Source organism: Thalia democratica, chromosome 5 (genome assembly GCF_965202585.1).
Source record: "Thalia democratica chromosome 5, ktThaDemo2.hap1.1, whole genome shotgun sequence".
NCBI classification, from domain to species: domain Eukaryota; kingdom Metazoa; phylum Chordata; class Thaliacea; order Salpida; family Salpidae; genus Thalia; species Thalia democratica.
Window position 1 is genome coordinate 31,612,400 of NC_139169.1, and position 72,089 is coordinate 31,684,488.

Consider the following 72,089-nt stretch of genomic DNA (forward strand, 5'->3'; position numbering starts at 1 on the left):
ACCAAATGCGCGGCCCGTCATCATTTATTGGCTTGTGAGCAAACTGGTGCATACTTTGCGTTTCATTACACATGTCTTGTATAATGTAATATTTCTACGCATCTTTTTAAGTAAAACTTTTTCACAATACTGTGACCCGCATCGGATATTTTTAATTTGCTCTTCAAGAATTTACTCTAAGGAATTAGATCCGTTGCTAGGCTGGCGATCCCTTATTCAAGTTGTAGGGAAATAAATTTACTTCCAAAGCATTGTATTTCAATACAACTCAAATGTTTTCATAGGACTCACAGTGCAGCGAAAACGAATACTGCGGAGCTCAGAGTTTCAGTGAAAACGGGATTCCGAAAGAGCATGCCTGCTTGTACGCGCCTAAAGATATAGAAAGTAAACTAAATATTTTATTTTTATATAAGTTTATTATAATTTCAATCGTTTAATAAGTTTTGCGTTGTTTTAATTTTAAACTGTTAGCAGCTAGTTACAAATTATAGTTAACTACTTGACTTCTTGTATGTGTCTTTTACATGCCGTTTTTTAGTTTAGTGTTGCTACTTAAAGTAGAAAAAGTTTTTAGTTGCTATCAAATAAAATATTCAATACGATTAACTTATAAAAAATTTTAACGGATTCACAAAAAAAAAATGTTATAGTTTTTTATAATACATCTTGTTCTTTTTGTATAATTTCAACTATTTATATACAATAAGTAATGATGCTAAAAAGCAAATAGAATATCGTAAACTAATAATCTTACATAGATTTTTAGTGTTTTTAACTTATATTTTTATAAAAAAATGAACTGCTTGATTATCATGATTATAAAAAGTTCAATTCATAAGTTTTTTTTTACTTTTTTTTTTTTCAGACATCAAAATAACTCCAGAAATGGCAATGAAACGAAACATAGAAGAAGGTAAATTAAAATTATTTAGTTAACTTATTTTCCAACAATAAGAAAACCCTAAAAATTAGTTTTACTTTTAACAGGTCTTGTGACAAACGAAACTTATTTCAATGACTACTACACAAGTAAGTTTGATTAATCAATTTATAAACTATAATGTAGTTAATGTCAATGTATTTATTATCTTTTTTTAGGTTAGTTATAAGGTTCGATCTATTTAATTGATTAAATTAAGTTAAAAAACGGGCTAACTGAATTTTTTCTTTAGTAAACAACTTTTATAAAATTTCAACACTTTTTGAAAATTTTAAATTTTTTGAGCATTTTCTGCAACAACATTTATTTAAATTGATTTTTAGGTATAACTGAACCTCCAAATGAGTATACTAACAAGGAAGACGACAATAACGAAGGTGAGCTTAAATACTAATAAATTTAATTAATAATACGTTATAAATTAACTTTATAACGTCTTATATCCAATGTGCATGAAAAATTAAATGAATATTTTTTTGTCGTTAACAGAAAATTCTTGTATTTGCTTAAAATTAAACACATGTATCGAATATTGACGATTCAGGCAAGTATTTACTTGGCAACAAAACATATGTTGCTTAGCAACAAAACGGCACATGTTTCAATTCTAGTTTATCATTATCTTCGGAGAACAGCAATCGATGCGATTTTTTTGTTTAAATCAATAAAGAGTCATGCATCGCCCTCGTTTTAAATTTAATTTGAGATTGTTTTATCACGTTTTACTTTCATCAGCGAACAAAAAACAATGTCATTGATTGAAAGTATTTAAAATCTGACTATTTTATTTTAGCTAGTTTGGCAACCTATAGTGACATTGTGTATTGTAGTTTTTGTTATAAAAGTATGGCTATTTTTTCTAAAAAAATTAAATTAGACAAAAGTTATGTTAGTTAGTTAATTTTTTTTTAAATTCAAACTCTGTTTGTTTACTATCATGAATATAAATATATTAGCCATAAAAATGGCAGTATTTAATAATGAATAATAATTATTTACCGATAAATCGCATACTTATTAGAATATTTTGAATGTTTGTATGTTACTTGAGTCAGCTTTTAAAATACACATAAAAAAGTCAATCAAAACAAACATCAAACTAAGTTGAAAACTATACTCAAAAATATCCGTATAAAAAAAAATAAAAAAAGGTTAATAATCTTTGAGGTTCAAAAGTGTCAAACAGACTTTTGTTATTCGCTGATGGAAAGATTTCTTTGTTGACATTTTTGACGTATAATTTACAAACAAAAACTTTCTATTAAGCATACTTTATCAATATAAACGGGTGACAAGTCACATAAAGCATATATGAAATTAATGATGCTTAACACTCAAATGGTATTTTTAGATAAAGCAGATAATTTAGTTATATCTACAATATTAGTGGTGTAATATGAGATGTAAATGTTTATATGACACAATTTTAGTACAAGTTTTCCAATCAGTTAAAATGTAAGAAAAAAAAATCTTAGTTTTTTTTATAAATATCGTATACGGATTTACGTCCAAAAATTAGTGGAAAAACAATAAATCAACAACTCACTTTTTTGCATAATTTTATGATCTAATCATTGTTTTTAAAATTTGATTTATCATTGATATTCAATAAAACTAATATTTTTTATTTTAATTGTACTTAAACATAATTTTAAACGTCAAACTACGATGATTTATAATTAGTCAACCTAAGTGTTTATTATATACTTGTCTTATATATTATCTTTATTTTATATTCATTTATTTTGTTTGTAATTTAACAATTTTTAGTCATTTTTAATTAACATGCGTATACATATTAATGTATCATATTTTGTCATATTTGAGACAAAAAGGTTTTTAAAGTCTCATACTCTAAGTAAACAGACATTGAAACATTAGTTTTGCTTCCCGTTCTGTTTACATATCAAACTTTATTACCGGTTTTTCTTGAAAATTTTATTTTTAGTGTACAAAGACATCTAAAATAGTTTTTTTTTGTTCTAATACTTTTATTCAACTAGTTTAAACCCTAAAAGTATTTTATTGAAATATTTTTTTGCTGAAAAGCTTTACTAAATTTTATGAATTAAATGTAAGTTACCGTTACTTTTGAGAGTTACTGCTTCAAAATGTTATTTATTAGATTTTGCTTAAACCATTCATATTCCAACTAAATTACAAATGTTACTAGTTACTTCTTCTTATAAAATTTCAAATCTGCAGAACAGTTTTAAAACTCGCAACGCTTCATTTAAACTGAATGCAGCAGATAGATGATTTTCAATCAATAAAAATTCGAGTGCGAAACTCGATCCTTTAAAACACCAGCTCTCAGCACCCGAGTGTTATTCGAGCTTTTATGCAAACTTAAAGATTTTCTCACACTTTTCTCGTGACTTCATGCTCTTTAAGAGCTCTTGAAAGCAAACATAAGAGATAAAATATCCACTTGACTCGTTGAAACTTTAAATTTTCATGTTCATAAAAAGTATTTTAATCTCTTTTTTATGAGTTATTTTTTTTAAGTTTTGCACAACATAAGATTAGGTTATAAAACAGCTTCACTACTTTTTAATATTACTTTAATTTATTTTCAAACTTCAAACGCTTTCGACTAAACCCAAAAGTTTAAACAAAATTTTACTAAAAGTAATAGTTAGACTTTTTTTTAATTAAAATGTTTTTTTTTTCATTTAAAACTGCTAACTACTATTTTTAAATTATATTCTTTTCCATAACATTAAATTTTACAACTATAAAAAAATTTGAAGTAAAATAACATACTTCGCTTTATTTTCCCAACCTCAGAGCAAGTTATTGCTTTTTCGGAAAACAGCATTTATTGCCGTTCACTCGAACATATTGTCTCTATTGTGACGTCACAGGAAAATCTTCTCGTGAACTCGTTTTTTTTTCGGGACACGAAAAATAAATACTCTGTATGCGGCTTACATGCAAATTGATTTCATTGCGAAATGATTTTTATTTTCAACCGTGAAATCAGTGTAGCACGACATCCGTGAAATCGAATGTTTAAAAATTATTGTAAATAATTTGCATTTGAAAAGGGTAAAAGAGTGTGAGAATTGTATAGGAAAATTTATTTTATTTGCTTGTAAAAGTATAGTTACATTTTTTAAGAGAAATATTCAATAATTCTATTATAATTAAACACCTACTTATAATATTTTTTTTATTAATTTAGACTACTTTATGATATCATTAGCTAGTAAAGTTTTAAACCTGATAAAAAAAGTTATTTGTATTCATAGCTAAATAAATTAAATTTCTATTCTCTTTAAACGTTCAAAACTAATGTTATACCTGATATATAAATAAAAAAGTCTCAAAGACTTATTTTATCATTGAGGTCATGTTAAAAATTTGTAAACTAAAGAAAGTTCAATTATATACATTAAATCTTATTTAACTTGAAAGACCACAAACGACATAATTTTAAAAAAGTGCAACTTACTGAGTAAATTAAATAGCAATTTGCTAGGAAAACAATCCGCTTATTCACGTTACATAAAGGGAAGCCGCTTATTATAAATAACTTTTAACAAGGAGCTCCTTTCAGTAATTTAACGTCAATTGCAGAGTTGTAGAAAACGTAAAAATTTCCGGTGTTTAAATGAAAAGTTATTTGTCGTTTGGACTAAACTGTAATTAATTCATTTTTTTGGAAAGTTTCAAAACTTAAACAACTTTTGTTTTTCCTTATTGTGCTCTACTACACTGTAAAAAAATGTTTTTATGGTTTCTAAGCTAAAATAGGCAGTATTATAAATATTTTTTTCACATTAAGTAAATATTAAGTTTTAAGACAAACTTTCATACAAAGAAACGATAACTTTAATTTTTTTTTTTAATAAAAGCATTTGCTTTTTTTACAATACGTTACACCTCTCTAATCACTTATAATTTTGGATATCATAATACTTTAATATGTTTCTTCTTGTCTTTTGACTTTAACTTTCCTAACTACCAGGTTGTTACAGTAGAATTAAAAATTTAATTTTTTCAGACTACTACTGCAGTTTATTTTTTATATTTTAAAGAGCGTGTGGTTTTAATGAATTACTTTTTTTAATCTTTACAAACTATTACTATAAAATTTTTACAAAATTGTTTATAAGTATAATAAAATAGTTATCTGTGTTTGTTTTATTTTTAATTTACTTCAGATGATGATTGCGTACCTAACTGTCAAGTAGAATCTCTTTGTGGTTTTTCTTGTGATAATTTTCCTGATGCAAAGTGTATTCCTGACAATTGCTCTTGTTCTTCTAAATTTGATCTGAACGGAACTGAACCACTCTGTTATGGAGATCCTGGTTGGTTTTATATAGTTGTTCTACTATATACTTACTTTTTCCCAATTTAAAAAAAAAAGTTTTTTTAAACAAGTATTCATTGTAGGTATCTTATTTTTATAAATATAGTGAATAAAAACCGTAGCTAACATAGCTGGTGTTCAACTTTAATATTTAAATATGATATTTGATAGATTTTATACTAAGTTAGTAGCTTAAAACTGTTAGTTTTTAGTCAATAATGTTGCTGCTTAATTCTACTTAAATAAAAGTTTTGAATAGTATCAGATACTATGATTTTTATTTTAAGCTGCTGCTCAACTAAAATACGCAGATATACTTTCAAGTTAAAAGGTACTTTTATTTAAATTAAAGTAAGTGTGATTTGTTTTAAAAACATGAAAATATAAGCAACATACATAAGTTTAAAAGAATAAACAAAATTGTTCTGTAAAAAAATACTGTAGAGCTAGATTAAAAATGATTGTATTGTTCAGTATGACCACGAGTTTTAACGCCAAACAGAAACAATACACAAAATGCTAACCACTTTACCGCAAGTATTTGCTTTACCACAATGATGTTTTTCATGATAGCCCAAAGCCATATAAGATTGAAAGGTGATAATTATAGCACATTCTTGTGTGCATTAAGTAATTTAAAGCTATAGTTTTATCTTCGTAAAAAAAAAAATTAAACAATTTAATGTACAATTTGGTTTGTAAAGTTTCGAAATACTAACTTTAGCTTGCTTCAATATTGCTAACAAGTTGTTTAAGTTTTATAGGACAATGTCGAAAGAAATTGCTTTTTTAACTATTAACTAAACAGATACCTTGAAATAAAAGATCTTTAAGTTTCATTACACTGTTACACTATTATAAACTTTTGTAACAAGGTACATTTACTGTCTATTACTTCTTTAAAGTAGAAGTTACATAAATTAAACACTTGTGCTTTGAACAGCTTTTTCATTGTTTAATTTTTTTTTTTGTTGTGAACACCTATAAGCCATCCAAGAAATATCTAGTCATCTTCACAAAATGGTAATTCTTTTTTAAAAATATTAATACTCTTCTTTTTCAGATTCAGACGTAGATCTGGAAGAGGCTCCTGATAATGTGGAAGACTGGTTCCCAATGGATCCAACATATGAATATGAAGAACCTGAAGTAGAAATTACAACTTCTACCATGGCAACAACTACCATAGTTCTAGCAACAACTACAAAACTTTCCCTAGCAACCAAAACTTTCACCTTGACAACTACACAAGAACAAAATATTACCACGGCAACCACTGGTTACTCAACAGCGACAACAGTGGCCACTCCCACAAGTTTCTTGCTACAGATGGTCCTACTTCCCGTTGTTTTGTTGCTGGTCGCCATGACAACTGTCCTCATTGTTAGAAAGGTTATTTAGTTTGTTTGTGACGTATTTCATGTCTGTTTTATATTCCCACAACCTACTTTGATTGGATTTTACTGGCACATAACTAAGTTTGCTTCTATTTAATATACATTTAAACTTTATAGTAGTGTTATAGTATTGAGTTAGAATTTTTTGATCAAATATTGAGTGTTAATTTTCCTGTTTTGTATAAACTTATTTTAGATCTATAAATTCATTTGTACAGTACTTTTTACTTAAAATACTTAAATAATAACTATTAAACTAGTATTTTGTAAAAATAGATAATAACTCATTTTAACAAATTATACAACCTAGACCAGGGTTTCCCAAACTCAGTTACTAAATCGCCCCCTTTTCAGTAACTTGAAAAAAAATCGCCCCCCACGATTTTACAAAGTAGTTTTTCTTTTGAGTACAAACTTTTGAGCTAAAAAAAGTTGCGTACGAAATGTAATTTAGTCTTGTACTTCTTATGCACGCACTTTTCAAAGTAGTTTACACGGCTTGAGAAAATAATTTACAGTTATTTTCTTAGAAGCCCAGTAAAGTGTATCGAAATACTTAATTATTAAAAAGACTTGAGTAATCTGTAATCAATCCTGTTTAAATATGATCTGCTTTGAAACTATTGAAACTTTTACGTCAGTGGTGGACAACTTTTGTAGTCAGCAATTCATAATTACTAAAAAATATTTTCTATTTTCAACTCGTTAGAAAATGTAATTGCGGGCTGCATGATTTAGAAAAATTACAAATAAGAAAATTAAAAAACTCAAGCAAAATTGTAATAAAATGATTTAGTATTATTGTGATCTATGAAATTTTTTTGTGAACTGAAAACGAAATGAAAGCATATATCAAAATATTAAATATCAAAAAACTAAATTTTATTTATTTTGCACAAGTAGTTTTCAATTTACTTAGCGGGTCGAAATTCGACTGGATCTGCGACTGGATCTAAGCCGTACGTTACCCACCTGAAATCTTAACTTAAACCTGACATTTTAATAATATCTCATATAACAAATTTCGGACATTTAGAAGTTAATACTAAGTAACTTATTTAAGCCGCACAAAATATTTAAATTACTTTATAAATAGGCTTTTTTTTAAATATCTATACCAGAGATTAAAAAACTATAAAAGAATTAACAGTTTATTTTACACATAATGAAATAAATATTGAAACATTAATTCTGATCTATTTAAAGGAAGTTTAACCGACTGGTTGATTATCTCACATGAAAAGTGGTTTCATCAACAGCTTCAGTTAATGCAGTAAATTTACTAATTTTAATGCTAAGATATATTGTAAGCAAGTTAGTTGTAAGGTTAAAAATTTAATTTTTAACTTTTTAAACTATTTTTTCGTAGTAGAATACCATGAGAAAGCATTTGACTTGGAATAATCTTTAGGGAACTAAACGTTAATTCTAACAATTTTTTTTTCTTTATTTAAATTCAAAAAAAAATCTAATGTTTTACAGTTAATTCTGTGAACAGAAAGTAATCAATTAAAAAAAACTTTTAACTAAGTTTAAATTTTGTTTTGTAACTGTAGCAGTCCTTTTAATGGCTTATTTAATTCTGTTTAAAAAGTTTTTTTTTTCTAGCTATTAGCCTACAATAATTTAACAGAGGAAAATAGTGAAAAACTAAAAGCTAGTGTTGAAGTATTAAAATAAACTAAGTATATTCTAATTGCTAATATATATTGAATTCAGATAAAACAAAAAACAGTTGTATTAATAGTTTAAAACTCCTTATATTATAATAAACTTTTGAACAATAATAAATCAAGTTAGAAAATAAAATTGTGTTTAAGAAACTTTTAAATGAAAAAGTAGAAGTCATTTCAAATAGAGACCTCAAATTTATACTCTTTTAAAACCAAAAAAAACTTTTTAGAAATAAAAACTTTAATGGTTGTCAAAATATTACAATCAGATAATAGTTTTATAGTGATATAAGTTGTATACAGATTAAACTAGTAATAACAAAAACCTGTCAAATAAAGGTCTTTCAAACAAATATTTTAATCACTATGCTATAAAAACTTTTAGTGTATTGTAAAACAACGAATATCAACTACAAAATTAACCAGGTCAAAACAAAATTATTAAAATCTTTAAAACATAAACCATTTAATAAATATAGTAGACTTCCGCTTGAGTTCGCACTTTGAAAAAAATCAAAAAGTGCAAACTCAAAAAATTATTACCATATTTTTTTTTTACAAAATGACAAATTTCAATACGTTATATGCAATGATGTTATGAATAAACATGAAGTCCACTAAAACATAAAACAAACTTTCATTAAAAAAAACTAGATCTATATAAGCTATTAAATATTATATATATTTTGTTTTATTAATGTTTAGTAAGTAATAGACTTTACTTAGTTAAATTTAAGAAAATATAAACTTGCACTTTTTTTTGGGTAAAAAGTGCGAACTCAAGAGGAAGTCTACCGTAAATAATATTTATTAGGCATTATGCAAACCTGTTGTAGAATAAATAGCTTAATAAAGTTGTTATTACAAAAAGACTACTTAAATAAAACACAAACCAGGTTAAATAAGAAATACTTCAAAAAATCAAATAAATTAAAAAACTTCCATAAAATAATGTCTGCTACTGAAGTGTAATATAATGCGAAGGATGAGGAATATGACTGCTTGCAAGTTTTTCTAATCTAATTCTTAATTAGTAAAATAGAGCCTTAAGTCACCTCCTTTATAAATATCTAGATTAGACCTTTTGCTCAAGATGTTGATAACAGAACTTAAAGCTTTCTTAACAACATAGCTAGAAGGAAAAGCTATGAACAACAATCTAAACTTCTCTAAAATGATTGGATACTTTTGCCTTAGTTTTTGTTGAGTTCAAAAGCTTTCATATCGTTCTTAGGAAGAATTTACTTTAAGTTTAAGGTCAGTTTGTAAGTCTGAGAAGGTTTCCTGTAAGTCGTTTACTTCAAAAGTATTTGCCTCGAAGGGATCCATACTTTTATCTATATGATAGCTTTTTTGTGTCATATCTAAATTTTACTACTTAGAATGTTAAAATTGTTAAAAATTCCAGATTTTTTCCAAGTTTTTTTGCTTAAATTGTCAAATTCTAGGTTTTTCTAGGTTTCTAGGTAAATTGGCAACCCTGTATAGTTTTATTTGTTAGTCTAACTTAGTGACTTTTCAAAAAACAACTGGAAATATCATGAGGTGATAGTTAGTAATAAATAACATAGATTTTTACAAACCATTTATAACCCCAAATAACATATATGTCAGGTTATAAAATAGTGAGAGGGATTCCAATCGTCTATGATATATGTAATTGTTAAATATGGAAATATATAAATGAAAATATAGCATTTACTTGAAAGTAGGAGTCATAAGCACTAGATTTTTTTCTTTTTTATCATAAATAAAATAAACTTTTTTGTTTAAGTTTTACCTCAGGGTCAAACAATTAATAGCAAGCTAAAAATAGTAAAATAGCAAGAAAAAAAGTAAAAATCTTATGACAACCAAAAATTTTAAAATCGCCCCCTTTTCGCCCCCTTACTAGTTATCGCCCACCCTTTCGCCCCCTTACTAATTATCGCCCCCCAAAATACTAAAATCGCCCCCAGGGGGGCGATATCGCCCACTTTGGGAAACCCTGACCTAGACAATAATTTGGACAACTATTTTAATTTTAAAGTTTGTGTATTTATAGATTCACCACAAATTGAGTTTAAGAAAAAATATTCCTGACAGAGAAGAAAACAAACCCAATGATCAGGTGACAATGATAGTTTGAAATACTTAATTAAAATATCACATTAGTACTTTATTAATAAACAATAAAGTACTTTTCATTAACAGTATCTTTAATTATATTTTTTGCCAGATTAAGCATTACTTATTTGATTTTTAAAGCAAAATTAAGAAGAACAAACAAAATTTTTAGTAAATTTCAGCTATACATACTACTTATTTCAAAGCATAGGTTTTTTTAAAATTAATTAATGTTATTTCAACTCAATTCTGTTTTTTTAAAGTACAAATAAAATAAAACAGGAGTTAGAAAGTTTAAAGCCATTGAAAACCGAAGAAGTATAAAACAATCGTAAAATATTTATAAATACGAAGAAGTCGATTCAAATAATTAATTTTTGATATCAATTCAAAGATGAAGAAGTAAAACAGTACGTATTAAAACTATGCTGTATAATTTTGTCAAAACTTCTCTACACATTTCATAGAATTAATAGATCTCAAAATTGTGTTTCATTTCGCTTCTTAATCATAATAATCGTTTCGGAATTTTTCGTAAATACTTTTATTTTTTTTGTTTATTTAACACAATTAAAAGTTTAATGTACTTTATATCATTTATAGTTTATAATCATAGCATTTGTTTTAGTTATACAAAAATTAAGGTTTATACATACAAATTCGTTTTAATTTGTCTTTTGTAAATAACCTATTGTACGATGATCTGGCTATATAAAAAACTTGATCTTAAAATCAGCAATTTTGCTAGTAAGAATCGATTAATTTCAAAACTGTCGCTACAAGTATAAGTATAAGTTTTACAAAAACTACGAACTGTTTTTTCTGTTCTTATCTAATTTCTTTTTAGCTTTATTTTTATAATTAAAATGTAGTTTCTTTTAAATTGAATATTTAAACCTTTCAGCTTATTTTACATCTACTTAGGAACACTAACATTTTTAAAACATATAATTACTTAAACGTGGTAATCTTTGATATAACTACTTACTTTTTATTTTTTAATTAACATTTTTCCTTATCAAAAAATTGTGCATTACAATCATCTACGAATTTTTATTTTCGTTTTTCACTGTGATTTATATTTTGTCAAATAAATTGTTTGTGTTTTGTTAAACTGCTGATTTAATTAAAGTTTTTATTCTTATCTAGAATAAACATCAAAATCTCACATTAAACAGCTCATTACTACAATAAGCTGATATTGTTATTATATAGCTATAAGTCTAAGTTTTATTTTATCATAATTCTGTAAAAAAAAAACGCAAGTAGTATTTTCTTACTTTATAATGTTTAAATAGTAAGTTTTAAACTACTATTTATAGTGAGTGTAACTTTTCGTGGGAAAGAATTTCAAAATCAATGTTTTGCTAAACAGTAAACAAATGGTTTAATTACAGTTTAGCTTAAAACTTTTCATGTACTTGATCACCCGGTAAAAAATAACATTTAGTAACTGTTACTAAATACATTAGATGTAGCATGTATTTTTTTCACGAGACTATAATTCGTATTGCTTCAAATTAGTACTTTTATAAAACTAGCCAAAAAGTAATTAACAGTTAGAATTAAATTAAAGAGGTAACAGCATTTAAACTATCACATTATTGAAATAAAAAGCTCTATTTTTTTAATTTGCAAAGCTTCTTTACATTTAAACTAGTTTACAAAATAAAAAATATAAGCTCTATCATAAGGTAAATGTAATATAAGCATTATACTAGTAAAAAATTGAGACTTAAACAATTGTTGCTTAAGTGTCGTTTCCAAGCAGAAATAAGTGAGTCATTTCACGGAAAGGTAAAAATAAAACAAAAAAGCGAAAAAGGCCGGCAAAAAATCGTTAAAATAATTATCAATTCTCGCAAACGGCGTAAAAAGGCGTAATTCGTAATCGAAAAAGTTTTCGGCGAAATTCAACTACTTTTGTGTGCGTTCCGCAAGATTGATTTTGGAGAGAAGAGAGATATGTTTTATACGAAAAAGTCGAGAGTTTTTTCACCCGTTTTTTGATAAAAGTGCGAGATAGAGCATTTGATAAAAAGCGGTTTGATGTGATAAGTTTAACGACCGGGTTTGTGAGTGAAAATTTTAACAAGTGTCTTTTTTTTAGTTTCTTTTTCAAACAGTACAAAATTGTGTTTACATTTTTGTACTTTTATTTGCAAGCAGCGAGTTTAGACTTTCTACAAAATGTTTTTTTAAGCTTTTGTTTTTGTACTTTGTCGTTAGCTATAAATACAAAACTTATGTTTCAAAAACTTATAAACTTTTACCAACTTCAAGTATTTAGATTTTTTATTTAGGTTTAGATTAATTTCAATAAACTGCCAAGTTGAATAATGTTTAATCAGAACCAAAATTACTTGTTCAAAATAGGAGTTTAAGAACAAAGCATGTAAAGGAAAGGATATGATTATATTAAGTTTTTAATCGGAGTTTATTTAGAGACCTAACCGAACATCAACCTTTATAGTTTTAAACATTTTCCAAGTTTACATTTTTAAGTAAAACCTGCCTTTAGGAGAAGTAATACTAAACTTACAACAATAATCACTGGGATAAAAAAGCTTGTTATACAGATGCTAAGTGGCTTAATAGCCTTTTTCTACTCCACAAATAGTATTTTTTCGATGATTAAACTTTGCCTGAACTTTATAATATAAACAAACAAATATTAAAAATTAATGCAATGTCGGAAAACTTTAAACTCACTGCACAGATTTTATAATTTAATGTTTTTTTAAACTAGAAACATCTTGTATGTTTTGTACATGTAAGTTGTAACAAAAACATGCTTGCAAAGTTAACTAAGTTCAAGTAACAAGTCTAATGCAGATGATATTGTAAGGAGATACAAATTAATGCAGTTTTTTGTTGTAAAAGCTAGCACTGTTATAATTCATGAGTTTAAAGATAGCTAAGTATGATATTATTACATTTATAAGTGTAAAAACGTAAGTTTATAATCTTAGAACATTGTAAATGTTTTCGATAAACGGTTCAAATTTGTTTTAGATATAGTTTTTTTCACGACACTAGTTAAATAAAAATGGGAAAATTTTGGAGAGAAATCTATCAAAGTAAGTTTGTTACTTTTTAAAATAAGTAACTTACTAATGTTCTAGTTAACAAAATCATTTGAAACTTTTTTTGTTGATTTTTACTTGATTTTTGATAAATACTACTATACATAGAATACTATTATAGTACATATTATGTGTTTGAGCATTTTAAATAAAGTTTAATAGCAAAGTAATTGGTTAGAATACTAAACAAGTCTAAAAAAAAATTTTTGTCTAATTTAAATTAACATTTTAACAAGTTTAATACAGTCAACTTGTTTTGAAAAATACTTATGTGATAAGTGTTTCAATAAGCTAACTAAACAAATACCAATAACTTTTCACAAATAAATCAGCTCACACTTATACAACTTAAAAAACAACAACCATATACAAAAACTATAATTTTAAAATTTGGTTTATGGTTATTGCAAATTATTACAAACTTTAGATTGTTGGTTGTACAAGCCATTTATTTCTAATAACTGTCACAATTATAACTATTTTGCTGGTATTTACACTTTTTAAGTTGATATGTTATATGCAAGGTAGCATTTAAAGGTAATAAAACTTTTACTATATATTTTTATTTTGAATTAAACAAATTTCAAATTGTTGGTAAACCGCATAACCATTGGCTTCCAATAACCGTCACAACTAATATTGCTTTGGTGACATTTACAATTTTTAAGTTGATAAATCATATGCAAAGTAGTATCTAATGACATCATAGTTTTAGAACTTTTACAATATGCCAACAGCTTATTTGTATGCGAACTAATAAGAACTTTCTCAGCTCTTTAATAGAGCAAAAATGTTTGAAAAAAATAACAACTGCAATAACTAATTTTACAACTAAAAAGTTTATCTTTTTTTATGTACATTTTAAATTAATTTGGACGAAACATTTTCAGTAAATAAAATTGTATTAATAGTAAATATAGTAAATTGAAATAAATGTCTCAGTTCTAATAGTTTTTTTTTATAAAAAACAGTATTAATAAATTAAATTCAAAACATTGACATTATATTTACTTTTTTATATAAAACGTGAAAGTCTTATTCTTTTGTCAAAGTTTTTTCTAGCTTTTATGTTGAACTTTTTTATGGTAACAGTAAGTGTTTTTCTTTCAAAGTTCAATTCTGAAACTATAAAGATTGATTTGGAAAACTCCTTCATAACAGCAACAAGGTCTTTTTCACGAAAAAACACTTGAAAAATAATTTTATGAAAAAGTTCAGTTCAAAAACCAAAATATATTGTACATAAGTATATAACTTAATTTCGTAAAAAGTTATTAACTGCAACGAGTACTTGAAATATTTGAAATATGTGAGTAAGACAGCAGTCAAGCACTTAATGTATTGCTAGAAAAAAATGAGATTAACGTTTTAAAGTACATACCTTAATAATAAGTTTTCGAAAATAAAAAGTATTTTTTCAAAGTGAGTTAAAATAACAAGTTAATTAAGTTGTAATTAAAAAATATTTATGAAAATGTAAACAAACTTTATTATATATTTATCTATAAATGTTTTAGTATACAACAGCAATCTTGATATATGAATTATTTTAATATACATTTAAATATCTTAATGCACAGTTCTTCTTAAAAGCATAACACCACAATAAAAAAATATTCTATTTTTTAAAAAGTTAATAAGTTATTCTACATTTAATTTAGATTAAATAACATTTTAACATTTTAAACAAAAGCTGTCCCGTAGTATGCTTTTAGTTTTTGTTAGAAGAAACTTAAGTATTGATTTGAACTTAAGTTAATCTAAGTAATGTGTTTAAGCTGTTTTTTAAGATTTCTAGTTCATCTCAAAGTACTTTTAATGGCTTAAAACTTTAGCCCACAACAAAAAAATGAAAAATAGTTCGTAAACTGTTAGACTATACAGTAACTAAAACCTTTTGTTTCATATCAACAACGTCAAACAATTTATTTTCAGGGCTGTTCATTTTACTGTTGCTTGTGTTACAATCAACAAGCCTTCCCACCGAATCCCTGATATCAAGCAACAATGTCGAGTGTTCTAAATGTGGAAATTCAACATTGTTATGCATGAGTGGTCACTGGTCATCTGTTGACTGTTCAAAATGCTCATGTTCCTGTGAGACTGTTAGTTTTCGTATTTTGATTAAAATGAAACAGCTTGTAAGACGTGTACAGTTAAAGACAATTTACTCAATACCATTTTAAAGAGATAAAGTATGCAGTCATTATCAATATAAAAAGAATTATTAAATTTTATTAAAATAAAAAATTAGTTATTTTTCACAGTTTTTTTATTGATAACGACTGATGGAAAGTCGAAACGGCGTCTAATAAACTATAAACCCTCCTGTGTTTTACTTTAAAGTTATTAAGGTCAATTTAAACACTCATTTATTTCCAACTCTGTTATCATACATTATGTCAGCAAACTCTGTTAAATTTATAATCTTTATAAAATTCAACATACTAATGTCAAATTTATCTAACAAATTTAATTTAAAACAAAATCGTGATGAATACAAAAGTATATAAAACATTATTTAGTTTTAAAGTATTAACGTTTTTAGCTCAAATCAGATTTCTGTTATATTTGGAAAAAAAAAGTTAATTGAGCTTAAGTTTTAAGATTAAACTTTAGTAATTCAAAGTTTATTAGACTGACTCACTTAAGTGCTGTGTTGTGCTTTTGTCAACTTGTAGATAGAATTTACAATTTCAAGTTTAATCAAAATGCTTAAGATAGAGAGTGTCCGCTTGGCTTAGAATGCAATTATTGTAAAATCACTCATGTGTGACTAAAAACTCGAGCTAATTACGGATTTTGACCTAAATTTCATAAATTTTGGGTAAATACATGCAACCATGTATGACTAATTTCTCACACGTTTTGTTTACCATTTTTTTCTAAAAATGTTGCTTTTTGAGACTTAATCCGAGCAAAATTTTTAAATTTTGTTTTTAAGAAATTGAACTTTGTTTCGTATCTCTGTTTTAAAAATAAATAAAGAAGTTAATTTATTTTTAATTTTAATTATAAGTTTTTTTTTTTGTAAACACATTATCAATTAACTCTACAGTAAGTTTTATGAATATAAAATAGCAAAAAATTTATAGTTTTTTGCAGAGTTTAAACTATGATAAAATCTAAAGTATTTAAAATGATACCAATATTTACTTAACCGTTTAGGACTCACAATGCAGTGAAAACGAATACTGCGGGGCTCAAGGATTCAGTGAAGGTGGAATTCCAAAAGGACATGCTTGTCTATATGCACCTAAAGGTGTTGAAGGTTAGTTTGTTTTATGAAGTTTCAATGATAAATTCATATACTTAAAATAGTTTTCAAGGTAAATTTATTTTTCTGCTATTCAGATACTGTGAGGTCAATTTATTTCTTAAAAACATTTAAATGCTTTGAACTAACAAAATCATAATAAACTTAGATCTTAAATTGTACAGACTAAAAAATATCATATAAATAACAAATTTCTTGAAATAAAACATATTATCAATTAATGACCTTACTATTAGTTTCTTATTTGTTAAAGTAAAAAAACAAATATTTTTAAAATAAAAGCTAAACTGTTAATCAGTCAATAATTATTTATTATAAATAATAAAACAACTTACTTACTTAAAAATTTGATGAAAAATGAATCATGTTTTAAACCGAAATTAAAATGTAATTATTCAAATTTAAAACTATTTTCTCTATTTAAGTTTAACTTACTTGGCCGTTTGCCGTGTTTTTTCTTTACTTTAAAAATACTTAACAAATAATTTTTAATCAATAATCACATTACAAAACTATTGTTAAAATTGACGGCTTTGTTTTTTGTTTGTTCTTGAGTAAAAAAGAAAAAGTAAAAAAATAAATTAAAATACGATTGAATTTTGGTAACTATTTTTCAGACATCAAAATAACTCCAGAAATGGCAATGCAAAGGAACATAGAAGAAGGTTAGTTGAAATAAATCAAGTTGTTAAGAATATCAAGATATGTTACTAAAATTTTTAATTTAATAGGTCTGGCTCCGAATGATGCTTCTGTTGAGGATTACCTTACAGGTTGGTGTTGCAATTAAATATATTTTAATTAAATGTTTTTTTTTGTTTTTTACGGCAAATTTTTGTTTTGATTAGTGTTTTAAAAAGATTTTTGATTTAAGGATAAATTTAAATTTTGCTTAAATTTTTATTCTATTTACTCACTCGGAGTATTGTTTGCAATCTTTATAAATGGTTGTTTTTTTAGAGAAACTATTTAAAAAATATTAAGTGATTTACAAATTATTTCAATACATGTTTCTGGTGTATTTAATAATGCTTTTTTTTTGATCCTTAAATCTAAAACTCTCAGGTTTCGAACCTCCGATAGAAGATGAAAATAATGAAGAAAATAGTAATGAAGGTCAGTTTGTTCACAAACTTTATAAAATTTGCTTATAAATTTTTACCTTTAACGTCTACTTTTTTTTAATCAATTAAAAAGCTATTTTAATTTAAAACGGCAAAACTATATTTTTAAACAAAATCTACAACAAATAATTTAAATTTTTACAAAGTATATTTGACAGCTAAATAAAAGGCTTAAAACTAATTTACGATAATTTCAAGATAAACTTGCGCTGTGTGCAGCAATGCGTGACTAATGCTGATTACGATATTTGTTTGTTGCTAAGCAACATGCGCGTATCGCTCAGTCACGAGCGGAATGTTGACGACTCACGCAGCTTACTGCCTGGCAACGAAACATCTGTTGCCTAGCAACTAGATGGCACATTTTGCAATTCTAGTTTATCATTATCTTCGGAGAAATACAATCGATGCGATTTTTTTCATTTTTCCAACGATCGATAAAAATCTCCTGCAGCGGTAAAAATTTGTTTGTTTTACTTTGTGTTGTTTTTTTTTTTCAATCAAACTGTTGCGGTTCGGTTTTTAAGCGAAAACAAAAAGGACTTTTAAATTTAGGATTATAAGTTATCGCTGCATACTTTAAGTTTTTTGCTTTGGGTTTTAAAAAGCTGCTAAAGTTTTTTTTTAACTTTTTATTAAACAAAAATTCTTGAAAAGAAGTTTGTTGCTTTTTAATTCAATTGTAAGAAGTTTTATGCTTTGAATGTTTATAAAATTATAGTAAATTTTTATTTATCTTGGTACATTATCGTTAAAAATGGAATAAACCTGTATTGATTGAAACACAAAAAATTATGGTTAGAAGCCACAATCAATTAAAACATGCACACAATAACATCTATCAGAGAAAAATACTAAACAAACAAATTTTAATTGAAAATTGATAGGCGATAAGCTCGAATATTTTAAAACGTCAAACGCGCATTGATGGAAAGATTTTTATTTGTTAATATTTTTTGACGTTTCATTTATAAACAAAAGCTTTTCATTATCATGGTTTATCAAAATAAACGGGTGACAGACCATATAAAAAACTTAAGAAACCTTATAACTTATTTAAGCGTAAATAAAGGTGATTTTACAGAAAATATATTCACTGAGTTTGTGTATAAACTTTTAAGGTAGAATTTTAATTTGTAGCTTTATTTTTACTTACTAAAAAACAACTGTTTAAAATTATTAAAATTTGTTTATAAACAAAGTGAAAAACCATAATGAAGTTAATAAACACCTTTTTAAAGACTATCCAAAATTTAAAACAATACTTGTTTTTGTTTGAAGTACAATAACAAATTATTTACTACGTTTTTAATGATTATTATACGTTTTAATAATAACATTTCAAAATTGTTAAATTTTTGTTAAAACCAATAACAACTTAATAACCAATTAAATTAAATTTTTAAAATACATTTAAGAGTTTTGTGTAAAGTAAGTTTTGTTGAAATTTCAGTTTTATTATATAAACACATATTTTTTAATCATAAAGTTTATAAAAATAAAATAAAATAATAGTACTTGTAGAAAAAATTTACTAATTTTTATAACAAGTAAATTTTATCTTTATCTATATTTAAATATGAATTGTTTCGTACTTAACATTTATACTCTATTCTACTTAGCTAATTCAATTTATAATTAAGCATTTGTTTACAATTAAAAAATGGTGTGGTGTCTATATTAAAATTTGTATTGCTTTATTTATATATAGGGCAGGAGTGCTGTATTATTTATTTTTGTTTTAAACTCTCATTATTTCCTTATACTTTCATTATTTAACACATTCATATTTCTTTCAGAATTTTTATTTAATCTCTTATTGTTAAAATAATCTCTAATATACTGAGGTATAAATAAGTGTTTATCAATTAGTCAAGGAACATAATTTTACAAAGTCTAAAGATATAGAGAGGTGAGATAGTATTTAAAAACATATTTTAAAACAAAAATTTACAAAAAAACTAATATTTGCAATGTTAACAAAACTAAAATATTATTTTTTAGATTTTTATAGAATTCTAAAATGCGTAGCTTAACGAGAGTGCGTAACGTCATGAGTGCGTAAAGATGCGAGAGGTTACTGTATTTCTAATGTTAACTTAGGTGTGATCAATGTAAATAGGACGTTTATAGTTTTAAAGTTACTATAATACCAGACTTATAGATTTAGGTTTAACACTATTTTTATTTAGTTTAGAATACAAGCACATTTTTTTTGTCAATTTCTTTGTTATTTATTCTACTTACTAACCAGAATTCTTCAAGTAAAAACATTTTTGTACAAAACTGTACTAAACTGTGAATAGATCGATTTCAACTTATTTTTATTTATAATTTAATAACTTTTCATTAAACATAACAAAAATAATTAAAACTATTTACATGTTTAAGTGTATATATTTGAACTCAGAAAAAGTATCTTCACTTAAACTACAACAAAAATAGCTGTTATTGATGTTTTTTTAATGTTAAGTTATACATTTCTGAAATTAACAACAAAAAAACAGGATTTTCAAAATAAAAACGGTTCAAAATAAATATTTTCAATAGAAGCTTTAACGCTTGTGTGAGATTTATGAAAACGATAAGCTTTTACAACGCTCCATTTAAAATGAATGCAGCAAAGATAATATGAGGTTTGCAATCGATATATGAAATGCACGAAACTCAATCACTTATCATATCAAGTCTCATCGCTCGAAAGTTTTTTTAAACTTATATGTGAATTTTTCATCACGATCTTAAACTTTTTATCACCTCTCTTTTGTTTATCTTTCCTCAAGAATCACGGCCTTAAAAAAATACTTAAAATAAAAAATACTTAAAAAATGCATAAAAAAATACTTTGAGGTAGAATACGAAACGCAATGTTGTTTTAACTTCACAGGTACTTTTTTTTTACGTAGTTGTTGAATATGTTTTCAAGTTATAAAAGTGTTTTTAACTAAAGAATTTATAGTTTATGTCTTACCACTATAATATAAACTATTAAAAGTTTATACTTAATAACCAGCCATGGTTTTAAACTTTTAAATAACACATTGGGTTACGTTGCATTAACTGCTTGAATATATTCTAAATACTAAGTTGTTGTAGTTTTTTTTTTTTTTTTTTGCGACAAACGCACGTTTGTATTTTCAACATGAAATAATCAAAAACAGGTTAATTTTCATAAAATGTCACTTATCAATTTGACAGTCTGAAATACAACCTTTTTATACAGTTTTTAACCCAGTTTGAGATCTAGTAGCATCTTATTTCTTTGATAAAATTTTAGTTCGTATGAACCAACAAAAGTTTTGGTGCATTTTTTCTTTTTTTGTAAATCTCACCAATTTCAGGCAATTTTATTCTACAAAGCGAAGCATATATGAGCGATTTTATTCGAGTCGTCTATGCAATTCAATACTTGAATACCGTGCAGAGAGTTATAAACGCACATTTACAAATGAACTCTCCAAGCTTTTAAAGTGTGATTCAACTTTTTGTTCTTTTGTTCGAGCGATTCGTCAATTTCATACACACTCGAGTTGCTTTTGTAAAATGAGGGCCTTTATCGCCTTTCACTCGAACAAAACGCCGCTATTGTGACGTCATAAACAATTCGTCGTGGAAAATTTTACCGAGCGCAATTTTTTCGTGTCAAAAAAAATACTTAATATTTTTGTTTAATTTTCACGCAAATTGATTTCATCGATTCTCGGTATGGTTTTACTTTTTGTTTGGTAAATTCGATTTACCGCAAGACGCGTTAAATCGAGTGTTTTGAATTTTCTTGTAAACAATTTATGTGCGGTATAGGGGGTAAGAGAGTGCAAAACGTTTAGTATGAAACGTTTAGCAGTCAAAAAATTTCAAAATTAAAGTAAGTTCTTATGAAGTATTCTAAGGGAGTATTAAAGCTAAACAATGTTTTAATATCACCTTAGAAGATAGAGACATTTAAGAACAAAATTAAAACTTATTTTTAATTTTTATACGTCAAAAAGTTGTTTATTAATAAAATTCTAATTAAGACAGTTTCAAAAAACTTTTTTTCTAATTACATAATTTCGATTTAAAGTCGCGACTATTTGAAAAAGACACCTTTTCTCAACAAGCAGTCAAAAAAGTTTGATAGTTCAACTTAAACTGTTTAAACCTCATAATTTTACAAACCAGCAGTCAAACAGAATTTCTGTTGAATGAATTGTTTCTATCATTTTTAAAAACGGCTTAAAAAGGTTTTACACAAAATGATAGAAAATGCATGCTTAACTTTACACGTTTTAATTTATTTGCATACAACGTAAAGTTTTTCGAAAGTTTATTATGTCAAACTTCTGATAGTCTTAAAAACCATGTACTTTTTCATGTAGTTTATCAAGTAGTTATGTGTACAAAATAAAACTTGTATGCTTTTATTGCTTTACAGGATATTTTTTTTGAATATGATATAAAATATTCGATTTTGAAAGTCTGTTTTTAAGTAAACTTTGATTTAGTATGCAATTTGCTATAAAAACACATGTTCTTATGACCTACTAAGAATAAATCTTGATTAAACTAATATGCAAATAAAGCTTGTTAACTTAAATACTATGCTAATTATACTTTAATAGCACTAAACTCATTAGTTATACTGTTTAAACTTTACCTTTGATTTTACCAAAGTTTCTTACAACGTTTCTAAATAACCAATGGCATTTGCATAATCACCTGTTTTCTTTATCAACAAAGGTATTAGCTAAAATACATGTTACATTTTAACCGAACAAAAATACATTTATAACCTACTTTTTACTGTTATTTTTTACTGTTATTTTAACGTTTTCAATTTATTTCAGACGATAATTGTGTACCTAATTGTCAAGTAGAATCACTTTGTATGTTTCCTTGTGAAAATTTCCCCAACGCCAAATGTGTTCCTGACAATTGTTCCTGTTCTTCTAAATTTGATCTGAACGGAAATGAACCACTCTGCTATGGAGACCCTGGTATTTTTTTTTTTGGAAAAACTTAATAGTTAACACTTTTAAACTCTATTAGCACTGAATCTTAAAAAAGAATAAATAATGTTCGAAAAAGTGTAAGAAGATTAAAAACTGTTAAGCAGACTGATTTTTAGTTTTATAATAAAAACCAAGAAATGCTTTTTACTGAATGATGATATAAGTATTTTGTTACGTATTCTTTAGATTATATACTTATAGCTTAAGTTGCTTAAAAATTTAAGTATACTATTTTACATTTTAGTCTTCAATAGTGCACTCTACTTAATTTATTAGTTGTCAGGAATTAAAATATAAAGTTTTTAAGACAGAAAGTTAAATTCGCTGAAAACTTTTTCAACAATAAAGTTTATGTTTTGTGAGTAAAAATTTACGCTTTTGTAAAAAACTAAATGTTTTTAAAAATTTTTAACAAAACTTAATAACATACACACCCTAAAAAGCTTTAGAAAGTTTTCACGAACGTTTTTTTTTTAACATAAAGTTTAATAAACTAAAAACATTTCACAACACATTGCATTTTTTGTGGAAATTTTTATGGGTGAAAATTTGCACTTTTGTAGAAACCAAAAACATTTTTTTAATAAATTAATAAGAAAATAATAATAAACACGCCCAAATAAGCTTAAAAAAGTTTTTAGAACATAACATTTTTGTAAAAAAAACATAAGAAAGGTCATCTGAAAATTTCGGTGCAACCACGATTTTTAACGGTGAACAGAAACAATGCGTAAAAAATCACCAGTTACCGCATGTATTTGTAAAGTGTGATTTATTTGATAATAGCCCAAAGCTATATAAGACGGAGAGGTGATATTTATCAACAATTTTTTGTTTGATTAATAAGTAGATAATTGCAGTGAAATCTTTATGACTAAAGTTTAAATAATTAGTCATTTTTAAATGTTGAACTTTTTTAAGTTAGATATTGTGAATGACACTTTTTAAATATTTTTTACATTTGTGTCATTAAATCTGTACAAAAGCAATGAAATTTTTGTTTTTAAAATCTTTGAAGGCTTTAGATATCTAAATTTAAAATACCTTGCATTACTTGTTTTGAAAGTTTTGTACGTTAAATAATATTTATTCTCTGTTTTATAAACAAATGTTTGTAAACAGTGTTTTAATTGTTAACATATTTAACTTAAACGTAAACGTAATTAATGGATCAAAAATTATTCTTTAATCAATTTTTCTAAACAAGAATGCTTTTGTTTTGTATTATGGTTTCCAAAAACAAACTGCATCGAAATTTATACTTTTTTTTAAATGAAAGTCCTACACAAGTTTATTTTGTTAGATTCAGTCGTCGATTTGGAAGAAGCTCCTGACAACTTCGAGGACTGGTTCCCCATGGGCCCCGACTATGAACCTGAAGAACCTGAAGTAGAAACCACAACTTTTACCATGGCAACAACTAACTCCTTAACAACGACCACAGAATCCTCCTTTATAACCAAAACTTCAACCTTGACAACCTCACAACAACAAGATGTTACCACGGCAACCACTGATTACTTACCAGTGACAACGGTGGCCACTCCCACAACTTTCTTGCTACAGATGGTCCTACTTCCCGTTGTTTTGCTGCTGGTCGCCATGACAACCGTCCTCGTTGTTAGAAAGGTGGTTTAACAAAATGTTTTGATATGTTTGTACTACTTTCGTTTGACAATTTTTTTTTTATAACCGCTTAAAATTTATAAACATCTATATGTAGTTTAATGTAAACTCATTTCTGCTTTAATTGGTTGCATATAGTTTAAGATTTTCTTTAAAAACTATAAAACTTTAGCGGTCCAAAATTTTTTTTTTAATTAAGCTGATTATTTAGTTGAGTAACATTTGATAACTAAACTATACCAATCATTCGAAGTAACATAGTTTTTTTAACAGTTACTTGTAAACTAATACTTTGTTACTCACATTTTACTTCGATTAAAACTGTTTCTGACATTAATTTCAAAAAAATCCAATATTAAGAAGTTAGTATAAGTTTGCAATATTTTTAAAATTCGAGGGATTTTTTACAGATATATCAAAACATGAACTCTAACAAGAAAAATTCAAACGTTGACCGAGCCAAGCCTAATGACCAGGTAAATTTATTATTTATTTAATACTTAGGTACCAAAATCTAAGCAAGCTATGTTTTATACTTGTAGTTTTTTGTTAAAAACATATACTTTTGTTTTTTATTGTTTAAATAGTAATTTTTATAGCTTTAATTAGCTTAGTACTACATCAATAATACCAGGTATGACTAGCTTAGGATGAATATATATAATTGAGGCTAAATTAGTTATAAAGATTATCTAAGTTCAAACACTTTAACTCAGCTAGAAAACTAACAAGCAACAACTATAAAAGTTTTGTTTCAAATTCTACAAAGCTACAATGTTAAAACTTTTTTATAATAACTAAATTCATATAAATAAATTCATATAAATAAAATCATATAGCTAAAGTTTTAACTACTTTTGAAAGTAAAATTTATAAACATACTTTACACAACAGGAGTCAGAAATTTTAAAGCCATTGAAAACAGAAGAAGTATGAAACTGTCGTAAAACGTGTGTAAATAAAAAGGAGTTGTCTTGAAGAGTGGTTTAATAGCCTAAAGAAATCAGCGTATAAATAAAAATGTTTTTTCAAAAATATAACTTTTAATTTAATTTAGTGGCCTTAAAGTATATTTATTATACGTTTTTAAAGCTTTTAAGTCTGAGGAATCTGTATTGATGTATAAGGTTTATAAAAGTAAAGAAAATAAAAGCTGGTTAAGTTTGTTCACTGTCTTTAAAATAAAGTTTTTTTATTGTAATATAAAATGGTGAACCATAGAAAATTAGAATAAATTCTTTCAAAAAAGTATTTTTTATACTAAAGTGCCAAATGTTATATACTTGAAATGGTTTTCTTAAAATAACTTTGTTAGAAAATTAGTTTTCTTACTTCGAGTGGCTTTGAAATTTTTTTTTTCTTTTCTTTTTTAATTGAAATAACTTTTTTATGTACTTAGTGAAAAAATAACTTAAACTAACATTTTTATAAAACATTTTTACTTGTAGAGTAACATTTTTACTATTTCAATCAAAAATTATTTAATATTTTTAGAAAACTAACCTTTATAAAATATTAACTAAATTTCATATGTATAAACTAATACAAATACAAAATTTTCAATTTCTTTGTTTTTTATTTCGTTATGTCAAAATAGTTTCAAACTTATACACTTTAGTTTATAACAAAAGTTATTGATTTGTGAAAACATATACTAAGAGGAAATGTATTAACAAAACAACGTTGTACAACTAAACACTAATAATTGCTACACTTTTCATATAAACACATACTGCTGTATACTTAATTGTACAAAAACTTGTTTAAATTTTCTTTTTGAACTTTATTGTACTTTCAATTACTATTGTGCTGAGCAATCATTATTTTTCTTTTCTACATTTTTCATTGTGCTTTGCGTTTAATAAAAAAAGTTGCGATGTAAATTAAAATGTTGTTTTGTTCTTTGTAACCGTAATCCCCTATTCGACCACGTTTTTTATTTTACATATATTTTTGCCAGACAAGTTATTTGGAAAATTTTAAGGTAAAAGTTTGCATTTTTCAATGGAATTTAAAATAAAATAACTTAAGGTTTACCAATTAAGTAAAAAAATAAAAAACACGGCTAAAAGTTAAACTTTCAAGGAATTAAAAAAGCTACTATTTTTAACACAGCTAGCTCTTTTGCTTGTACTTGTAAAACTTTTTAACAAATGTTTGATGTTATCTCATTAAAAATAACGTAATTTATCTTTTTTAGTACAAACTATTTTTTAGGTTCTTATGTATGTAATGTAATATCGGTTTTAATCAAAACAAAGTTAGATGGTCCAAATAACTTTTGAAATAAAACTAAACAAAAAACTTTTGAAATAATTTTTCGGTTTAAAAGTTTTAAATGTAACTTATATAGTATTTTGTTGGAACAAAAGATAGAAAATTTAAATTATTTCAAAGTTTGTTAAGTTCTAAAATTTAAATTTTGTCGCGGAGTATAAATTTTGTTCTAAATCAATACTTTGAAATAGAAATATTTAGAATACTGAAATAGACTACTAAGTATTTAGTAGAATTTTTCTTAACTCGGATCATGCATTGCTTTAACATTAAACTGCACTTATTCGAAAGATCGTCTTTTAGTTTTAGTCAGTATGGTAAGATCTATAAATAATTTTTACTTGATATGGTATCGTCTTAATAGTATAAAGTCAAGCAGATGTCAGTTTTTTAATCAGGAATGAGTAAATTGAAACTATGCTACGGTTTTCAGTGTATTTTAAAAGGTATAAAAAAATCAAAAATAAATCTATAAAATACTTAAACTACCTTTTTATTTAATTTCTAAAATAAAAGTAATGTAGTCTATATAATTACTTTTAACGATCATTTTATTGGTAATTTTGTAGGGCTAAGAGCAATTTGGCTATCACAAATTACACTTCTTTAATTGTTATTTTCAAAATCAGTTTTTGAATACCTAAGATATTTTCTTAACAAATTAAATGAAACAAAAGTTTTAAATTATATATCTTGATAACTTTTCAAATAAATTATAAAGTTTTACAAAGAATATCTATATTAGTAAGAAAGTTGAAACATTTAATTTACACACACTTAAAAATATTTAAACAAAAAAAGTAAAATGTTACTAAAACAGTTATTCTATTTATTTGTCTATGTCTATATCTATTAAAAATACCTGTAAATTTTTTAACTAGCAATGTTATAAATTTAGTTAAAACCTAGCCTAAAATTTTTTGTAAGTTAGACTATTACGAACACTTGCTATGTTTCTGAATACTTGATAACAGTTGGCTTTATAACAAAGATAGATTTACTTGGATAGCTTCGCATTTTACTGTATTGAAATTTATACTTCATAAGTAAACTTTTATATACAATACAAGAAAGGTGCTCAAATCTGGTTTTGTTATCACTGTTTTATTGTAACTTGATGAAAGTGACATTCGTCTGTTAAAGCAATTGCTGTGAACAAAAAAAAAAAATGTAATGTAAATTTAGTTTTTTGTAAAAACCGTTGAACAATATAATGCAAACAGTTTTAAAGTTTAAAATAGTTTTACTGAAAAGGTAAATTTCGATAATAGTACAACAAACTAGTAAACTTATTTACAGTGCATAACTTTTTAATGAAACTTTAAAAATGCAAAATTTAAAAACGAACTTAAAAACACCCAGAGAAATTTAGCAATTCGGTGTTAAGGGTTAGATTAAATTCAAGGGTTTAACCAATCTATCTTAAACTTGTACTTCCATAAAATATTTAGTTGTTTTTAAATTTTAATTACTAAGTTAGTACACCACGATACTAAAGACTTTTTATTAATCTTACTTAAGTTGAAATGCTTTTATACCGTCTTCAGCTATTTTAAACATAAATCTAAATTATTAAGTCAAAAAAACAGAGTTGGTTTTTGAAATATCTTATTATATATTAGACTGTAGAAATACATCTATAGAGGTTCCTGAATTTTAGGTTTATACTGATAGATAGTCGAAACATTGATTTTGTTTAAAGACTTCACTTCATAAGTCCCATAAGTGCGCATAATAAAATAAAATATACTACATTTGGAGCGCAATTAACAAACTATTAATGAAGCTTCGTCAAATGGGTGGTCAACTCCTAATGCTGTTTTTATATAGACAAATCTGTGAATTACCTATCACTTTGTTTTTGACTTATACAAAATATTACTATATTCTTATGATGCTATATTTTATTAGTCAATATGTATTACTGATCTAACAACTTCAAATACGTCAGTTACTTCATGAAAACATATAAATAAAGGATATTAAACGAAGGGCCGGCGGGTTAGATCCGGTCCGCCAAGCAAAAAACTCTGACTTGATACTTTTTTATGTTTAAAAACAGTTTGTGCAAAAACAAATAAAGTTAAAGTATTTTATTGTCAAAGTTTTAAAAGTTGCAATACTTGATTTGCAGTATATATAGCTACTTTTTAAATATTACTTCATTAAAATTTTTTTATATAGATAATACTTTTCGTTTACTTTTTACAATAGGGTCACCCGAATATTTTTAATGTACTTGTAAAACTGGCCAACAGACCACAAAAGTTACACAATTTTTTAATGTAGACAATAAACTGTATACAGCTTTGTATTTATCAAAATGATGTAGTTTTGATAATTTTCTATCTTCAGTGTTCCTTAATACGGTATCTATATTGGAATTTTTTTTATTTATTTATTTACAATACTACAACACTCTGGTTTTTGTTGCCAATTTTCATCAACAAGTATAAAATACAGTTTAACATACTACTAACGATACAAGTAGAACAAGCTTTTTTCGAGCTCTATATTTGTTAAAAACATCATCTGTTGAAATATATTTTATATTATATAATTCATTATAATTTTAAATGCATCAAGGTTTGTTATTCAAAGTCGTTACCTAAAACAATTTTAGTCTTCAACCAAAAAACAGTCACCATGTGTTGCCACAAAGCTGCGGATTTATCAGTGACGTTTGCTTGTCTAATTGTAAAATGCATATCTCACTATGGTAACACAAAGGGCACGCTAGTTTTTATAATCAAAAATGAAACGTTTGCGAAGGCTTCTGTCTTCGGATACGGCCGTTTGACGAGTTAAAGTAGTAACGAAACTCGGATCTCAGTCTACCAATGACACAAGTGTGATGCTTAAAGAGACAAATTTAAAACTTGTCTTCTTCACTAAAATGTGTTAATTACAATTCTTATTTACTTATTTTTTACCCAAAAAACTTATTATAAAAGCTTATGTTAATTTAGTGCAGGGTTTCCAAAAGTTTGCCAAGTGGTCATAATTAGAAACTTACACTAGGATATTCTGAAACTGATGACGTAGAGCAAAAAAAGGTCTTAGGCGTTTTTAATGGTAGTTTTTTGATAAACCTTGTTGAAGGGAGCCATAGCTTTTTTCATTTCTATAAAAGGTGCCTTTTGAAAAAAAGTTTTGTAATCCCTAATTTAGTACAAAATTTTATGAAAGTTATATTCAAAATTTTTGCTATAGAACCCTATGTAATATATAATATAAATAGAAATTTATTTCGCTTTTAATATTTGTATAAAAACAAACATGGGCATTAGGGTACTTATAAATACGTCAGTTTTAAGTTTTAAACTAAAAAATAAATTTTGTCAAGTAGCACAAAAACACCTTGCGCAAAATTTTAAATTTTTTAAAAAAACTTTCACCTTAGCAGAACTCGATTTTCTAAAAACCAACCAAATTTAAATTGTGAGAGACCTTGCAGTTTTTAGCTGGAAACTTTTTTACATGTGGAAATTATCACAAAAACATATATGGTGGGACTTTTTGATTTTTTTAAATAAAACTGGGAATTCAAGAAAACTTACAGAAAATGATAAAGAATACATAAATTTAAGAATTGCCTCTATAAAGCTTTCTGTAAATCATCCTAAATAATGCACACAGTTTTTATGTGATAGTTACCACATGTAAAAAAAATTCCAGCTAAAAACTTCAAGGTAGCATTTTTGGGTCCAACACAGTTTTTATTTTGTTTAGTTTTCAGAAAATTGAGTTCTGTCAAGGTGAACATTTCTTTAAATCATCCTAACTTTTTCACATGATGTTTTCGTCCAAAAGTTTTTTTTTTCAAGTTGACTATTTTGGTACAAATTTCTGTTTCTGGTAAACAGTAAAAAATAAGTTATTGAAACAGTTATTTTTTTTGTCTCATTGATAATCTAATCAATGTTTTACTAAATAAGATTCAATTTATGTATGCTTTATAATGTTCTTTCTTTTGCTATTTACCCATTAGATTTAGGTCAATAAACACATTTGAACTCTGCCGGCAAGAGGGAAGCAGATGGTAGAGTGAAAATTCTCTGTCAAAAAGGAGGAGAGGAGGAAGTGCCGCAACTACTTGCATTGTTCATTGTTTGAACCCTGAATATGAGAGCCAGACAAAAATGGCCATATTCGAACACACTGATGAAATGCATCATAAGAAACAAAAAAATACATGTTCATGTGTGCAATTAGTGTGTTGTGGTAGCTGTGTGAATCATCTACTGACAGTAACCTTACTTAGAACTTAATTGTTTTTGCAGGTATTGTTTAAACCTAGAGTTAATAATTAAAGTGTATGTTAATTGAATTAAACTGTTTTAGTTAGATAAAAAATAAAACAAAGATCTAAATGTTTTAAAGTTTATTAAGCCTTTTATACTTATTGCTCACTAAAAGTTTTTCTATAAACAATAGTTAATTGTATTAAGTCTTTTAAAATATATTTATATACTTTAAGTGTTTTATATAGTTTACTGCACTAAAACTTGGTTTATTATCAAGCTTGCACTTTTTCCAAGTGATTTATACGAGTTATAAAAGTAACTTATGTTTTTGAAATAGATTATTTGTAATAGTGTTATAATAGATACTTTTTGCTGAAACTGTCTTGTCTAACTTATATAAAGTATGGTGATTAAATAAGGTAGGATTTAATTTTGATGGGTAGTACTAATAAATTAAGTACACACAGTCCACACACTATATAATACTATTGATTTATAAAAAGCTTTTAAAAATTAAACTAAAAGTTGTACTTAACTGATTTACTAGTGGTTATAACTTTTATGTCAACAGCAAAAATAACTTATGGAAAAGCATTAAATTGTAAGCAAAAAGTAAAATTTTCTTTAACTGTAAAATTTAAAGCTGTTATCGTGTATAATTTGTTATTTATAATAATTTTATCAAAATATAAACAAGCGTAAAACAAACACTTCAAAAACAAAAAACTAATCAAAGTAAAACAAAAAAAAAGTTTACAGTCAAGAACCTCAAAAACAAAAAAAAAAGTTAGTTGTTCTTTAAATATTTAATGAAAAATACCACATATTTATATAGTCAATGATGCATAATGCAAGTATAATAAAAGTGACATATTTTCAATGACACGTAAATTTTAGCATTTTTTTTAAACTTTATCATTTAAAGTTTATCTACTGTTAAGTAATATTCTAAAGTTAAAAAAACTATTTCAACAGCAGCTAGAGATTTTTTTTGTTTTTTGAACTACACACACAAAATACAAAAGTGTACATCGCAACCTTGTCACCTTCGATTGTGTCGAGGCTGACAAAGCAGTAGCAAGATATTTTGTCTAACACGCTTCTCAGCTAGCCACACACCATCTGTAGAATACATGGTTTCCGTGTTTGATTGGTTTTGGTTGTTTTCTCCTCGTCACCTCGACCTCTTCGCTGTACAACTAATGTTTGAGGTGATGGCAGTTCTCCCTACCCATGCTAAAATTGCCTCACTGGACTGTGCGGAGCAAAAAGCGCATTCGTCTGGCTAAAAGAATCCGAGGGCGCAAGAATGATCGTAAAACACGCGGGTTTGTTCGCACCCGTACTTGCAATTAACGACTCGCTTGAAAATAACAACTCACGGCAGGCGCGAACTGTTTCAATGCAAATAGTGGAACGTTCCTTGCAGCTGGTGCTCACCGGTCACATTACGAGATGACACTTTATTTCCTCCAGCCCCGCGACAAGTCGATCTGAAACAACCATCAGCTCTTCTTTCTCGCGAAAGATATTCCACAGTACCGCTTTTGTGTGGCAGACAAAACGTTTTTGCTCTTGCTCGTTGAACACCCAAAAGTGGGGAAAACCCCTGTTTGAGAAATATTTGAAGAAGCCCGTGCGCGTCAACATGGCCGTTCTAATCAGATGTGTTAACGTCAGCATGTTTTCAATCAATTCGCTGGCCTTCAACGTCGCGCTGGAAATGCGTTCGGATTCGTCTGCGATCCGAATAATATGCTGTATAACATCAGGCTAATGTTATCAGGCCATGCTGTATAACATCAGGCTAATGTTATCAGGCCATGCTGTATATTATCAGGCACTCTATAGGTTTTCGCAGCGCACCAACTTGCTGATGATTTTTCTACGAGCAGAACAACTTGGTCTTTAAGAAATCTTCGCTGAAAGTGTACAAAACTGCTTCTCGAGACGTAAGTCGGGCATTGTGTTAGTATTAACATAATGAAAGACACTGGTTCTTCGTCCCTAAAGTTTAATTAAGTTGATGACTGTAAACTTTTGCTTTGAAGCCAAATTTTTAGTATTAAAGCTACAAATTTTAAATCCAAATTCAATTTTTAACTAAATTTAAAGATTTTTGCTACTTTTAATAAAAATTATTGATCTGCATATAAACTAAATAAAAATAACCAAAAGTTTAAACAATTTTATAATACCAGTATTCTGATTATTAGCTGCATTTAAAACTAATGAGCATTAAATAAATATAAAACTTAATAAAACTAAAAAATGAAAAACTTTTTCACAAAGTTAAACAACAGAAAACGATAAAAGAATAAAATATAAAAACTAAAGCAGTTTAGTATAAAAAATAATCGTAAAAGCAGCTTATAACTTGAAGTTTAAAAATTTAGGAGAAAGTGGTATATTAAGGCACTTAAAGAAAGATTTTTAAAAAAAAATATTTTTTACTTTTGTTAAATATAAAATTTAAGTTTATCTAAATAAGCAGTTGTGCTAAAATTATTTCAAAGACTTACACATTGCAAAATAAACACAGTTTACTACTAAATTAAATCCTAAACTTTATGTTTTAGCAACTTACTGTAGCAAAAAATATTGAATATACATTTTAAATTCAAATAACAGCTCCAATGATCTTTTTAAAAATTAAGACTAAATTTACATTTTGTATAACACGAACTCTTATCTTATTTGTAAATTATAAAAGCTTTATGAAAAACAATCTGGTTAAAACTTACAAAAAATCAGAAATACTTTTGATTTTGCAAGATTCTGATCTCACACTTGTCTGTTGATCAACGAATTGAGAAGAAAAGACTTTCGAGAGCATAAGGAATTTCTGCAACAAACACTTCAAGTCATCACATGCTGTAGTTGTGTCTTTGCATGCTGTAGTTGTGTCATCACATGCTGTAGTTGTGTCTTCACATGCTGTAGTTGTGTCTTCAGATGCTGTAGCTGTGTCTTCAATGCTGTAGTTGTGTCTTCACATGCTGTAGTTATGTCATCACATGCTTTAGTTATGTCATCACATGCTGTAGTTGTGTCATCACATGCTGTAGTTATGTCATCACATGCTGTAGTTGTGTCTTCACATGCTGTTGTAGTGTCATCACATGATGTTGTAGTGTCTTCGCATGCTGTAGTTGTGTCATCACATGATGTTGTAGTGTCTTCGCATGCTGTAGTTGTGTCATCGCATGATGTTGTAGTGTCTTCGCATGCTGTAGTTGTGTCTTCACATGCTGTAGTTGTGTCTTCACATGCTGTAGTTATGTCATCACATGCTGTAGTTGTGTCTTCACATGCTGTTGTAGTGTCTTCGCATGCTGTAGTTGTGTCATCACATGATGTTGTAGTGTCTTCGCATGCTGTAGTTGTGTCATCACATGCTGTAGTTGTGTTTCACATGTTGTAGTTGTGTCTTTACATGCTGTAGTTGTGTCTTCACATGCTGTAGTTGTGTCTTCACATGTTGTAGTTGTGTTTCACATGTTGTAGTTGTGTCTTTACATGCTGTAGTTGTGTATTCACATGCTGTAGTTGTGTCTTCACATGCTGTAGTTGTGTCTTCACATGTTGTAGTTATGTCATCACATGCTGTTGTAGTGTCATCACATGATGTTGTAGTTGTGTCTTCACATGTTGTTGTAGTGTCTTCGCATGCTATAGTTGTGTCATCACATGCTGTAGTTGTGTTTCACATGTTGTAGTTGTGTCATCACATGCTGTTGTAGTGTCTTCGCATGCTGTAGTTGTGTCATCACATGCTGTAGTTGTGTTTCACATGTTGTAGTTGTGTCTTTACATGCTGTAGTTGTGTATTCACATGCTGTAGTTGTGTCATCACATGCTGTTGTAGTGTCTACGCATGCTATAGTTGTGTCATCACATTCTGTAGTTGTGTTTCACATGTTGTAGTTGTGTCTTCACATGCTGTAGTTGTGTCTTCACATGCTGTAGTTGTGTCTTCACATGCTGTAGTTGTGTCTTCACATGCTGTAGTTATGTCATCACATGCTGTAGTTGTGTCTTCACATGATGTAGTTGTGTCTTCACATGCTGTAGTTATGTCTTTGGAAACATTATTGAAGTGATCAATGGAACATTTTTCTTTTGTGCTATCAGCTTGACTTATTTTCCTCTGCTTGATTGTGTGTTATGAAAACTTTTTAATCCAATACACCTGAAAAGTAACTTGTCATTAAAAAGTGTTACATTACAGCAGAAAATAAGCAAAAGTACCATAAGTAGTCATTTTTACTAAAAGGCTTATTTTTTTAACTAACTGAATGATACTTTTTACAAAAAACTTTAAATTTAAATGAAACTAGAACAAAATGTTTGATATCAGAGGCAAACTAAATAAACAATACAAGAATGTTTTGTTTATTACAGATAAAAATAGTACTAAGAAAAACACTTAAATTTATATTTATTTTATTAAACTTATATTTAAATACCTGAAATATATAATATGATATAGATGTACAACATACAACTTTTACCAAAAAGAAGCCAAAACTGTTATTAAAATGTAGTAGTTTGACTTTAGCTACTTTAACCTTTATAAACGATACAGATTATCAATGTAAATCATATCACGAATCAAACAGTTTTACATTATTAATTAAAAAAAAAAGTTCAACCTTAGACAATTATATATTTTAAGTATGAAAACTTTTTAGGTCTTTGAACATTTGAAAGGTAGGTTTGAAAAACACATGATGAATATAAGAGGAATGTAGGAATTTAGAATTATTGATGTCTGATTTCAAGATGAATTAATATTTTCTGAATTTAATATTGTTATTATGCTATTAAAAGTTCAACAATCTGTGTTTAATAAACTATACAAAATGTACCATTCTAAGTTTTTGTGTTTACTGTTTGTAAATTAAATATAAAAACCAAGTGAAAAAAAATTATACCTGTATTTTGGTAAACTTTTATTGGTTTGTAAATATTGCATAGTACTAGTAACCTTTAAGTACAAAAATATCATTACTTTATTTGATATTTATAATACTTATATTAAATTAACTCAACTAAATGTATTACAAGGCTTACAATATTAAAAAAATATTTATACAAAACTTGTACAAATTATTTAATTTTAAGTATTTAGCTACGCCAGCATTTAAAAGAGAACAATATAAATGTTAAAACTTTTTAAAACATACATAATACTCACTTGTTCGTATCAGTTTTGTAAAATTGTTAACAAGGAAGATGTGTGGTGGTTTATAGAGCATGCAGAGAAACATAAACTACAAAATTCATTTTTTTGTTATGTTTAAAGTTTAGCTTTATTTAGTAGTTTATTGTCAAGATTGAAAAGTTATTTTATACATCAATTCAATTGCATAATGGAAATTTAAACATGTGAGAGAAATATAATTAAAATTGGTCGAATTCTTATATTTAAATAAAATCTTGAAGATTTTTCAAGCTCTAAACCACAAAATTGACTGTTTTTTAAAATAATGGACCAATTTTCTTTTGAATTTTGTATGTAGAAACAGTTTAAAATAATGCATTAATCAACAAAGAATACCAATTTAAGCAAAAAATAGATTTTTTATGCAGTAACAGAGAACTAAAAACAACTAGTTCTTAAATCTAGAGACTTGTTATAAGTTTTCACTAAAAGTATATTTTTGAGCTTAACTAAATTGTAGACCACAGACTTTTGCATTGAGGGCCACACTTGGTGTTGGGAGAAGTTTACAGTTGCTGACCCCTGCTATAAAAAGTCTAATTTTATAATAAATAACTTTAAAATTCCAAAGATTTAATAAAGACTTGATAAGAAATTTAATAAGAATTTAAGGATTTCACAAAAAATTACTCATGATACTACCATGGTTTTTAATCATATTCAAGATTTTCATACTTTTTGGGAACTCTATTTAAATATTTCTGCTATACTTGTGTGAAATTAATACAGTTTTTATACAGTGTTTGAAAATGGGTTACCTGGTTAAAACTCTAAGAGCCTCCAAAATAACACCTAAAAGGTATTTTTTGTATATGGCTTCCAAGGTATACAATAAATCCCCTTTTGACATCTTTTGCTACCATGGGGCAATAACTTTTGAGGTTACTAAAAAGTAAATGGACAAATATCTAGTAATAAGGAGATAAAATAGTTTTTAAAATGCTGCCAAAATAGCAATTATTAAAGTGGAACAAGGAAATGCTGGTGTAGCTGCCAATTTTTTTTTGTAAAAATTATTTCATGTTGTTTCTTATGACAGCTGCTATTTTATGTTTTTAATAAGAGTCTAAAACTACCTCTTGGAACTAAAATAGTCACTATTTAATCTTTTTAAAGTTGTTTACATTTACAACTGAAAAAAAACAACCCTTTTGCAATAGAATTAAAAGCATGTATTTACAGTAAATATAAAAAAAATATTAAAATGTTATTACTGTTGCTACAACTGGGTGTTTTTTTTTTCTTGCTATGCAGTAGAAAAGTATTTTTATTAGTTCCTATAAAGTTTAAACATAACTTCTGATTGTTAAACCTTTGATTATTTGAAACTTTGTTTTGAATATTTCAAATGTAAATAAGATAGTTATATAACTAAAGCTATAGGGAAATCAAAGAATTTTTTTTACAAATACAAACATTAACTCTTATTTGAAAGCTAAAACCGTATACTGAAATAAAACAAATTTTTAAAACATAAAAATTTTTTTAACTTATGGGATGAAATTTTTATAGTAATTAGAAAAAAGTTAACACCAATGTATAAGCCACAAATTTTTATTTTCAAATTCTCAGAAATTAAAAATTCACTAAAAATATCTATTTTCCTTCACTTTTTCTATTTAAAATGTTAGTGGAGAATTCTTTGGAAGGACTTTACATTTTGGAATTTTACAACTATAAAAAATTGAAAAATGTAAAGCTAATGTAATAAAAATACTTAGTGCATTAAAAAAATCAAAATATTATTAATGAAGTGCATTAAAACTTTAAAGAAGGAAATACAAATACAGAAGAAGAAAGATTTTTAGCAAAATAGTCTTTTTTCTTTGGTTAGTACCATCCATAGCAAATCTATTGAACTTCTTGGCTTTGACCGCTTATATCATAAAGATACTATGATTATTGTTAAGCAGTTAAAAAAGTCTGATAGCTTAGATAAAACTCTACAAAATAAGATTAAGCTGCAAAAAAAAAGATGGTGGACCCCGATGACCTTAAAATAACAACTTTTTACATGTTATCAGTGTATGAGGAGAATAATTGTTTCTTTTTATAAGAAGTATATTTTTTATATAAATAATTTTTTTATCTCAGTAATAAATTATTGTTATTCTTAAATGAAGTATTAAATTTTTTTGTTTAAAACAAAACTTCACAGCTTTTGATCAAGTGCTATATGGTTAGCAACATATTTTCAAAAAAATATGATTTACGCAAATAATTAAAATTTTTGTCTCACATCTCAAGGTTAAAGTTAAATTTATTCTAGTTACTGTTAACAGACTTTTATAATTTATCCAAGTCATAGGATAATTTCTACTTTTTTAAATGAAAGAACTAACAAATAACTCAAAATTTAAAAATCCTTAAACTTACTTATAAGTCTTATAAAAAAGTATAAATGTTACATCAAATCATAACTATAAAATACTCTTTAAGAAAATTAGTTAATATTCAAGTTTTGTTTGAGTTACATAACTTAAAATATTTACCAAGACATTCATTATAAGTAGTCTGTAGTCAATACTCAAAAATAAGGTTATTTTGACTATTTAAACAATCACAAGAATGGGTTTTATTATCCTTTAATTTTGTCAAAATTTTAAGAATTCAAAAAAGTGTCATTTAAAGTTTTTACAACTAAATTTAAATCAAAACTTAGTCAGGTTTGCCACTATTTATGTCAAAATATTGTTCTTAAAAAGCAAAAAATGTCCTGATTCTTGCCGAGTTTTTTACATTTTTTTTAAATGTTCAAATTTTCAGAATAAATAAAAAAATAGTCTTAAACAATATTGTTTGTACAAAAAATTGAAACTAAATCAAAAAGGTTCATTCAAAATCGAGAAAAAAATATGTCCTGGGATTATTAAAAAACACTAAAGTTATCCAGAGTTTTTCATAAAAAACTATAACTATCTTAAGTCAGACTGAGTTTAAATTAAAATTTAAATTATCCTCAGCTGTCCTGAGTCATCCTGAGATTTTAAAAAACTTCAAAATATCCTGAGTTATCCTGAGTGTCCTAAGTGTGTGGCAACACTGTTTAGTTTAATAATATGTAACTAAATTATGTAAAACTCTTCAAACATATATTTTATTAATTTTAATACTTCGGTTTTTAAACAATTTCAATGTGACTACAATATTTTCTTTTTTTTTTAAACAAAATAAAAAATAAAGGCCAAGAAAAGTAAGTTCATTTTTCACAAAAGCAAACATTGCTTTCTGGTAAAAAAGCTTAATGTGTAAAATAAAAGTCAGTTTTCAAACAACATAAAATCTTAAATATTTTTTGTTATACAGTTATCATTGCAAAGAGTTTTCAATACAAACAACCAAGTAGTAAAGTTTACAGGAAATCTATCTTAGTAGAGGGACAATAAATTTAAGTAACTGTTATTCTGAATAGATTCTGAAGAGATTATAAAGCAAAAACTTTCAATCTCATATGATCAATACCACCACTTAATGCAGAGGTTGGAAAAGGAACATTTTAAACATGGTTAAAATCCTACTATTTATGTTTTATTTTTTTTCCACTTAAAAAAACTAGGTAATAAAATATTGAATTGTCCAAAATATAATTAACGTTCTAAATTTGATCTCATGTAAAAGCATAAATCATATTAACTTAATACAATACAATGCACTATTTTGAAATTGTTAATTATAATATTTTTTTATCAATAGATAGTATCATAGCAGACAATCTAAATAGGACGAAATATTGTACTATAAAAAAAGTTTGATTGATTGTTTGTATGCTTCCCAAATTATTACTAAAGTATAACGTTTTCTGACTTTTATTAAAAAGTGTTTTAATAAGGAAAAAAAGAGACACTAAAAACTAATAGGAAACTTGTTTAAACATGTTTTTTTTATTTTTAAAGTTTCAGATTTATGTTAAATGATTAATTTTTTAGTACATATTTTCATTCACTTAATCATTTTTATTGTTCTTTTAGTAAAAAATCTATTTAGATACCCAGTTTCAATTTGAATTAATATTTTTTTAATATCCAGAAAAACTTGTTTGAGATAACAAATAGTTTATTTTTGTACAAATTCAATAAGTGTTAAAAAGTCCTAATATATTTAACTACTTTGTAAATTTGCTTTACAAGTTATACAACACATTTGTATGTTTATTTACAACTAAGCAAAACTTAAAACCATTATAGACTATTTTAAGAAATACCAATGTCAAAACAGATTTATTCTTTAAAAATATAATTAAACTTAGAATTAACATCAAAAATATTTAGGATTGTGCAGAATAATTAATTATTTGTTATATAATTGCTTTTTTAAACCTTTTGTTAATTAAGTTTGATTTCTTAACACTATAACATAAAATTATAGTTTTTCAAGACTCAATTAAAAATATGTAAACAATACACAATTTTATTATGTTTAAAACTCAATATTGTTCATGGATTTTTTAAACATTTTTTTCATGGTTAACAAGTGTTCATTGATATGTAATTCAAAAAATTCAGGTAAATTAAAAAACAAGCTTAGAATAATGAAAAATATCAACTCACTTAAATCTTGGTTGCATCCAATCTAGAGTTGATTATTAAAATTCATAGCTTATTTTAACTAGATTACTTTTTAAAACATCTGCAAATATAATACATTTCATACAGTTTGAAATTTACTGCTAAAATAATTAATTATCAAAACGTGTTTCTGTTTAGTTTTTAAATCATAAAACTTGTTCTTTTATTTAAGAAACAAAGTCTGTGTTAAGTTTAAATATTTTTAATAAATATTCAAAATACAGTAGAGTAGATGAAAAATAACAGACTTAAAATTTTAAAGTGTTTTGTATAAACTAAAATATTATGTGCAATACTTATAAACCATTATAAATAGCTAAAAAACACTCTGACCTTTTAGTTTAAAACTTTATTTAGAAAACCATTTTTTACAGGTAACAACATTTTTTTTTAAGTATTTAGTTTTATATAGTAATATAGTAAATGGATGAAGCAAGAAAAGTTTACATTTATAAGTTTTACTAAAACACAAACACTTTTCTAAAAATATTACATACAAACTACAAAACTTAATATTTAAGGTAAACTTCCATACACAAGTCTAAAATAAACAAAATAAAATACAAACTATCTAAGTTAAGATAGCAGCAAAGACAAACTTGTAAAAACTACAAAACAACAAATAATTAAATTTTAGTCACAAACAGAAAAATTGTGATACTTTCAGTACTCAGTTATTGAGTTTATTACATTTAAAAAGTAAATCATAACAAATTTTAAGTTAAATAATTATTTCACTTATAAAATTCTATTTCATTAACAACAGTTTATCATAGATTATGTTTTATATATAGCAAAAAAGTTTTTTCAAATATCTAAACTTTGGCATATTAATATCATACATTAAGTAAATCAGGTTCATATTATAAGTTACAATAGGTTTTTGTTTACAATCATAGAGTTGTTATGAAACTTTAAAAATAAATTGTAAAAAGTCAAGTTGCATTACTGTATTGCATTTAACTTAAATTTAAAATGTTTAACTTTTTAATAATTAAAAAACATAATATAACTAGCTTTTAAAACTTTAGTAGCTCTTTATTTCCACAAAGTTATTAATGAACATGTACCTTGAAAGAATAATAAAAAGTCTTCTGAACCAGACCAGCTGTGAAGCATGACAGAGCATGGATTTGTATCCTTGAAAGTATCCAGCAGGGGAGGCCAATATCAACTTGTCACCACTGCTTGTCATCTTTGAAACCAGCAAAGATGGCACAAGATCTACCACCTGAATGTACTTCCTAAAAACTGACACGCTCTCAAGTGCATAGAACTGTACGTGCGGAAATGTTTTTTGTTTTTCTAGGATCTTTGCCCCATGAAAGCAAGACTGGTGGTTTTTGTGGCCAGAGACACCATAGTTGTCAAATGTCAAGACATGTGTGATTTCATGCTTTTTTACTTGGTTTTTAATAACTTCAGCTACTTTTGTAGCATTGTAATCAACGTTAGGGTTGTCATCAAACTTATTAGAAATAGACACTTGGCCCAATGGTATATTGAAGTTCTCACAGCTTTTGTAAAGCTCATAGGCTCTTTCTTTTCCCAAACCATCGAACCCACCGTTAGTCAAACACAGTATGTTTACTTCGAGGCCTTTCTCCTTGAAGTATATGATTGTTGGAGAGAAAAACATGCACTCATCGTCTGGGTGGGCTGTCACAACTAAAACTTTGTCTTTTGCTTTTGCACCAAGCTTTAACTTGTTGGACTGGTTTTGAAACTGATGAAGTTTTATTAACAAGCAATATGATAAAACCATTAAAACAGTTAAAAGAAACATTCCCAAATATTTTTCAAATCTTAGTTTTAAAAGAAAAAGTAGTATTTAATGTCATATAGTTTGTTATTTAAATTTTGGTTACTAAAACTTACTATGTTTGTAATAAAATTTCCCTTACCTGAAATGTTAACTTTCCAGGTACTATTGTTTCAGGACCTTAAAATGATTGTTACAATTTAAAAACCTTAAAAAGGCAATGGTAATTTATAACATAGACAAAGTTTCAATATAAAACAATAAAGTTTTTTTTAATCAAAATTTTTTTTTAATTGGGGTCTATGTTTAAAAAACTATTTTATATTTTAATGTTTAAATACTTAATAGTTAATTTTACACTGCAAAACTCTTCATATAACTAAAACACTTTCTAAAACTAGATTTATTAAACTTCTCTTTTAAACTAAAGGTACAAAAAAGCATTCTAGATATTTTTGAATTACTTGATTGGCACATAATATTTTTTTTGTAGCTTGGCAAATGAGTAGATAAATCGGCACTAGGGTCGAACCCAGCTCGCCAACAAAATCTTTAGGTCTTGAAGTCCTTTCCCGACATGTAGTTTAGTTTAAAAACATACAAAATAAAAAAATGAGCTTTTATTAGCAGCACTTTTGACTTATGATCTCAATTTGACATTTATACTACAGTTATACTTAATTGGTGACTATTTTACTACAGATTTACTTTTAAAGAATTATTTCTATAGGTTAGGTACTTCTATTTGTTAAATTACGCTGCCTGCTAAGACTTTTTAACAACTAATACCGTATTTTTTTTAATAAAATTGACCCAACTTTTACAAAAAGTTATTTAAATCTTAAAACATAATTTTTGAATATGCAATTTTTTTTTTTATGAATCGGCAATGAGTTGTATATTTAGTGGTGTTGTAACTTTTTGCATACTTAACAAACGGTTTAAATCTTTTTATCAAGGATAAGTTTTAAAACACGGTAGAAAAGTGTGTTGAAATATACCTACATAAACCGGGTAGCTGTTTGCACGAGTGTACAACGTTCACGAAATACTTTTGCGCGAAGATATTTATGCGCGAAGATATTTATGCACGAAGATATTTATGCAGGAAAATAAAATTGAACGAAGATATTTTTGCACGAAGGGTCACTTTTGTACGCGTTAAACTTATTTTTATTGATTTTTTTATTTTTTTTGTTAGTTTTTTTTTTATTATCACCGTTACCCTTTACCCTTACACTCGGTCGGCAGCTTTTTTTTAATTATTTTGATTTTTGTATAATAATTTTTAATTAAAAAATTTAGACATAAGTCACTCATTTTAAAAAGGTTTATTAACTAATTTTATTTAGCGCATCATCAGAATAATCTTGCTAAAAACTGATAATAATATAGTTTAAATTAGTTACAAACAACAGTTTTGAAATGTCTAGCTAAAAATGGTTACGTTATAATGTATAAAAGTCTGTTTAAAACGTTTAAATTAGAATTGAGTTATACTTAGCTAATTTGAAATTATTTATAAGACATAGTTGTTAAAACAAAAAATATTCAAGATAGTAGAATTTTTTTCTTTAACCTTAAATTACATCAAACAAAATAAAAACACATTACAAAATACGACAAAAAATAATAATACTAAAAACACGCTAGTTATAAAGTTTTAAATTTTTTAAATCTATTTGTTTGCAAATTTTTGGTTTGCAAGTTCTAATAAACAAAGATTCTAGAACTGAGAAATGGAAAGTGATTTTCGCTATGGATAGAATTTTGAACCTACTATCTAGGTACTTCTCAGCACACACAGGGTTGTTGAGGAGGTGCTCATGGATAGATGACTGTTCACCTTTTGGCTTCACGTCGCCATTAAAAATAAAACTTTTTAGCTTTTTCGTGACATGCTGCTCTCGCGTGATACTCGACATACGTAGTCATTTCCGAAATGGCATTAAAATATATATACTACATTACTTAAATCATGGGTAGGTGTGGCATCTTTCACAATTCCGTTTATCGGGCGGTTTGTGTTGTACACAACACGTAGCGAAACGCTATTAAAGTTGGTTTTTATAGCTAATGAAGCTTGCTTAGCTAGTCTTATTGAGTTTTCACCCATATAAGGAACAAGGAGGTAGACTGGGCCGAAAGAGGATAAGTGGTTCATTTTGAACTGAGTTGCCTCAATTGTCTTCTTGATGACTGTTTCGGGGTAACCTAATGAGAGAAAAAGTTTCTAAATGTTTTCAAATTCTAAATTCAAACAGTCGGCCGTGCAAATTATAATAGGTCTGTTGGTTATGCATTGTATGATCTTCAATTTTTGTTTGGTAGGGCAAAACGAGTTCCAGAAAATGTAGTGTTAACTTTTTTTTTTCTGTAAACAGAAGTAAAAAAGGTGTTGTTGCTGTTTCTGGTAATTTTAATATCTAAGAAGTAAATTTTACAGGAAACTTCTTTTTGAAGGTAAAAGCTATGCATTTGTGCATCTTATTTTACAAAATAAAAAAACTATTGACATTGTTTTTTGAGGGGAAAGTACCAAAACATTCACGACAGTAATTTTTATTAGTTGTTGTTTTTTTTTTATTACTTTTACTCCTAACCGTTACCCTCGGTCACTAACTTTTTCATTATTGAACTGTTTTTTAGTTTTTTTTTTCTGCTTTTTTTTTCCTGTATTTTTTTTACTCTCGTACAAAAATGTAACTCGTGCAAAACTGACTCTTGGTGCAAAATCGTCTTCGTGCAATTTTGGTCTCGCGCAATTTAGTCCCCTCGTGCAATTTTGTCTTCGTGCAATTTAGACCCGCTTCCACATAAAGCAGTATAAAATGCACAGATTATCAATTGAAGTACACTAGATTTTGCAAAAAGTTCAAGAAAAAAAAGTATACCGTTTTAATTTCGAAAACTTGAAGCTTTTTGTTGTGTATATTTTAAAAATAAAATTATAGATTCAAATAACCAAACGATTTGCTTTATATTTAGGCTGATTTATTCATTGAAAACTTTTTTTACCTTTGTTACAACACTGTAATATTAAAATATTTGGCTCACTCTAAAACAATGCTTTTAGTGTGTGACTTTAACTATTTGTGCTGGTCGATAAATCACTCGTAGTAAATTATAACATTAAAGTATATTTATAGATTAAGTTACTTTTTCTAAATACATATGAAATCATGATTGAAAACAGTCCAAGAGTTGTTAATATCTAACTTTGATTATTCAGACTAAAATGATTTATTCAAACTGTTAGTTTTAATAATTTCTATGTACATAGTCAAAAAAATGTTAATAATATAAAGCAGTGACGTAGCCGTAGCGTTGTATTTTGGTCAAAGGGTGCTCAAAAATATTTTATGTAAAACACAAGACATAGTTAAAAACTGTTTTATGGCAAGTTTGAAACGTAAGACATAATGACAGTAATACTGAATATCTAATAAACAAGAAAAAACCATATAAATATTTTTTAAAGAGTTCATAAAATAAAAAAGTTTTGATATTTTAAAAAATATTCTATTGCAAGTAACTTGAAAAATGTAACAGAAGTTATTAAAATTTAAAAGCTAATTTTTTATATATTAAATATTTTTTTAAATGATAAAAAAAATAGTCTGACAAAGCATAGAATTTGTAAAACAAACTCCAGGTGGTAACATTTAATAATAACAAACATATACCTAAGCATGTCATGTCTATCAAAAGCTAAAGTAGTTACAAAGAAAAACCTAAGTTTGTCCTAAACAAAACTTTTGAGCTGTTTATCAATTTTAGTGTTATTTTTTTCTGTTTTGTATTATTTACTGCTTTGTGTGAGACACATGTTACAAGTTTATAGAGCAAGTTTTACATAATATTGCTAATCTTTTAATGTAAAGAACACATTTTGTAAGCAAATTAATTTTAAAATCAAAAAACTACTTTCCAGAGAATATATAGACAGAGTGATTTAACGAGTAGATGTATTATTTTACTTTTGTAACTCTATTTTGTAGTTTTTTGTTTACTATATATTAATTGTCAATTTGTTTCAGAAGATTGAGATTTTAAATTTAGAAGTAAAAACTTCATATTTTTTAGACATTCTGGTTATTTAATTTTATTTGTTAAAAATTAGTTTTAGGTTTACAAACAGTTTATTTAACTCAATTAAATACTTTTATTATTACTTTATTATTTTGTTTTTAAATTCAGCTGTTTATTGTTAGAAGTGATTTTATTTTAAGTAGTTTAAACAAATTCTATCAATTATTAGTGCTAGATTTTATTGTTTAAAACTGAATTGTTTACAAATCTATAAAACAGTTAGACCAAGGTTTTTTTTTTTGCTCGATTTTTATTTACCTACAAACACATATACTAGAAATTTAAAGACACTTTTTTAAAATACATGGCGCTCTTTCAGTTTTATGACATTACTGAATATTTTATATATACTGACATTACTAACTCTTCCCATTTATTCAATTTTGAGATATCTGTTGCATTTTTTGTGGTTGCTCTTGTAGAAAGGGCAACAAGAAAAATGTGAATGTACATGATCATAAAAATAGAAATCTAGGGGAGGAGACGGTGTGGAGCCCATGGTAGACTATGGTTTCCATGGTCAATATTGGCAGTAATGAGTTAAAAAAGGGTGCTTACCATTTTTAAACTTAAAAAAAAAAAAAATTTGTATATACAGTTACTTATTAAGTTTTTGTTTTAATTCTTTCATTATTGTTTTAAAGTTAGCTCAAAGAATAGTTACAAGTAAATGGTGTGCAGCTCGATGACCGAAAGGTCTTTCTCCACACCAATCCATCGACCTTAGTTGTGAGCGTTCACATTTTTCTTTCTTTCTTTCTATAAAAAAGGATTTTTTGTTTTTTATGTTTGCTTTTATGATCATTTAAAAATTAAAATTAAAAAAATATTTCTTCTTATTTAAAAAATTCTGGTTTTTTATTTAAAAAATAAGAGTTATTTGGATAATTTTTTGTTAAAATATTTTTTATTCAGTATTGATGTTTTACTAAATATGTAAGTAAATAAGTCTAAAGTTGATAGATTTAGAAAAACAATAAAAATTCTGGCAGATATAATTTTCTATTATTATCATACACAGTTTTATTATTATAAATTAAGTATTTAGATTAGTTAAGTATTAGTGATAGTAATAAATATATTATACGTTTTAGTTTTATGAAAACAAATAAAAACTTATCAACTACTTGAGGAGAATAATGAATTTATTTTACAAACTAAGTTTGTCGAAGACCTCGTCAGTGCTAAAATGAATATTAAAAGATATGTAACAGTCATAGAAAATAGCGTTTAAACAATTAAATTATAATAAAAACAAATGTTTACTCAGAATTTTTACTTCAAAAACTAAACAAATTAAGTTTTTATACTAAGATTCAATTTAAGGTAAAGTTTAAATTTTAGTTAAGTTTTAAATCAATATAACAACAATAATAATAATAAAAGCTGTATGTAACTCTCTTTTTTCTTCTAGTTAACTTTCAAAGTAAACATTGCTTAAGCAAAAATGTAGCGAATAAAGTGAGCTTAAAGTTGAGATGCATTTTAACGTAGCTTATTTTAATTGTGACGTAACTATTGAAAATATAAATAATTTGTGCTTGTAATAGCTATCAAAATTTGAAATCCCACCCGAATGCTTTATTTAAAAACTTATAGTTAGAAAATTTTTTACCTAAACACAAAACAAGTTAAGATTTAACATTAAGATTAAATTTGTGGTAAAGTTTAAATTTTAGTTAAGTTTCAAAATCAAAGAACAACACAAATAATAATAATAATAATCTGTATGTAGCTTTCTATTTTCTTCTAGTTGACTTTCAAAGTAAACATTGCTTAAATAAAAATGTGGTTAATAGTATTAAGTGAGCTTAAGTTAAGATGCAGTTTATTCTAGCTAATTTTCATTGTGACTTTACTGTTGAAAATTTAAGTAATTTTGTACTTTTAATATATACGAGAATTTGAAATTTTTCTTGAATGATTTTTTAAAAAGATATTTTAGTTTCAAGAAAATTATAGCTACAAAAAAATTTATTAAGAGCATGCATAAAATCTGTATTACGGGCAACTTAATTTTTTAAGTGAAGTTTTTGGAAGTGCGGGCAGGAATAAAAGAGCTCTCACCATTTATTTAAGTTGTCCTTTATGTCGGTTTTGGCTTTTTTTGCAGCAAAAATGATAATATATTAGTTTATTGAGAAAAAACGAAAGATTGCTCAAAAGGTTTTGGTTTAAGGACCTGGGTACACAAAAATACCTCTCAGTCATTTAGTTGCATACCCTATTTTAAGCAAAGTTATTACTAAAACACGACAAAAAACTTAACAGTCAAAGTTTAAACTCTAAAACAAAAAACTCTACAAAAATGAGACAATTAACTTTACTAAACTAAATATTTTTCTAAACAAAAAATGATTTAATATTACACAGTAGTATTTTATATTAAATACACATAAAATATATATTGAACTCTACGGTAAAAAGTAAAGTTTTAATCTGAAATGTATTTTAATTTTGAATTTAACAACAACTTTAAAAGATGATTTAACCTTTTATACATTTTATATGAATTAAAAAAGTTTAATAAATAAATAAGTTTTAAATATTAAAAATGATGTTTAAGAATTTATAATCTACTATCAACTTATTTTGACTTATTGAAATATAAGTAATAACAAAAAAATAATAAAACATTTAAAAAATTAAATAACAAACAAATCTGGAATATTTGAAAAAAATATAGTAAAATAAAGTTGTATTCAATTTTTTAAAAAATTCTACGCTTTATCTAAATAAAAATAATAAAATAAATATACCCATTTAATTGAAACTATCATTTTTTTACAAATTTTAACAAATATTTAAGTATAAGAGTTTAACCAAACCAAAAAATAATGTAAACTTGCACAAAAAACACTTAAAAAAAAAACATACTACAATTTTCTACAAGCTAGACTGGACCAAGGCTATTTAAACCCGATCAACATACTCAAATATATAAATACCTACTCAGATAAAAATTTAATACTAGTCAACTGTTTATAAATAAACAAAAATTCTGCTTATCTTATGTATAGTTTATTGAACGACAAAAATACGCTCAAAATATTTGGTCTTAAGATCTGGTACACGAAAAAACCCTTTCGGTTATCGAGCCGCACACTCGAATCCTGCTATAAACACTGTCAAATGTTTTACTTAAATCAAGTAATACCGCACATACTGCTTTTCCCTTGTCAAACCTGTTAAGAACACCTACAAACTCTAACAAAGTCATGGTAGTAGAGTGGCTCTCTTGAAAACCAAGTTGTAATTGTTCAAAATATTATTTTTAGCAAAAAATCTATATAAACTGTTGTATATTACTTTTTCATAAAATAGATATTATTGAGATTGGTAACCTGGTAACTTTTTTTATCCTGATTTAAATATTGGAATTAGTTTTGTTAATTGTAAACTATTGGATATTTACTTTCATACTATGCTTCATTAATCAACTCACTAAAAACTTTAGAGATAGGAATGTTATTTTTTTAAGTTTTAATTAAGATATTATAATAAGAATTGGCCTTGTTTAAATCTTTCATTTTCCATATTAAATATTTGTAACTATGTCACATAAACCTCTAAATTTTGTCCCAGCTAATCGCTTCAGTTTCAATTTTATCCGAAAAAAAAAGATAAATGGAGGAAATTGATAAAAAAAGTTTTAACTAACAAAATTTAGCTAAGTTTTTGTATATCTAATATTACGGTTGCTAAAAGTTTTTCAGAGTTTTCAAAAGTACAAGTTTTTGGATCTATTTTTAAAGTAAGATAAAGTTTAAGGTAAAAATGAGTCCTAATTAGTATTTCAAAATCGAAAAATATTATGTGCTACCTCAAGTACCAAGCTACCTCATGTGAATTTTAATAAAAAAGTATTAACATGAAAACTTTTATTGTCAAACCGAAATTTTATTAATTTTCATGTATAAACTGTTTCAATCCCGATTACGTAAAAATTAATCAAATTACAAGTTTTTAGGCCACCATGCATTACTTAGTTTATTAAGATATTTTAAACCATAAAAAACATTTTTTATGTTCATCCTCTTGTTTTATAATATATTTCGCGTTATGTTTAAATTTATAAATTAAGAACTTTACGGGCAAAACACTTTTTGTAATTTTTAATCTCTTATTTATAAGCTGAGACTATGTTTGTTTAATTTGTTGTAAAGGAATAATTACTAATAATTTTTAAATAGTTTAATGTGTGCTACACTAAATATCAAGCCTTAAACTACGCTGTCTTGATTCCATCAACAAAAACTATACGTACCAATTTGATCCAATATTATGTTTACTTAAGATAAAGTTTAGTAACAATCCAATGTATCTCAAAAAAGTGGAGTATTGTAAACAAGGTAAAAACAAAAATGATTCTATCCTAAACTATATATTTTGAAATTAATTAAAAAACAATCCTTTCAAATTACACCTAGCAATTCTGAAATTACCATACTAAAAGCATCAATTGACGTAAGAATAAAGATAGTTATTTGTTTTAACAGCTATAATATAATTTTTATCAAACTGTATGTAGAAAAAAACAAATGGTAGAAAACAAACCTACATGAGTAAAGATTTTTAGGTCTTAAATTTTGGTTAAACATTTATATAGTCAATTCAATTTATAAAGAGTACAGTTATTTAAAGTAATTTGAATACAAAAAATTGGACAACTATGCTTTTCAACAACTAGTATTATAAATAACAGGGTTTGTTAATTTTTTTTTACAAGGCCCTCTTCATATTTTATAAAAAAGCTATGACCCTCTCCGAGAAGATTCCTCAGAAAACTACTATTAAATACGCCTAACATCTTCTTTTTTATTTTTTGCTGTTCATCATTAACTCCAGAATATCTAGTTTCAAATTTATTGTCTTGTGGCTCCCCTTTTAAAGGTTGTGGCCACTAAATTTCTAGAATTTCCCATAACTAATATCGAGTAAAAGTTTCAAAACTATCATTAAATACGCCTGAGACTTTTTTTTTCTTCATCATCGACTTCTGAATATCTAGTATAAGATTCAAATAAGGGCCCTTTCCTCTTAAGGCCCCTTTACTACTCATACCCTCTAACTTTAGCCCATTTGCTGGTTATTGCCAACTAATTTTCTGTAATGACCCCCAAGGGAGCCAATTGGTTTACTTTGGGAAACCCTGATATACACGTTTAGAAATAAATCATTTAAATCTTTAGAAAAAAAAAAAAAAAAGTTGTGTGTAGATGCAAGTATAAAAATAATACAACTCTTTTAAAATTTACACTAACCAAAAAAAACATTGACTGAAAACAAGAAAGACACAAGAAAAACACAATGACAAATGTCTTAAAATTTAATTACCAGCCAAAAAATTTTGATACAAATATACAACATATTGGGAAATAGAAAACACGTGTGATTTAATCCTTGGGGCGAATTTGTCCATTGTTGTAGTAGATGGCCAGTGCTGGAGTGAATAAGGCTGCTAGTGCCATGGCTGACATCTTGAAGTAGTCCTGTGATAAAGTTGTTGTTAATTATATTACATTTTATTGTATATATTATGTAATTATTTTAATAAATGATAAGGTGTTTTAGTTTAACTGGTATTGAATATATGCTTAAAACAGACTCAACACATGAAATAATTCAACTTGATGTTTCATGTATTAAAAAACAACATTTATTCTAAAATTGGGCACTTAGTCATTTTGTCTTACTAATCTTATCGAACCTCACATTGTTAACCAATTTAACATTTTTTATTGCAGAATCTTAATATGATAATCTATTCAGCGGAGAACCTGCCTGATATTGCAATAAAAATTTCATACATTTAAAACTGGTATATTTTTGTATGCATAACTTGGTATACTATTTTTAGGCTGAAATAAAAAGGTTTTTTTTTAAGTTTCAATTAACTTTATAAAAAATAATTACGTGAGAATAAGTAATAAAAGTGATATTTTCTAGTCAACTTTAATCGTTATACAGGGTTGCCACTCATTTTTTCAAACTATTTTTCCAGGTTTTCCAAATTTCTTCCAGGTTTTTAAAAGTACACATTTTTCGGTCTATTTTTAGTTTAAAGTTAATTTCTATTTAAAAAATGTATTAATTAGAATAAAAGCATTGAAAAGGTACTGTAAAGTTACTTTAAATGTGTTTTTAGATAAAAAATTTTTTTGATGATGACAAAAAATCTTAATTATATGATAGATTTTTTGTCATCATCAAAATTCTACAACTGAAAATGTTAAAGTTATTAAAAATTACATGTTTTTCCAGGTTTTTTGATCAAATTTCCAGGTTTTTTTTCAAAATTTCTCAAATTCCAGGTTTTTCCAGGTTATTTTAGCCTAAATTGTCAAATTCTAGGTTTTTCCAGGTTTCCAGGTAAGGTGGCAACCCTTGTTATAGTTAATGATAAACAAATACATAAATAAATATTAGTACAAACGAACAGTATTGCTTTGAAATATTAAAAACGTGCCTAGCCCACATGAGCTACCACTAAATATAACTAAATCATAGAAATAAATAAAGTACATTAAATTTTTAAAAACTTATAATATATTTTTTAGAATTCATTTTTTAGTTTAACAAATACTATTTTGCAGATATATCCTTTAAAACATTTAATTAAACTATTTTATTACTGATAAAAATGATAATTACTTAGCAATAAAAGGTTTAATACAGAACTCATTGAGAATTTATAAACTATTGACTAGTAAAAGTTTTTATGGGTAATAAAAAATTTACACTTTCACTATGATTTATAATATAGCTTTTTTAAGTAACAAATAATTAAGACATTAATAATGTCAAGTTTTAAACCAAGGATTTTCAAAGCATAAAAATTAATACCAATACAAAGTTAACAATTTCAAGCTTAAAACTTTTTTTGACGAAAAAGTTTTATTTTAAAAAGTGTGAAAAACAATATTCTTAAAATATTTTTATCAGTAAACAACATTCAAATGAGCTCAAAAGAAGTCTGTAAAAAATGTAAACTAACTTTTTCAGATTTTAGTTAGTAATGGTAAAATGATGTAGCTTAAGGTAAATGTTTTAAACTGCTAATTGAGTATTTAAATTGAAATCAAGATTAAATGACTCCTTAAATATAAAAATGAAATAGATGATTCATTGATATATTTATACTTGATAAAAAATTCTCAGTACATTATAGACAAAGTAGAGCAACAGTATTATAGAGTATATAAAATTAAAGAAAAAACTATTTGTGTCTAAATAAGCATATGTGACAAAACAAATTAAATTTATCGGAAAAAAAATTTAAAAATTCAAAAATAAACCACAAAATTACAAAACAAATATTTTCATGAGTATATAAAGTAAAGTTGTTTTTAAATAGTAGGTATTAAAGAACTTCTTTTATTTTAAATTTGTCAAATTCAAGTTCTAACTATAAATAAATATAATTTTGTAAATTAGTAATAAATTTGAGAACAGTCTAACAAAAATATATTGTAAATAAAATCTAGTTGCAAGTTTAAACATAGAAACATTTATTTAAAACTATTTAGAGATTTATTTTTCATAATGGTTACTATAGATATCAAATTCTTTTAAAGCTATTTTAATGACCATTCTCAAGAATAACTTGGAATAAAATTTAAATAGATCTGAAGGCCAAAACAATAAAGTTTATGAAGTAAAAAAGTTTGAAAATATATAATTCATAGTTGGTAGAATATATATGTTTCAGTAAGTTTTGAAATTTATGTCAACTATATTGAAAAATAATTATTAAAATTTTAGAAAACGATAGTGCCAGATGACTAACTTAATAAACATGGTGAGAGTAAACAAAAATAAGAAAAAATATATATACTAAATAAAATTTTTCACTGTTATGGAAAATTTAAAATGTAGAAATAAAATTGATGTTCACTGATTTATTAAATACTATTTATAAATAGAACTTTTATTTATCAAACATCTATAGATTTTTTGAATCAAAACTATAACAGTTATAAACAGAGTACATTGTAGTGTCAAAAACTATACAATGTAAAAGTCATAAACATGTATTATAATATTTTGAAGAAATAAATAGCACTTAAACAATTAAATTAAAATTTTACTCAAAATTTTTACTTGAAAAACTAAACAAATTAAATTTTAATATCAAGATTGAAATTAAGGTAAAGTTTAAATTTTAGCTAAGTTTTAAAATCAATATAACAACAATAATTATTGTTAAATTAATTTTAAAACTTAATATTTGTGAACAATATTACTTTGACTCTAAACTACCCTTAATGCTTTTTTTATTTTGATATATTGTAGTTTAAGGTCAATTTATCCTTGTCACAAAAAAACAACTGCAGTTAACTTATCTAATACAAAACTCACGTAATATCAATATAAAAACTAACAAATCTGTTGTATCCTTCGACAATCCTGAGGTACTTGTACCTGTTGTGGTTGTCACGGTACCACTGGGGCCTGGTCACCCTCTGCATGGACCTCGTCGTCATGGAAGTAACTCCCCTGGCAACCAATGTCTTGCTCACGACTCCCAACATTATACGATCTTATTTAAATACACTTCTGGTAGAAAATTGTATAAAATTTTGAGTTTGTTTGTTTGCTATCATTGTACAATTTTAAGTAAATAGTTTATTTAATGTGCTCGTAAGGTTAATAAACTGAGGAAAATGCTTTAATTATACATATCAAGTTTAAATCATAAAACTTAAGGGTATAGGGGATAAATCTTTTTTTTTTCACAAACTGATCTTATTTTATAGAGTTTTAACTTTGCTACAAAATACTTTTTAGAGATTTTAAAAGTTCACATTAATTTTTGAGGTAAGCAGGTCAAAGTTGGAGGTAACAATAGGTTTCTTAAGGGACGCTCAAACTAAAATGGCAAAAAAAGACTATTTCACTAAAAATCTATCTTCACCTATGTTTTTGAGATAACTACCTCAAACTTTTAGAAATTGTTTCTTACATTATTAAAAAAAATCTCTTGGAACAAAAATAAAAATCTTACAAAAAAAAAATTATTTTGTTTTTTTGTCATGCAATTTTTATTTTTAAAGTTTTTCAAATTTTCTTCTGATTTAATTTTCTAGATATTGCAAGGAATGTTTTAGAAAGTTTAAGATAGTTATTTCAAAAACCGTACAAGTTAGATTTTTTATTAATTTCTAATTAATTGTTGTTTTAGTTTTAATTAACTAGTTTACTTTTTTAGAACACTTTTTATTTATATTTTTCGATATGTCAAGCCTGTTTTTTTTTGTATAGAGTAGTTTGTAAGGTATTAAATTAGTATTGAGTAATATTTACACCAATGTATTTAACTTGCTTTCTTTAAACAAAGTAAATATTTTACATTCAATAATTCAACATTTTTAAGGCCATAGCGAAGACTAATCACTTTTTTTTTACAACATGATCTTTTTTTGTGGAATCCTAACTAAGCCTCATGTTGCTTTTTACAGATATTTAAAATTCAAAACAGTTTTCGAGATCAAGCACACGAGTACACTCGGTTCCTAGTGGGAATGCAAAAAAGCTATTTTACTTAAACTCCATATTCTACACTATTTGAGATAAGCACCTCAAATTTTTAGGAAATGTTTCTTGCAATACTTTAAAAAAATTCTTGTCATTAACTCAAATAAAAATTAAAAATTTACAAACAAAAACCTTCATTTTTTGTTCAGTTTTGAAAATGAAATTGTCAAAAATCTAACATTTCCTTACATGGTATTTTTTGTTTAATTTAAGGAAAATTTTCTGAAAATATGAAGTTTTTATTATAAAAATGTAGGAGAAAGAATTTTAGTGGATTTTTTTTTTGGCTTTTTTAGTATTTTTAGCACAAGTTTTTTCTCAATTATTCATTGTGCACATATGTTTTAAGGTTTTGATTAAGATTTGTAATCCCTCTAGCTTATATTTTCTTATACTTGACTTTTAAATCACTAACAGCACAAATTAAAAAAACTGCTTTCAAATTATGTTTATGGAATACTTAAAATTCTCACCCACACAATTCCCATCCACATATTTTTATTTCATTCTTTATTTTTAAATTCTTTTTTTGATTTTTTTTGCTGTTTTTTTTTATATTTGTTCTATTTATTTTTTGCTATCACTGTTACCCCTAAGCCTTGGTATTTAAGTGGTTCTGGTGGAAATTGATCGTTGGTTGGAACTAAGCAGTTTGCATGTATGTAATGTCAATGAAAAATGCCTTTGTTTTTAAGTAGAGCTAGATGCAAAGCAAAAGAAAATATGTTAAAATTAAACTAAACACTGAAAATTTAAGAAAATAATAGCATAAAACATTTCAACTTGAAAACATCAAAAAAAATGAAAGAGAATAATTAATTTGATATATAAAAAACCTGGAAACGGGTCTTCATTAAACAAATACAAAATTGCACATTGTTACTAAATTGCACAAGGGGAAAAATTGCACAAGTGCACAAAGCCAAATTTGCACAAGGAAATTGAACAAAAACAATTTTGCACACAGGGTCAACTTTGCACAAGTTACATTTTTGCACGAGAGTAAGAAACACAAAAAAAATAAATAAAAACAGAAAAAACAAAAACAAATTAAAAAAAGAAAATGTTAATGACCTAGGGTAAGTGTTAGGGGTAACAGTGGTAGTAAAAATAAAAGGAAAAAATAATAAAAAATATTATCAAAAAAACACAAAAATATAATTAAAAAGAAAAAAGCTACTAACTAAGGGTAACAACAATAGTAAAAAAATAAAAACTAGAGATTTAAAAATAACTTACCAACTGAGGGTAAAGGCTAGGGGTAACAGTAAAAGTAAAAAAAATTAAAAGATTTTTTTTTTAATTAATAAAAAAAATTAACCCATGCGAAATTGTCTGCTTGTGCAAAAGTGTCTTTGTTCAAAAGTGAACCTTTGTGCAAAAGTATCTTCAAGCAATTTTATTCCCTCTTTGCAAAAGTGTCTTTGTGCACAAGTACCTTCATGCAATTTTGTCCCCTTGTGCAAATTTGACAGCTACCCAAAAAACTAGGTTTAATTTCTTAAAAAAAACATAACTATTTGAAGTTTTACAAGTTTAAACTAGCCTTACAGTGCAAACTTGTTGTAAACAAGCATGTCTGCCTGATTGTGATGATAAAAAAGTATTGTTTTTTAATTTAGCTTTGTATTTCTTTAAGAGCTAGAAAATGTTTAATTATTATTCTATATTAAAAATTCAATTTGATACTGAAATTGCAATAGATTGAAATGACACTTAAATTTTTAAAACACATTAGTATATTGCTAACACTATATCAGTCAAATTTATAATATTAAACACCATGAAATGTTTGGAACGCTAATTGAATGTTAAAAACTTCCTGTTAAAATTTTTATACAAGAAAAAAGGATACACATAAAATTAATCATATGCTATAACCAGGTTGCCACTCTTTTAGTCATAAAAACTGTCCTGTGTGATCTTAAACTATCCAAAGTCATCCTGAGCTTTTTCAAATCTGTTTATAATCATTGTTAAACCTTAATTTTTGTTTGACTTAATTAAAATACAACAAATCATATTTATTAATTATGAATTTTTTTCAGAACTTTTAAAGCATTTTTTTTTTACTCATTGTTTAATGAAAATAAAACTTGTGAGTAAATAGGTTTTTAGAAGAATTGCCTGAGAGGGTACAGTACCACTTTTTTAAATGTAGTATATTATATTGCAACATTTCCAATATTTAAAAACCAAGGTTTTTACAATTCTTGCAGGGTTACCAATTTTTTTGAAAAAAAAACTGTATTAAGTGACCTTAAAACTGTCCCTGAGTCATCCTAAGTTTTTTTTTTAATTATAAAAAAAATATTTTTTTTTTAGGATTTCAATTAGAAAGCTCTTTGAGAAAATTTGTTATAAAAGAACAACATAATGAAACTTAATATAATAATAAAATAAATTATAAATGTGTCCTAAAATAGTTTTTAATTTTAAAACTATCTTGAGTGTTTTACAAGGTTGCCTTTAATTTTTGAGAATTTTTTTACAGGCTTTCTGAATTTCTGCCAGATTTTTAAAAGTACAATTTCTGGGTCTGTTTTTAGTTTTAAAATTTTAAGTTGAAAACAATGTTAAGTACCATAAGAACATTTAAAGATACTGTAAAGCTATTTTGAATGTGTTTTTTAATGACAAAAAATTATCTAAAGTATAAATTAAATTTCTTAAGTTAAATCAAAAATTTACTACTTAAAATGTAAACTTGTTTAAAATTCCATTTTTTCCAGATTTTCCAGAAAATTCCAGGTTTTGTGTCATCCCTGATTTTATAAAAAGTATATATCCTGAGATATTTTGAGCTATCCTGAGGTTTTCGATTTTTTATAACTTTCTGAGTCATCTTAAGTGTACCAACCCTGTACTTGTCAAATTTTATCTAAAGACATAGCATTGGTGTAACAGAAATAGTCTTAATATCTACATATGAAGTATCTATTTCAATTCTTAATAAATATGAACTTACTAAATGCTTAAAAAAATAGGATTGCCACTACCTGGGGCAAAACATCCACTAGTAACCAAGAACTTACCAGAGTTAAATAAAGTTAGCCTAAATTGGCCAAAGTTTATTAGAATACAGAATTATAACTATCATTCAAACCAAAATAATTTTTTCAATTCTTTGAGATTTTATTTTCAAAACAATGTTCCACTCAAAAAATGAGATTATCAGTAATAAAATCAAATTCAAAAAAGTTAAAAAGAAAAATGTGAACCTTCACAACTATGGTCAATGGATTGGTGTGGAAAAGACCTTTAGGTCTTCAAGCCTCAGACCATACATTTTAAAACATTTTTTGAACAGTTTTAATTAATACAATAAGAAAGAAATTTAAGAACAATGAAAAATCAATGTTATTATTTATTAATAGTATTATTATCTAAATCAAATCAAATTATTTTTTTTAAAGAAAAAATTGGTGTGCACTCTTATTTTATACTTGTTTCTGCCAATATTGACTATGGAAAACATAGTCTACCATAGGCACCACACTGTCTCCTCCCTAAGATTTCAATTTTTACAATCATGTACATTCACATTTTTTGTTACTCTTTTTACAAGAATGACCATGAAAAATGCAATATAAAGTTTCATAACATCATAAAAAGGGAGAAGTGGTAAAAAAGCTGTGAAAAATAAAAACATATATTTAGTCTTTAAATATATGAATAAGAATAAACATGAGTATCAAACAAAAACTGTAAAAAATAAGTTGAGACTTTTAATTTTTATCTTTAAAATAAAAGTTTTATAACTGAGATACTTTTTATACCTGTGTACAATCAAAATAACTTAACAAAATTTTGAAAAAAAATATCATGATACTATTACAATAACATTAAAATAATTTCTTTTTTGTCTTGATAATTATAATTTACAGGTAAAATTTTCTTGTTTGCATCATTCAACAACTAAAGTTTAAAAAATTAATTGTATTCCTGTCAGTTAATAAAGTAAATATTATCATGAGTATAATTGAGGCTGGTGAGATCGAACTTGGTTAAAGCATTTAACACAAGTAATAATAAATTTTTTATATCAAACTATAACTTATAGTTTAAAGTTATAATATAAAATGTTCTGTGTTAAATTTACTAAATGACTATCTATGAGACAGAAGCCAATCAACTGTCATAAATAATGTTGTGTCTGAGCGTGAAATTGTGAATGTTGGAATACCACAAGGTTCTTGTTTGGGTCCTTTGTTGTTTCTGGTGAATATTTAAGATATTTTTTCCTCTACTGAGATTAATTTGAGATTGTTTGCTGATGACTCCTGCTTAAGCTACCAACATAGTGATCCTGAGTATTTACATCAAGTTATTAATAAGAATTGGTTTAAGTTGTTAAATGGTTGCCTGCTACTAAACTTTTTATTAACTATTCAAAAACAAAATTTTTGCTTTTTAATAAAATTTCAAAAAATTATGAGTTAAGTGTTAAGAATAATTATTTTCTTATTGAGCAGAGTTAGTATAAAATACTTAGGTGTAGTTTTGGATGATAAGCTGATAGGAAGAAACACTTGGGTTCTCACAAACATAACACTTGAGTTGTTATGTTTTGTCAAAATTGAGATATTATTTGGACACATGTACACTTAAAACGGTATATTATATATTATAGTTTGTTTTATCTGCATATCCAGTATTGTATGTAAATGCTTGGGGTGGTGCTGCTGATTGTTACTAAAAACCAATTGTTTGTATGCAAAAAAAAGTAAACGGGTATGTTGGTCTTTAGCCTGTTTTGACAACAACAAACCCTCTGTTTAAAAAAAACTGATGTGCTAAAATTAAATTATGTGTATAAATTGCAACTTTGTAAATTGATGTGTAATATTATAACAGGGTTTGATGTAAAGCACAATAGATGTACACTTGCTAGTTCTGTTCATTTACACAACACAAGATTTTCAAAGAAAATGAATTTTATAATCAAAAGACTTAGAACAAGACTTGGCCTAAACTGCTTTAGGTATTTGGGTCACAAGTTTTGGTCTAGTGTCTCCGAAACTTTAAAAAACTTAAAAATAGGTTATTTTAAATTTAGATATATAAAAATTATGTTAAATAACTAAAAGGAGTAGATCTAGAGTGCTTCTGCATGTATGTATTGTTTGTGTTTAGATTTGATTCATGTAATATGGGCATCAGAGTCTGATGTGTGGGTCTTTTATTTTATGAATGTACTGGTATTGAAAGAGTGTTTGTTATAAACTATTGAATTTTTTTTTCTTTTGTTAAGGCCATAGGGGGGGCCAAATTTTATTTTTTACAAAAAATAACTTTGGTTTTTATATGAAAGCTTTAATTAAAAACTACAAGTCAGTTTTTATAGAATTCAAAAATATTATCAAACTTTTGAGATATTTTATTTTTTTTGTAAAGTTTCCAATTCAAACAAACATATGGACCAAAAATTATTTGAGGTCAATTTTCTCAGAAATTTTAAAAATTATTAACAATTTATCTCCTCCTTCATTTTTCATGCAATCTTCTTCAAATTGTCAGGAAATGTTTCTTATATTAAAAGAAATAAATGGTTCTCATGAATTATAAAATTTAAAAATAGAAAATTTATGAGAAAATTTGAAAATTAAATTTTTCGTTAAATTTTTTTTAAATCCAAAGTAACACTTTTTTTTTTGTTATTATAAAAAGATTAGACTGTGAAAGTTTAAAGAAGATCGCTTGAAAAATGTAGAAGGAGATAGATTTTGAATAAAGTAGTCTTTTTTCATTGTTTTAATTTTCCCTTCTCATAGGGAACCTATTATGTGGCCCAACTTTGACTGGTCATATATCAAAATATAACTTGAATTTTTTTAAAAGATAAAAAGCATCTTGAAGCTTAGAAAAAATCTGTAAAATAAGATCAACTTGTAAAAACATGTCTTACCCCCCCTCCCCCCTATGGCCATAATTTATTTTATTTGTTATCTTTTCATTACTGTTTTAGATATAAAATAGTTTATTAATAGAAATTAGAGGTAAAAGTATAAAGTTAATTACAAGACTTATTTTTATTTACTATTATTTTTGAGTTTATGTCAAGTTAATACTAACAAATTTATAAAAAACTTATTATTTTATTGATTTTACTATTAATTTATATATATATTTATTTTTAATACTAACAGTATCTCTTTTTTACTACATACAGTATTTCTTTATTCTATTTTTATATAGAACTTAATACTTTGAATTAGATCTTAGTTTAATTGAGTTTGCAACAGCTGATTGTCACTGGTGACAAAGATCACATGATTTGGATTGTTGATGTGTTTTTTTGTTGTACCTTCAGCGGATACTTACTTGGGGATTTGAGCATCATTATTTTACCACACTTGGTGGTTTTAGGTGTTAAGATTTAAACCTTGTGAGTGTTTGTCAAATGAGTATCACCAGGGTTTTTTCAATAAAGAGGCAGAAATAGTTTTTATTTATATAGTTTTTGTTTATAGACAGATTTAGTTGAGTTTTAATTCATTAAAAAGTTTTTTTTTGAAAAATTTAAAGATAGGGCAGGTGAATTAACATATGATGAGCTTAATCTCACTTGCTTGACCTTCAGAAAATGTTTATTTTTGTAGAAGGGAGAGTGAGTTATGATGTTTTTCTACCTTTAAAAAAAAGTTATTCAAGTACTAAACCAATATGAGAAAACACTTCAAAAAAAAAGCTATTCTCCAACCAATTAAGGTGAACTTTAAAATTTAATATGCTTTTATCACCAAGATATGATCAAAAATTGTAAAATGTTTTCTTTAATTTTTATAATCAGATAATAAAAATAAAAAAATAAAAATTGTATTATAAAACAAAACAAGTAACAAAATATGTAGCCAGATAGTGTGAAGATGTTAATAAAAAATTGAAAACTGTCTTCGTCAAATGTTTGAAAACCTGTGGTTAACACATATACAGCAAAAATCAAATTAAATAATGTTATAAGTAAAGTTGTTCTTGTTGTAGCATTAAATAAACGATTTATTTAGTTTAACCCTGACTAAAATAAAGTCATACTTACACATAAATAAATGTTTATTAGATATAAAAATGTGAAAAACTTTTTTTTGCAAAATTGTTATGAAAGCTTCTCTGATATTCCTGGCTAATTAGCAATCTTTTTTAACAAATAAAGTAACCAAAATGTAAAAGGAGTCGTTGGATATCTGATAACTATTGAGATAAGTATGATTAAATAATAATTTTTTTATCAAATTAAATATCAATTTCATACCGTAAACAATAACTTTTTTTTTCTTAAACAATAAAACTGTACTTTAATTCTTATGTTGAAATGTAAAATGTCACCTAAATTTAAGGTTTTTCTTGATATTCAATTAATTGACCTTCTTGAGTTTTATTTACACAGTTGGAAAGTAAATGAATCCTCTAGTGCTCAACATTCAAACTTTTATGTCAAAGCTAAACTAAAACAAGTAAAAAAGATAAAATGTTATAGCTCAGATAGTCAGTAAATAAATATTCAATAAATTAACTTTGTTTGAAATAAAGATAAAAAACATTAGAATTTTGAGATTAATTTGTTAGTTACTTGTACTTTTTTAAGAACAGTCTACAATAACTTTCATTTTATTATGTAAAAAATCGATTAAAAGTTGCAAAACCAGCAATTAAGAAAATATACTTTTAAACTAAACTTTAAACTTAAACTTAATTTTAATTTAATTGGAATCTCTATATATGAAAAATTATTATAATAGATGGTGTTACCAGCCTTTAATACTTACCAATAAAAATTTTCGTCAGTATAAAACTCATTCTAACTAAAAGTGTGTATTATTTAAAAAAATTTTAGACATAAAAAAGAAAGTTACAATAATCTTTTTTTTGTTTTAAAAGTAGTAATACTAAATCACAAAATTTTTTTATAAATTAACGCTTAGTTGAAAACAAAAATTAAAAATTTTAGAAAAAAAAAAATTTAGATAAAGTTATTTAAGGTTTACTTATCACCTATTTTTTCATAACTTTAAATTTATATTTAAACGCTTTTTATATTTAACAAAGTTATTAAAAATACATAGTTGATAAACATAACAGTTATGTTTAATGTTTTAAAGCAGTTTAAAAGTTTATTTCTTATCGTCTAAAAAAGCTTTTTCTTTTCAAAATACTTGAATACTATCTACTAAACTTTTTTTTTCTTTACTATTTGGCCTTGGTACTAAATAAATGTACAAACAAGTAATGTAAGAGACATGAATAAACTTGTTGTAAATTAACTAACTTGAATTTTTAGTTACTTAATTTAGTAAGGTAATACTTTTTTAGTTATTTCTTAAGTAAACCAACTTCTATATGAATAAGATTTATTTAAGCAATGACGAGGTCTTTAACCGAAACTTAGTTAGTAAAATAAATTCTTGAAAGAATAAATTCATTATTTATCCTCCAGTAGTCGAGATCTCTTTATTTATTTTCAAAAAGCTAAAACATATAATAGTAAACTACATTTATGAACACAAAAAAAATAAATATAAATCTTTTAAGTATTTATGTAAACTAAAAAAAAAATTATAATTTTCTACAGATAAAATCACGCACACACACAAATTCGCAAAAAAAATATTTTATTTGATATTGATATGAAACAGCTACGAGTTGATAGTTTTATTTTTTAATTACACTAATAAAAACTGCCTATTTCCAAATTACAACCACCTCTGTTGCAAATAAAGTAAATTTGTCGTGTATTAACATTTAAAATTTGGCACGCAAAATAAATTTCAATAAATGGTCTTAATTTTAATAAATGATTTTACTTATGGTCTGTAGTTTTGTCCTAACTTATATATTACAATAAGGTTAAGTAAAAACTAAAAACTACTCTTGTTGAAAAACTTACTCATTAAAAAAATGGTATTTTAATTAAGATTTAAATATAATTGCACAAATGCATTCTAAAAATATGAATGTAAGATATGACAAATACTAATTTTGTTTATTTTGTTAAATTTAGCTTTAAAATAGGATGCAAAACAAAGTAAATAATTGTAATCGGCATTTGTATTAGTTTCAGTGAAGATTACTATAGTGGAAATTTACGAATAGGAAATTAAAGTTTTTCCACATTTATACTTGAAAAATTGTTTTATGTTCGTTTTTATTCTATACTACTTTAGGTTTATATAAAAACTATGATTTAAGAATAAATTAGTTGTTTGGTTTTAAAAATTGTTTATCTAATTTAAACAAAAATTATTTTAATCGAAAAGATAACAGTACTGCTCAATTTTGTATTAAAGCTTTACCTGTTGTAATAGAAATATTTCTTACTTTTTTAATTAACATTAAATACATAAACATACTTTTTTAAATAGATTCTTTATTCATATTTACAAATATTCTCAACCGTGAGCAAAAACAAAAACAAGCTACTTTCAAATACATCTAAAAGCAATAGCAAATACTCTTCTTTGTTTTGAAAAACTTACTAAACATTTTTATAATCCACAAGTGTCTCACTAATTTTTTACATTTATTTTTTGAGTAATTTTTGTTGCTAAACTGTGTAATATTTAAATTTTATCTTTAAATTATAATGTATAGCTTTTTTTATGATATAAGTACTGTTTCAGTAAGTTCAGCATTAATTATAAGTTATTTTCATAAAACATCATCTTCTTAGTAGTATAAAAATACTGTTTTGAATTAATATCAAGTAGAACTTTAGTCGTAAATGCTTTATTATCGTAATAGTCGAAAATCTTTTATTTTGTTGAAGTATTCAGATTCACTTCATTGAACAGTATACTGTTAAGTGCGTTGATCTTTTTAGAAATAATATTTAAATGTTTTTGTTTGTTAAGAACTGGTACAATAAAAAAATCCCAAAAATAAATGGTTGACAACTAAAGAAAATTAATTGGAGATCAAAAGTCTAAGAAAAATAAGTCTTATTTTAGTACCGGGGTGGGCAACGTTTTTAGTTGGCAGGCCAGATTTGAAAAAATTTAGTTCCTTTCAGAGGATTTCAGTATTATTTAATTCACGAAACTTTCTTAATTATTTAGTTCATTTTGAAAAAACATTAAATTTAAATGACCTTTTAGGTGTAAATTTTAAGTAGTAAGAAAATTTTTTTTTAACCAGTCTGAACAGAAAAGAATAAATGAAAGTTTTTGGTTTTATATAGTTGTATTTATCGATAAAGATTAGCAAAAAATATGTAAGTTTTTTTATACAGAGCTATAGCTAGTGAATAGATTTACAACACATGAAAATTAACAATAAATTAAATTTGATACATTATTTATTTTGTGGATATTAAACAACCGAAGATTTCAAACTAATGTAATAATTTCCGCTGTATCATGGAAATTCGTAATAGTTTAAAGTATAAAGTAAGTATAAAACTTTTCAAAGCTTATAAACAAGTTATTTTGTTTTTTAAAGGTTTAATCAAAGATTGGTAGTAAAAGAACAGTAAATTACAGCTTTTAGGCGACATATAACGGTTTAGAAAACTTACACATCAATTTAACCATAAGTGATAGGAGGGCAATAGAAAACTAAAAAGTTTTGGCAACTATGATTCAGTTATCTGAATACTTTAAGGTACTTATACTTTGCATTGCAAGCTTATATATATGCAAGCTGTATGACTTTTGCAAGTGACTAAAATCTTCAATCAATTAATGTTAAATTAAACGACAAATAAGAGCTCAAAAAAATTGGTACAACGACTGATTGCACAAAAAACCTTTTCGGTTATCCAGTCGTACACAAAAGATACAGTTCTGTACACAGGACTTGTTAAGGACTTTTGAATTACTTTTTAATGTCTTGTTCAGGATTTTTCCACAACATATCAAAATCAAAAATAAAAATGAAGAAATGTTAAGAGCTAAATGAATAAAATAAAATTTTCATTGATGCTGAGAAATTTTGTAAATTTCAACACTTTATAAGAAGAACTTAGTTCGAATAAAACAAATTATTTTAAGAAGTTTTATAGACTTCTATAAAATAAGTTTACTAAATTTTAAAAGAATTTTTTATATATATTCACAACCCCTACTTTTTATTTTAATTTAGAATAGTTTAAATGTTATGGGGACTTTTATTATCAAGTAAAAACTAAGTTATACAGGTACAACTTGATAGTTTTAGCTTGATAATTTATGACAAGAATAAAATTTTCATAAATTCCAATCACATCTACTTAATTAGTATCAAGTTATAAACTATTAATTACTGTTAAGTCATTCGGTATAATTATGAAACTTATATATTTTTAGAAGTCTGCACAAGTGTAGTTTTAAATTCATTTCTTTAAATAAGACAAAACATTATATCAGTATTAAAAACTTATGTGCATAGAACTAGATAGCTCTTAAACCTGCTTCTTCATATAAGGGATGTTATAAGCCTCAGATAGTTTAGTGTACAACTATTAGTGACAGCTGTGGTTTTACAAATGTTTAGTCTTGCACTATAAACTTTTCATTGTAATATATTATTGTAGGTCGAATAAATACTTAATATTTTTTTGTGGTTTAATAATTTTAAACCTTAATTAAAAAGTTTATATAGTTTGAGTTTGGTTTAAATACTTAAGTCAACTATTTAAAAATGTGGAGGAATTTAGTTCCTTTCAGAACATTACGACTTAAGTAAAAACTTTGTATAGTTTGAATTTGATTTAAAGACTTAAATTAACTATTTTAAACTTAGATTAGAACCTTTAAAAATTTTAGAAAATATTGTAAACATTATTACATATTACAATAAAAAGAAAGTTTTTTTTAACTATATGCGTAAAATTTTATACATTTAGAACTTACTTTTTGTTATGGAACATTTGTTATTGAAAAATACAGTTGTTATCTATGTTTTGTTTCTGCTATAAAGTTTTGAATTACTTTTAGTTCTAAAATCTTCATTAACAACATAATGTATTTAATATTTTTTATTTTAATTAAAATTACTTACTCTATTGTTAAGTTTGAGATTTCGTTCTATTTTTTTTCTAAAAATAAGAATATTAAAAAATAACTTTACACAGTTACAAAAGCTTTGTAGTTGCTCTATGGTTTAAATGTTAACTATAATTCGATATTCAAATTTTTAATACATATTAGGTAGTAAAAATGCAAAATAAAATGACAAAACTAAGACAAAACATTATATTAGTATTATAAACTTATGTGTATAGAACTAGATAGCTCTTAAATCTGATTCTTCATATAAGGGATGTTATAAGCCTCAGATAGTTTTGTGTACAACTAATAGTGATAAAAATACAGTTGTTATCTTTGTTTTCTTTCTGCTATAAAGTTTTGTACAGAATTACTTTTAGTTCTAAAATCTCCATTAACAACATAATGTATTTAATATTTTTTATTTTAATTAAAATTACTTACTCTATTGTTAAGTTTGAGATTTCGTTCTATATTTTTTTTCTAAAAATAAGAAAATTAAAAAATAATTTTACACAGTTACAAAAGCTTTGTAGTTGCTTTATGGTTTAAATGTTAACTATAATTCGATATTCAAATTTTTAATACATATTAGGTCGTAAAAATGCAAAATAAAATGACAAAACTAAGACAAAACATTATATCAGTATTATAAACTTATGTGTATAGAACTAGATAGCTCTTAAACCTGCTTCTTCATATAAGGGATTTTATAAGCCTCAGATAGTTTAGTGTACAACTAATAGTGATAAAAGTACAGTTGTTATCTTTGTTTTGTTTCTGTTATAAAGTTTTGTACAAAATAACTTTTAGTTCTGAAATTTTTCATTAACAACAAAATGTATTTAGTACTTTATATTTCAATTAAAACTTTTTAGTTTAATGTTAAATTTGAGATTTTGATCTAATTTTTTTTTTCTAAAAATAAGAAAAGTTAAAAACAATTTTATACATTTACAAAAACTTTGTAGTTGCTCTATGGTTTAAATGGTAATTATAAATCTATGATTAATTGATTTTAGTACATTGTAAGCAGTGGATGTTGGTGCCTCATGGCTTTAATTAAACAGAAACAAAACTTACTTAAAATAATATTTATTTCTTTTTTCATATTAGTGAAGTGTTTATCTGTCACGAAGGGTAGGTTTCAGAAAAAGCACAGCGTCACTTTAGCACGAAGTGTCACTTTAGCACGGGGTGTCTCTAGCACGGGATGACACTTTGACACGGCATCACTTAAGCAAGGAGTGTAATTTTTGCACGAAATAATTTTAAGTACTTTAAAATGTTGGTTTATATAATGGGTTATTTATTTGATAATTATTAAGTTAACAAACAAATAAATGTTAAAATAAGTTCTAACACTTTCGAAAGTTTCGTCTTTAAAACTTCAAAATTTTACTAGGAGCACTTTAAATTAACTGTTTCTCAATGTTTTATAACAATAATAAAGTTAAAAAGCTAAGCGGGGAGAAAATTTTTTCAATTATGATTATTTATCTTTTTAGTAGTCTATACGTAATTTTAACATAACTATAATAAAAATGGAGAGATACGTGCATGCAGAAACAAGAGGCACTTAAAATTTTTATGTATTATGACTTCTAAAACTATAGGCATTTTAAAAATAAAATAAGTAAGCTTTTTTACCTTTTATTTATCTTTTTTATATAAATATAACGTTAAAGTTTAACCTTATCAAAATTAAGTTAAACCTTTTTATATAAGAATCCTAGAGCTTGCATGTATTGCTAATCATTCTAAAAATGGTTTAATATTGAAAACTTAAAATTAAGCATCAAAGAATTTTAAATTAAATTTATATAGTAAAGTTGTTTAATTAAGTTTATAAATTTACTTTTGTTTTAGTTTTAGTAAAAGCTAAATTTTTATTAAATTTAAGTTTGTTAACTTTTAGTTTACACGTTGCATAGTTCGTTTTTACGTTTAAAAAAATGATAGTTAGCATAAAAAAAAATTGTAAAATAAATTGTGTGCTAAAAAGTCACTCCGTGCTGAAGTGTCACTATGTTCTAGAGAATCACACCATGCTAAATTGTCACTCCGTTTAAAACACAGTTTATGAACATTTTAATAAGAATATTCTATATTCATGTATATTTGATTATAAACATACTATTAATGCGATAAAAAAATTCATTTAAACTCACTATTTTTATATAGAAAATTTTGAAGCTATCGTTATTTAGTTATTAAAAATATGCATATAATTTCAAAATATGTTTTTTAAGATGTAGTGAGTTAATTTACTTTATTTTTTATCTGTTGGCCGCATAGAGAAAAAGATTAGTTATTTGATAAAATAGTAAGATTGAATGTAATAGTTTAATTAAGGTATTCACTGTACATATAATTTTCTACAAACAATGTGTATGGTTATATGATATAATTTTTTGTACTGACATTATGTTGTTCAATTTATTAATATATTTAATCAGTAATAATGCTGAAAATCAAAATATAGTAAGTAGTCCTAGTGCTGACAACAGAAATAATAATGAAAAAGTTGCTAATGTAGGAACAATTGATAATAAAAATACAACTGGAATAGATGTACAGTTGAATGTAATAGATAAGACTTCAGAAGATACAATAAAATCGTCTGAACCACCTAGAGAGTTTTTGAATCCAAATAATTGTCATCAGCTACCAGATGTTGATAAAGTAGTTGAAGGATTTAAAGAGTTTGTTTGTTTAAATTATAGTAGTTTATGTGTTACTATGTTGTGTAGTATATAGTACATTATTGCTTTAACAGGTTAGTTTCTGTGGATGCAGACACATGGATAAGTATGTCAATAAAAGAGCAATTTAATTTGCTCCATCAAAAAGAAAAGGACAACTAAATTTAAGTTTTTGTATACAGCACTAAGCTCTGCTCAGTAAAGTATGTCTTGCTTTGCATCAAAATTTAATTCTATACATTTTTAGAACACAGTTTTTAGTTTGTTATGTATAAGTTAATTTTATAATATAGTTAAGTTTTCCAAAAAATAAATCATAAAATTATATCTAGCTAGATAGCTAAAGTGAGCTTTTTTGTAACTTGTTTTATAAATATAAGTTTTATAAATGTGTTTTAGTTTTTATCAATGTTACCATAGTAAATTTATATTTTCTTATTTGTTATCAATATAACTTATTGCCTTCCTTTTAAAAAACTTACCAGAATTATTGAAAAAAAATGTGGTTCAAATTTATTTATAAAAAGTTCTAGCAGTCCGTTGTAACTTTGAAAATTGTGAGTAGACGGTTTAAGGGAAATGCTAATAAATCTAATCGCAAGAAAGAAATAACTAATAAGGGCACTTCTGTATTCAAAGTTTGATTGAGAACTGAATTAAAAAGTTAATACTTGTTTTTGTTTTTGGAATTCACTTATCTTTCAGCTTATATATTTATGCTTGGATTCATGTTTCTTAAAAAAAGACTTTCTTCGTAAAATAACACCCAAAAAAACACATCTTTTGCGCGTTTAGGACGTTGACTAAAAATCGGCAACAACAAAACCTAGTAGGGCGTGAGGCGATTTGAACAATTTTACATTGAGTAAAATAGAATGTTTAAAAAAAGACCGTGAAATGCTATAAAAATGAAAAATACTTGGTTTATTTTGTGTTGTTTTAAAGCTATAACTTAATAACTGTTTTATGAGTTTTAAAGAGCTCACACTGACCCTCAAAACAAGAAAATTTGTACAATTAGATGTGAACTATTGTTTCTAATTAAGTAATTTTTAATTAAGAAAAAAACTTACAAGAAATATAACTATCAATATGCTACACAATTACAAGTAATCAGGTAGGTACTGACTCGTACAGATTAATTATCACTGTTAATCAGGGTTTTTTCCAAAG

At 25.6% G+C, this 72,089-nt stretch overlaps 3 protein-coding genes and 2 long non-coding RNA genes across 5 annotated transcripts in view; 2 read left to right on the plus strand and 3 right to left on the minus strand.

Moving 5' to 3' along the window:
* Window positions 1-11,419, plus strand: part of LOC145836081 (uncharacterized) — a 14,342-nt gene extending 2,923 nt beyond the window's left edge. Inside the window, exons 3-10 of the mRNA XM_082943880.1 lie at window positions 285-387; window positions 869-916; window positions 991-1,032; window positions 1,267-1,320; window positions 5,113-5,262; window positions 6,328-6,656; window positions 10,379-10,444; window positions 10,723-11,419. Coding sequence (XP_082800006.1) covers window positions 285-387; window positions 869-916; window positions 991-1,032; window positions 1,267-1,320; window positions 5,113-5,262; window positions 6,328-6,656; window positions 10,379-10,444; window positions 10,723-10,764 — 834 coding nt within the window. The 3' untranslated portion in view covers window positions 10,765-11,419. The remainder of the gene's footprint in view (window positions 1-284; window positions 388-868; window positions 917-990; window positions 1,033-1,266; window positions 1,321-5,112; window positions 5,263-6,327; window positions 6,657-10,378; window positions 10,445-10,722) is intronic.
* Window positions 11,420-13,453: 2,034 nt separating this feature from the next.
* LOC145836132 (uncharacterized) lies at window positions 13,454-25,878 on the plus strand. The gene is made up of 10 exons (XM_082943943.1): window positions 13,454-13,520; window positions 15,462-15,631; window positions 16,695-16,797; window positions 17,421-17,468; window positions 17,535-17,576; window positions 17,869-17,919; window positions 22,754-22,903; window positions 24,222-24,547; window positions 24,955-25,020; window positions 25,439-25,878. The coding sequence occupies exons 1-10, from the start codon at window positions 13,490-13,492 to the stop codon at window positions 25,478-25,480; spliced, it is 1,029 nt and encodes a 342-aa protein (XP_082800069.1). The 5' UTR covers window positions 13,454-13,489; the 3' UTR covers window positions 25,481-25,878.
* A 5,976-nt stretch (window positions 25,879-31,854) lies between these two features.
* Window positions 31,855-40,923, minus strand: LOC145836087 (uncharacterized). The gene is made up of 3 exons (XR_014369879.1): window positions 40,843-40,923; window positions 33,813-35,260; window positions 31,855-33,075 (listed from the first exon to the last, which is right to left on the minus strand). It is a non-coding gene; the product is annotated as an uncharacterized LOC145836087 (long non-coding RNA).
* Window positions 40,924-41,887: 964 nt separating this feature from the next.
* LOC145836411 (N-acetylglucosaminyl-phosphatidylinositol de-N-acetylase-like) lies at window positions 41,888-42,648 on the minus strand. The gene has a single exon (XM_082944212.1). The coding sequence runs from the start codon at window positions 42,644-42,646 to the stop codon at window positions 41,888-41,890; it is 759 nt and encodes a 252-aa protein (XP_082800338.1). The 5' UTR covers window positions 42,647-42,648.
* A 9,377-nt stretch (window positions 42,649-52,025) lies between these two features.
* LOC145836972 (uncharacterized) lies at window positions 52,026-55,269 on the minus strand. The gene is made up of 2 exons (XR_014369893.1): window positions 55,099-55,269; window positions 52,026-52,206 (listed from the first exon to the last, which is right to left on the minus strand). It is a non-coding gene; the product is annotated as an uncharacterized LOC145836972 (long non-coding RNA).
* Between the last annotated feature and the right edge of the window lie 16,820 nt (window positions 55,270-72,089).

Coding starts and splice junctions, on each gene's coding strand:
- LOC145836132 (XM_082943943.1), top strand. CDS start 13,490: ATGGGAAAATTTTGGAGAGAAATCTATCAAA. Junction 24,548..24,954: donor CCGTCCTCGTTGTTAGAAAG/GTGGTTTAACAA, acceptor GATTTTTTACAG/ATATATCAAAACATGAACTC. Junction 25,021..25,438: donor GAGCCAAGCCTAATGACCAG/GTAAATTTATTA, acceptor TTTACACAACAG/GAGTCAGAAATTTTAAAGCC.
- LOC145836411 (XM_082944212.1), bottom strand. CDS start 42,646: ATGTTTCTTTTAACTGTTTTAATGGTTTTATCATATTGCTTGTTAATA.